Source organism: Aulostomus chinensis, chromosome 4, assembly GCF_037954235.1.
Source record: "Aulostomus chinensis isolate RoL2024-O1b breed Wild chromosome 4, RoL_Achi_v1.0, whole genome shotgun sequence".
Taxonomy (NCBI): Eukaryota; Metazoa; Chordata; class Actinopteri; order Syngnathiformes; family Aulostomidae; genus Aulostomus; species Aulostomus chinensis.
Genome location: NC_141323.1, coordinates 5940001 through 5992891, shown reverse-complemented (window position 1 = coordinate 5992891; position 52891 = coordinate 5940001). Strand labels below are relative to the sequence as shown.

Here is a 52891-nt window from a genome sequence, read left to right as displayed (position 1 = left end):
GCATCTCTCCCACTGCTGATCGTCAGTCGAGGAACATGAACTTTTTCAATCGCAGAGTTTTTACATGGATGCACTGATGATGAGCGTGTTGTCCGAAGCTGTGGGGGGAGAAGTTTCAGCAAGCTTCAGCTCAAATCAAAATACTGCATACTTTTAAAGCAGAACTGCAACATCAGAGATCTTACGGAAGCAAGACTCTCCAGTTGTGTTGTGCACGTTCTGACTCATCAGTGTGAGACGACCGCTTTCATCAGAGATTCACTTGCTAGTTATTTTCTCCATTTGCAGACAGACTGTGCTGCATTCATAGAGATGCATTAGTAACTTCTCTTTCAGATGATTGTTGCCTGCTTCAGGAAGTTGATGGAGCGACTTTTTCAGTTTCTTCTGCACATCATATTTCAAACACACAGCACAGCAAATCCACATTCAGCAAACTTGACCGTGGTACATGAGATACACACCTCCTCCTGTGGTGGCGCTGAGACAAGCAGCAGCAGGAGGGGCTGAACACGGATGTCAGGGACCCAACAATGACTGAGGCAGAGGCAGCACTGACAACACAACAGGAGCCAGGTGGGGGGACGCCAGCGCAGGGAGGGAGCTGATTGGATGACACACAGGTGATGACAGGAAAAATGGGGGGGGGGGGGGGTGTAAATTAAGGCAAGATGTAAGACAGAAGAGATTTTCAAAATAAAACAGATTAAACAGGAACCAACAAGAAACAGATATTGAGGGAAAATAAGACGTAACGAACACAAGAAAGAGTTAAAAAAATAAGTACAGAAATGTTTAGTAAACGATGGAGGCGTGTGTGTGTGTGTGTGTGTGTGTGTGTGTGTGTGTGTGTGTTTCTATTTTTGAGGCCTCTTTACAGCCTGTTCCCTACAGATGCCGCTGAGTGACTCCTCTTCCTGCCTGATGAACTTGCATTTGAGTCGATCGATCTGAGCTGCAGTGTGACGAAGGTCAATATAAAGCAGGGATTTATTTGGAGCTGATGACTATCATCACAGGGGGTGGAGGCTGGAGGCTGGAGGCTGGAGGCACGAGGGTGTCCACCGACGGAATTCATTAAATCAGACATAGTTAAAGGAACATGCCCACTTCTGGGGACATTATTAGCTGTTGTCCATCATTTTAGTGCCAGACAGGCAGACAGAGATCCTTCTCTGTGCTCTGGTGCATTATGGAGCTTTACACCCCCCCAGCAGTGGGGCGTGGCAGCAAACCCTTTCAGAAGTCATCAAATACAAAGACACTTTTCTGCATCATTTGATAAGACGTTGTTAATTCAGAGTCTGATAAGAGTGCAGAACCACTTTCCAAACCAGGCGCAGCGATTTTAGGGAAAAGTGCCACCATAACTTTGTTTAAAACATCTGTTGAGTAGAAGAAGGACTGCTGCTACTAATCATGGCCGACTTTGTAAGAGAGGATGAGGAGGATTCCTGCAGGGCCGGAGCTATTTAAACCTGAGAACTCACCTATCTGATGAAACAAAGAACCAGCTTCTGCATTCTGCATCGCAAGATACCAGACAATTTGAAGTAAACATGGTAATTTATCACAAAAATAAGCAATAATCCAGCAATGTGACATGCATGGCACACACAGATCCAGCTGCGAATGAGTTCAGGGGATGTATGTTGGTACCTGAGAGGAAAAGCCCTCCAGGTGGGGCCAAAGCCCGGTGGAGCCGGTACTCCAACCAAGGAGTGTCTGCTGACAGCAACTGGAAATGATTAGAAATCCCAAATGAAAAGGTGTGCTTTAGTAAACTGAAACTGAGCTGCATTCAAATGTCACTAATGAGTTAAGTTTGGATTTCAATGCCCAAACTAATGAATAAACTGTTCAGCTCAAGATATTCAGCTTAATTACTCTGATAGAGGCAAAAATTCTAATTTAAATGACCCAATTCAAATTGGTTTCTAAAAGTTCAAATTCAGCTGCTACTGACAATAAGGTAGCCTATAAGATCAGCCCGTTATTATTTAAAGACCTGCTTAATAATTCATTTCAGAAGAGTCACGATGGCTCGGTTCACAACCTGAATCCAGATCAGGCATTAAAAGGCCACCACCATTTATGGTTTAGATCCCCTGCTGCTCCGCCGTGACCAAATGCAACATCTACTGTTCTCCAAATGATGCACTTGTTGTTCTGAGTCTGACAAAAATAGGTTTTCATTCGTAAGCTGTCCTACTACTCAGTCACTCTTAAACATGACAGGTGCCAGGCACATTGGAGAGTCAAGAGGTGACAGTGGAAACGCTGCACTTATATTTATGGGATGGACACACGTCTTGACTCTCAGTGAGAGTTGATGGTGATGTTGCTGCTGGATGTGAAAACAGGCTCGTTTTAGTAACACCAAGTGTTTAATAGCACAGTGCTCTGCTTCCCCCAAGTGGCCACAAACACACACTTCTACAGATACTCCCTGGAACGCTCCACTACACTCCCACCCTCACATAGAAGTGCTGAAATAGCCTCCATAATAAGCCAAGAATTCAAATTATGCCAGTCAATCATTATATTGGATGTACAATGGAAGGTAAAAAAAATACTGTATCATAGATTTGTTACATCTCCACAAAAATAACAGTCATAGAAAATAAAAGATCCTATTCTCCTGTTTGTTTTTCATATAAGTAAGTAAACTCTTTGCACATGAGATTACGAAACCCACTTTTGTGACGAAGGTTCTGCTGCTCCAGCGTGAGGACAAAAACAAACCTGAAGTCAAATCAGACCAGGTTCTCGTTTCCTGTTCCAGAGTTTGTCTCCACATTCCATTTGTTTCTGGTGAGTTCTTAAAATGACACTTTAAAACTTTAAAACTGTCCGTTTGTGTGTGTGTGTGTGTGTGTGTGTCGTCATATCTGGCTCCCTCTAGTGTTGATTGATTGTAACGGCAAATTACAATGACATTATTGTGGCTCCGGCACGTGGGATAGGGCGGGCTCAGATATGGGCGGGGCTGGACGTCTAATGGGCGGGTACTGCGACATTGAACGGTCACGTCTGCTGGACACCTGGGGAAAGTCACAATTACAACTTGAAACTTGTTTGCATTGAAATATTCATAGAAGCAGCATATTCTAGTGTATTGGAGTTAAATATGTAATGTGATTTATTCTGCATTGCACTGACATGAAAAGAGCAACGAAGTGCTGCTACTTTGTGTTTCTCCCTGTCAGCATCAGTCTTCTGCATAACAGGAGATGTAAAAACCACTGGGAAAAACAAACAAAACTCCAAACGGTTCAAAGATGCAACATCATAAACATTGTTAAAAGAATCTGAGTTCATAATATTCAGGTTTTACAATATATATTCAGTCTACAATTCAGTTTGTCAGGAAATGTTTTTCATAGGAGGCTTCAATCTGCCCTCAGGGTTGAATCCAAGACAGTCTAGACCAGCGTTTCTCAAAGTGTGTGGCGCGCCCCCCCCCGGAGGCGTCCCAGGGGGGGAGCGAGTCACCCGACGTCCTAACATTATTTCCCCCCCTCACCTTTCGATTAGTTTATGGTTACACAGCGAAAAAAATTCCCACGTCCAAACATCAGTACTTCCCCCCTCACCGGGGGGAAAAGGGGAAGGGGAACTGATGTTTGGACGTCGGAATTTTTTCGCGGCGGAACCAAAGCGCGCTTCAAACCTCTTTCATAGCAACGGTTGTCAGGTCTGTTTTTAAAATGGAGAGATATTTGACAGGGATGAAACACATTTTATTTCATTTTTTTCTATTTCTGAAAAACTAAAGGAATGTTTGTAATTTTTAATAGGTCAATAAAATTAAACATGGCCTATTTTGTCAAAACATTTGACGTGAGGGGGGGGGGGGGGGTGAAAATGTTTCTTCCTCCAAAGGGGGAATGACAGAAAAAGTTTGAGAACCACTGGTCTAGACACTCCATCAGCAGGTCAGGCTTTTACACATGAGAAGAGACATTATTTCACAGAGCGTCAGGAAGGTAGCTGATGATATAGATTTAAAACTCTTAACTATTAGATTCAGGTCCCGTGTTTAGCTTAACATACACACATATTAAACGTTAAAATTTAGATATGTCTACATTAAAGTTAATATTTAGAGTCAAGATTATTTTTTCTACAAAAGATTTTCCATGCAAGAAACGTGAACTAAATATTCAAAAGACATCAGCTGTGCAATTTCCCTGGCGGAACGTCCAAAAAGGATTAAAAAAGTAGTCTGTCTGTCTACACACTTTATATATATATATATATATATATATATATATATATATATATATATATATGTGTGTGTGTGTGTGTGTGTGTGTGTGTGAGCGGAACGTTCACACAGACGTGCGACGGAACTGTTGATAGTGACGGACTTCCTCCCAGGACAGGATTGCATGAAATAAAATTTCCACGCCAAGCAGCGCCATTTTTCATATTATGGAAGCTTTTATGTTCTCGTGACATAAAAAGATAAATGTTATTACAAATAAAATATACATATTTTAGGAAAACACACGACACCAAATAACTGTAACACATGAAGTGAAGGCTCCTGACCAATCACAGCTCACCAGAAGCAGACATACCGGAAGAGGCTGCGCGTCCGCTAAAGGTTACTGTTAGCTGCCTCGATATGGTGATTTGACGAACCACTACAGGTATTTAAGCAGAATTGAGTCGTTTTATGATATATTAGCAGTTACACAGCTTCCATACAGGCTACAGACTCAGGTGAGAGCACAAACGTTGTTACTGTTCGGACCAAGCCTCAATCTCATTTAGCATTGGCACTCATGTTGAGATGTCTGTACAACTGAGACACAAAATACCAAAAAGTGACTGCATGCACAAACGATAGATTAATTTGATTTGCTCAATGAGATAATAAATTCACTCAAGAGTTGAGGATGCTTTTTCTAAATACATAACTAACATAACTTGTTATCAATGACTGAACCACTCATTTGGGGGTAACGGGGCTGAAGAACTGTGCTGAGCTGTAAAGGTATTTTTGAGTGTTTGTCATAACGCCTCAGTAGTACTGATTATTATATAATATACTCGCATGAATTCAGATCCTTGTGCATATATGTGCGCACATACATGCACAAGGAACAATTATTTGTTTAGGTCATATAGAAACAGTATATAGCATACAGCTCTGCTGATGAGTTTCTTTTTCTCCTCCTTCCTCCTGCAGTCATGGCCGGTCTTTCCAACTATGCGGTGCGGATGGCCCAGCTCAGCGCGCGTATCTTCGGAGATGTTGCACGTCCCACGGACTCCAAATCTATGAAAGTGTTCAAACTGTTCAAGGATACGCCCATGTCCAAGCAGAAGGAGGTGTATGACTGGTACCCACAGCACAACATCTACTACAACATGACCAAGAAGCTCAGGTTCATGGGGCTGTTCAGGTATGATCCAGCAGATCCAGCTGAACTAACTGGAACATTGACACAGGAAACACTTTTTACAAATGCTTTTTTGTAGTAGAATTAGGAAATAAGCCATGTGTGTGAATTATTAAAATTTAAAGCTTGGGTTTGATTTAAACGGTATTTTTTATTTTCCAAGAAAACTGCAACCAATTCATCAGGCGGCAGATTCATATTGGCTGGCTTTGTCCTTTTGTGGATGTATTGGAATGGGCATAATGCTGAATGCAGGGAAAACTTCTATTTTCCAGTCGCTTAAAAAGTTGTGCATTTGATTAAACAGTAAAACATTCTCCAAAATATTGAGATCTCAGATATGAGCAGCAAGGGTCACATGACATGATCTCCTAGCAGACACAGAGGAGGGAGAAACCATAAGTAAGATGCAGCAGAAGGAATCCCAACCAAGGAAGGAGGAGAAGCTACTTCTCTGCCCCTTCTTTGCTTAGTGTGGACATTCAGAATAAAAGATGCAAACATTGCTGCGTTCAAAGTTCACAGTTGGAAATTTCAACCCCTGGTGAAACTCTGAGATACCTGAAGAACCCTGAGATCCGTATTCAAAACCGCTGCTCTGTGGTTTGCTCAGTAGTGTAAATGCTTTGAAAATATAGAGTTTTTAGCACTTTCGTGTCGCAAAAAAATCAGTCACACACAGTACTGTGTTGCCGTGGCACTTCAATACACAAAATACCACCTAGCGTATTAGCACCTGGTGTTTCAAATGTCTGACAAAAATAACATGATGTGCCACATCAGCTGCGTCGTGTTGCGGACACGTCTGGTGCGGTTCTGCTGTCGTCATAGCTCACACATCCAGAGACAGATTGGAAGTGGAATCGCTGCGTGTCACGTTTGCTTATCTGACTGAAATCCAGTTGCCTTCCACTGAAGGTGCTACGGTGGTAAAGCATGCTGGCGGGATTATTGCTCTCATTTGGCCGGGGATAACTGGATGGCTGGGGGAAGGATGTTTGGGTCACCTTACTCAGTCTTCTGCCACTGTAACCCAGATATGTTTGATTAGAAATGGGTGGATGTGACGGTGCAGAATTGTTGTCAACAAGGATTAATGGATTTTCAAGTGTTTCCTCCCTCTCTGTTCTCAGAGACGAGCACGAGGACTTCAATGAAGAGATGCATCGTGTGAGGAGACTTCGAGGGAAAGGGAAACCAAAGAAAGGAGAAGGGAAGAGAGCAACCAGGAAGAAATGAGCCTCCAGAATTCCCTCATGCGGGATGTTTGATTGTGGAATTGGACCGTATTGAACTGTGTCCCCCATCTCTTCAACAACTGCAGTCTGGTCAGACCCGGGATGAAGTGGTTTTCCTCACACACGTGGGCTGCTTCCCCAGCCACGTAGAGCTGGTAATGGGGAGAGATTTCCAATGAAGAGTCAAAGTGGATATCATTTTGTCATGTGTATGTTGAAAATTAAAAAATGAGGTTTGAAATACACCTCACTCGCCTGTGTGAGTTGGATGTCGTCGTTATTGTCGTGCGCTGTGTAATTTCTTGCAGATTGTGAATCACGATTCAGAAACGGTGAACTCAGAAGAAAGTTTGGCAGGTTCGAATCAAGTTTGACGCGTCGGGTACTCCTCTACTCACTTATCTTCGCTCTATTCAGATGTCAGGTTTTGGTCAAGCTTCCTTTTACACACCACCAAACAATTCTGATTGGACAACCGAAAAGATACAGGAAGTGACAGTGTGGCGAATCTAGAATTACTCTCCTTTTACACCCTCCCTCCTCTACTAGACACCTAAACAAAGCAGGGAGCAGTGAGTGCAGGGGCATTTAGATTCCTCTGAGTAAAGGCTTGTACTGCCTGAGCCGTGCCAGAGTGACAGTGTGCATGTTTTCTTCCTCTGGTAAAACTGGATGGACCTGGTCGGCGAGCGGCTGAACGCAGCACCCTGCAGGAGGTGAAACGCTCAGATTATACAGACATATAATCATCACGATGCCTACTTCTCATTCATGGGCTGTACTTATAGAATGTGTCTGGATCCTCAAAACGCCTCCCGGTGGCGACTCGTTTACCCCCACTGAGGGTGCGGGCCGTCCTCAAGCTGCTGATCCACGTTTGCCAACATGAGAATGTCAACATTTTTAATGGTTGGTTTTATTTGTTAAGGATATTTTAACATTTTTGACACTGATTCTTACATCTGACTACAAGAATCAAAAGCTAATCACCCTTTGAATCGGTCATCTTGCCTCATACTACCATGTTGTAATGATAGCATAATAATGACACCACATGATTGTCCAACGACTGTTTTCTTGTGACAGGCCTACAAGTTGCTCAAATATGAGGCATGTGAGCGGCGTGTAAAAATCAGTAACCCAGTATGGCTGCCAGAGGAACAAGATTTAGCAAAGATGAGGGGAATCCAGCTGAGGCCACGCTGAAGTTGTCCTCTGGAGAAGCGTGGTGGAGCTGCAGCGTGGTGGAGCTGCAGGGTGGTGGAGCTGCAGGGTGGTGGAGCTGCAGCGTGGTGGAGCTGCAGCGTGGTGGAGCTGCAGCGTGGTGGAGCTGCAGGGTGGTGGAGCTGCAGGGTGGACCTTCCACACTACGGCACCATTCAGTTTGCTTCAGTGTCATACTGAAGGACTCCCTGTCACTCCAGTCTCCAAATTGCGATTTATTTTATATGTTGTTAAAACTGCTTTGGGTAGAGAACGTGTTCTAAAGAAAACCACGTTGTGCATTTGTTCATGTTTATCTTGTGGAGCTGTTCTGAGTGCGTCCAAGTAGCGAGGAGCATGATTTGTAGTGTAGTTTTCAGTTGGTACAGTGGCTTTTATAGGGCAGGATAAATGTTGACTAATTCTTCTAACTATCTGCTAAAGTACCGCTGATGATGATTTAACATAAAAAAACTGCTGCTAAGCAAAAAGTTCAAGGATATTTTTCAGTCCGAACTAAATCGTGTAGACTGCCCCCCCCCTTTTTTTTATACCACCAGTTTGGACTGAACACATGAATGGGAACAGCCCAGAGGAACGTCTACAAGATGACCAGGAAGAGACGTGGCGTCTCAGCCGCATCATCGAGCTCCTTCAGTCGTCACTACACGTGTGTCTCGTTCGTTGATGGCGCACAGTTGCATCGCGCCGATGTTCTCATGCAGCTATCGATTAGCATTCACGCCTGGTCCATGCAGTTTCTCTGTTGGTACCAAACAGGAGAACGTGTTGGTAGAACGTGTGTGTTCATAATATCCTCTGTACTGGGGAAGAAAATGTTGCTGAATTGGAACCAAAAGGGTCCTTCAATATTTAATTTGTTAAAAAAGAAGAAGAATGAAACTGTGACTGAATTATTGTTATTTTGATGGCACCATCTCTTCACCAGTTTTCTGGATGGTTTTTTTTTTGAAGAACTTTGACAATGACCTGAAATGTGTTGGAGTCTAATCAGAATTATGAAAAAAAAAAAAAAAAAACCTAAAAAAAACCTCAGGCAGTTTAAAAATGAGGCGAAACCCCAGCTGGCGATGCTGGTGGAGAACGTTGGATGAATCCCAGGTTTGCATTCATACTTAAAAGAAGCTTTATGTTAAAATAAAGAGATACAGCTCCCAAACAAGCGTAGCTGCTGGTGCGACTCACAAGGAGGCGGCCTGAGCTCACGATGACGCTCTTTCCTGCATGACTACTTTGTGACTCTGGAAAGCAGAAAGAGCCAGCAATGTCTATGTCGCTAGAAGCTAACGGCTACTGATGACCATCAGCAGCTACAGCAACAAAACTGGCTAAAAGCGTCCATTTACCGCGTTCCTTCTTCCTCTTCATCCAGCTAAACGCTGTGTGATTCACAAATAATTTGAACATGTAGCAAATTATATGACATGTTGGGGTTTTACTGCTCATCGGGCCTGGGTTCTACCTGGGATGACCTTGAGAGGTTTTGTGACTGGCTTGCTGTTGTTGGCGCCAGTTGCCCTCAGCTTCAGACGGAGTGGATGTGGACAACAACACCTTCTGCCTTCTGCAGGAGGGAAAAACAGCTTTGCTACATATTAAGCTAAGCTACATATTTGTGAGAACTTTAAATGCCAAAAATACTTTTTGGGTCGTGTATCTGACACGGACGTGGCTTCAAACTATGCCGTCATCTGTAGATTAAAAAGCCTAGCTTCGCACTCTTGTGCCTGCTGTTTCCAACTGCAGAATAGGAATTTGTATTTTGGGACTTTCATGTGAATTTGCATGTTGCAACTGTGGAGCGGCTGCGTTTTACTGAAATTAAATTGGTGCTCATGAAGCCACGGTGATTGCTGGAGTGCCGCAGGTTTGATAGTTATTAGTGTTTTTAGCATCTGCTCCACTTCATTGTCTATCAGCGACTGATGAACTGGAATAGTGGTGTTGCTGGGATTCCGGTGGCAGGTTCGCGGTCCCCCGGAGCTCCGTCCTGCGTCTCTGTCTCCCCCTCCTGTCCTCACAGGCAGCCTGCGTTTCCCTCTATTATTTTCCACTCAGTTTCTCACAGTTTAAAATGGCGGCGTTGAGCAGCGCCGAGTCCCCACCGCCCGTCTTTAACGGAGACACCTCGGAGCGGGAGCCGAGCAGGGAGCGGGGCCTGGAGGAGCTGGGTGCCGGGCTGGACCCCTCCTGCTCGGCGGGGATCCCTGGAGGTCCACAAGATGAGGAGGTAGGCGCTACGACAGCGGGGTAGGGGTAAACTGGGTAAGGGACACGGGCTCCAAGCGGAGGTAATTGGATGTAAATCTTCAGGAAACACCGGCTGGATCGCGGGGGATGCGGTGCAGGGGGCGAAACGATGCACAAAAATATGAGAGCGGGTCTCCGCCGAGCCTCGGCCGTTGCTGAGCGAGGAAATGCGACAGACGGTCGGGAGCTGGAGGGGAAGGTTTTGTTCGGTGGGGTCGGTGTTTATTTCGGGCCTGCTTTATTCCTTTCGCTCCTGGCTTCGTTTTCCAGGCTCACTGCAGCTGCAGCCTGGTGCGCCAACACACACACACACACACACACACACACACACACACACACACACACACACACACACCGCTGTTGACACAACAAAGACACGCAATTACGCCGCTTTCTTGGGCATTCTGGTGCAGTCTAATGTGCACAAAGTTGAAATTTCACCGACCCACTCCGGTTCTTCACCTCGCATGAGGAGGATGATGAGGGAAGGGAACGCAAACTGAAGTCGTGCTCGTGTCTTAGGTGTAATTCAGCTACACGGGTTACTTTTCTTATGACACACACACACACACACACAATCATCTTGTAGCCTAGCATGGAAATCTGCCTTCAGTCTGCTGGTCAGGCCTCACTGCTGGACCATGACAGCAGGCTGAACCAAGCCAGGATAGTTCATTCAAAGTTTGATATTCATAATAATTCCAGTTGTGTAACATCTAGTAATAAAAGTGGGTGTGCTTTTAATAATCGCGCCACCTCAGGCATAAAGATTTAACAAGCCAGTTTGATTGTGGCATAGTTTTCTCCATGTTGACTGTGGTGATCTTTCTGAGTTGAAACTCTGTTTCACAAATGCAGTTGCGCGTATTTTGTGAAAGGAACACGTTAACTTTACAGGAAGTGCACTGTCTGTCCGCCCTCCCTGGAGCCAGACGAGAGGATGGAGACCCCCCTTGAGCTGAGACCCCAAAGCCCAGCTGCCCAGCTAGTTAGCTTAGCACAAGGAATGGTGGTGGATGGGCTGTGTGGCGTCGCTCAGCCAAAAGTCACCAACTACACTTTACTGAAGCCGTGTGTATCATTCACAGTGAAATGATATTACATTATGAGGTCGTATAATTTTAGAATCAAAGCCATTGCCGGAACTACTTTCCTGGCTGGGTGCAGTGATTTGATGCAGCAAACTTCAGCCCACAGAAGGAAACACAGGTGGAGGACTGAAGAGCAGCTGTTGCTACTGATGACGGCAGGCTGGGCGCCATCGATTCATATCTGGAGTCCTCGCAGGAGCCACAGGCTTTTGAAGCTGAGCAGACAGGAATGCTACACAGCCCATTGACTGCCAGTCATTGTGCTAAGCTAACTAGCATGACGCTGATCTCTGGGGGTCTCGGCTCCCTCGTGCAGCACAGAGGAGAGGAGGGTAGCTGTCTCTTTGTCCGACTCCAGGGACGACAGCCAAAGTTGGTGTGTTCGTTTAAATAAAAAGAAGGATTCTGTTTGTCCAAAACTGGAGGTGAGCTCCATCCATCTGCACTGGTAGCTCTCAGCATCATGAGTTTCAAACTTTTAAAGACCCCCCCCACCACCACCACCATCTTTTATTACTAGTGTCAGCGTATGTATCGTAACCCATAATGCATCTGTGAAACTTAACGCCGCTGCTTGCCGCCATGTTGGCCACCCTCTTGAGACCCTCTTGTACCTGTTCACCACGCCAGATGTGTTGGCTAAAGCTTGATTTACAGTTGTGTGTTAGATTGATGGCGAAGGCGGTCTGACGTGCACCTCCCTGGGAACGTAGCTGTCACAACTGACTGGTCTGCCACCTGTTGGACGGCACTGTATTCAGACCTGGACTAAGATGCGTCTCAACCATCAGCTGATCTCCCTTACAGGGATGTGGCCCAGACCACCTCAGCAGGTCTCCCCGGCGCCTGAGTGTTTTCACACCTGGATGTGGCGCAGGATTAAGTGGCTCAGCACGGATCTCAATGCTGTAGGTGTGCTAGCTGGTCACCTGTCGGTGTAGCCCACCATCTGGAGTTTGTATTCACTGGCTGTGGGGATGTTTTCCTCTGATGCTACATCAGCAGCTCGTTAACAACTAAGAGCAATGCAGGCCATCGGACCTGCAGTCGGACTGGAGACCAGTTACTGTCTGGTTGATTGGAGAAACCCCTGCACACCTGCGGAGAACCGCAAACAACTCTATAGGCAACACGGCAAGAAAAAATGTAAAATATTCTCCATTATACAATCTATAGCACATTAGCAGGAACATCCGCTAACGCGGTTATGTTCATATTTGACGTGGAGCAACAGGAAGCAGCTTAGCATCCAAAATGCGCGTCACATCAAACGATGAACAAGTGACAAAGGGTGGGGGATTCATTTTCAGTGATAAAAGGCAACACAGAGCTTCACACGCCATGGTGGCGGCAGCACCACGGGTGCCAAGTTGAGTTTAACTTTATGCAAATTAGCAGACACGTCGCCGAAGCAGCAGCCAATCACAGTTTGGGATTTGCTTTCCTTCCTGCTGCAGCCGCTGGAACGCCAAGATCATTCCATGTGATCCTGGGTGAAAAAAGGGAAACGGATCATTGAGTTGAATCCAGTTTCAAAACCAAAAGTGACCTGTAGGGGAGCTGCAGAGGTGCTGCAGGTTAGCAGAGTGCCGGCTGCTGGCAGGAGGGGGGAGTGATACCCAGTAGAGCCGAAACACATGGAGGTCAACACAGCTGCTGGACGTTGGGATGCACCGTATCAGATTAATATGATTATTTATCACAGTTATTTCTCTACAGTTTAGAAGTATATATTCGTCTCACATACCGAAAGACATGTTGAACGGAGTGTTGAAAATATTCTTTTTCATTGCCATAACAAGACAAACTCATAAATGTGCCGTGTCCTCAGACGATGAGGGCACAGCCATCATGGAGACGTCCTGCTCACGTCATCTCCTACAGATGGAGGGACAATCCCGGCCCTCAAACCTTCACCACCACCGTGTAAACCAGGTTTTGAATGAAATAATCACCACGATGGAAAAAAATAAGTAGATACTTCTTCATAACCGTGCAGCTCCAGCTTGAGGTTCATTCTCTCATTGGTGTCAAAGTCATCAGGGTTAGTTTCCAGAGTAACTCCACCTCCAGCTTGATATTGGCTACAACCAAACATGGTGGCAGCAGTGCTGCTTGAATGACCCCTGCTGACCTCAGCTACACAGCAGCTGGCGAGCAGAGCGCCCCCTGCTGCCCAGTAAGCTGGTGACAGGTCAGGTTCTATTTCCAGTTGATGATCTGGATGAAAAGTGAAAGTGTGTGTGTGTGTGTGTGTGGGGGGGTCAGGCTTATCCTTTCTTGGCCTTCACAGCTTTGGCACATTGTGGTTTGCGCTGATATTTAAAGGGTAATTTACTGGTAATTTACCCTGCTGTGCTGCTACTTTGGCAAAAAAGTGTTTTGACTGTCTGTGATTTTGACTTTTGTCTCTCAGCGAATCCTGAAAACGACTGTGTCACAGAATGTGGGTGAAGCTTGGTGGGGTTCTTGGTCTCGTTTTCCTCTGGACTCGTTTGTCTGCTTTTGCACAGCTTCTCTCGCTGCGACCGTCTCCTCGTTGTGCTGCTCTGCATCGCACGTCGTCACCGGTTGAGGGAGAAAGTTGGAGCGCGCATGAGAAACCTGTTCTGTGACTTCAACTTTCTCGCTGTGCGCTCATGTTGCGTGTAAACACGACTGAAATCATAGCACAGTTGTGTCTGTGAAACGTCTTTGTGGTGATTTTGCCAGACGGCGTCGTGGTTGGTAAATCAGTGAGACTCCGTTGATCTGGCAGCTGCTCCACTCGAGACTTTCTCCTCTTACCAGCTTTCTCCCCGAGCGATCCTCTCAATTCATTTGTCTTTAAGTTAGGCCTGTCTTTATCAGACTAAAATGTGAAACCATGCTTCAGCTCCCATTTCATACTCTTACAACAGAAACAGAGAAATATAGACAGTTTTAGTCCCGGTAACATCGGTATTATGGACCGATACCGAGCACCATAGTGACTCCAGCGCTGGATGCACTTCCGAATGACAAAGTGGTAGTGCTGACGTTTGGTTTTAGCAGTGATCAAGGTGTTTGTGTGTCACCCAACGTACGGCTGGACAACGAAGAGGTTGATTATACTGGACGATGCTCCGGAGTTTGTAATCTCATATTTTTCGGTCGTTTTGCTGTTATTGTCAGCCGCCATTCGCTTCAAGCTGCAAAACAATGGCAAAACTGCTGTCACGAAGAAGTAATGCAAATACCCTTGTGAGCTCAAGATGCCTACTTATGTGTATCTGACTGGCAAAATACAGTTTTTGGCTGTAGTATCACTGGAAGCTCACGTCAAAGTCAAACAAAGTAAGGAAAAACGCAAAAGTTGAGGATGAGGAAAGAAGCAGGAGTTCAGTGGCTAGAAGATGCATGCAAAGACCTCAGGCGCTGAGGTGCTGCTGGTCTCCAGTGACTTCAGGAGGCACCGGATCACAGGTCACTGGAGAGTGCACACTGGTGCAGAGCTGCACGCTTTGCAGTTGCTTCTCCTCAAAATACTTCTGTGGAGAGACAAATATAGTAAAATAGAGAATGAGCAGGGAGAGGAGAGGGATTCTTCAGCGTTGCAGCCTGTTCTTCATGTATCAAAATCATGTCCACTTCTTCCTCCTGGCTGATATCTGGGCTGCAAAAATGTGTTTTGGCCTCCAAATGCAGAGGCTTGGTAGCCTGTTTGTGTCCCATATCAAAGGCAAAACTAAGCGTCCAGTCTGATCCCAGAACGAGTGTGAAGACTGAGAATCTTTTGGCCATGGACAGTGTCCTCCTGCGGGGGAGGACAAGTTGGAGAACGTTCTCTAAGCTCTGAATGTTGTGTTTACTGAGGATAACATAATCGGTGTCTTTCTCCACAGATCTGGAATATCAAGCAGATGATAAAGTTGACGCAAGAACACTTAGAGGCTCTTCTGGACAAGTTCGGAGGAGAACACAATCCTCCCTCCATATATCTAGAGGTGAGAGGGCTTTAGCTTCATGAATGTAAGTGCAGTAAAATGGCGCTTGTGAACGTCACAGGAGTGTTTCTGGTGTGTGCCGGTTGCTGTGCAGGCCTATGAGGAGTACACCAGCAAACTGGACGCTCTGCAGCAGAGGGAGCAGCAGCTGCTGGAGGCCATGGGCAACGGTACAGACTTCTCCTGCTCTCCCTCTCCCGTGCCAGCTCTTCTGGAGGTCAAGATGGGAGGATGTGGGGTTGGGGGAGCGGCTCAGGCTTTCCCCTCAGCGCCCAACACCTTGGCTGTCCTGCAGACGCCCACTGACGCCAGCCGAGCCAACCCTCGCTCCCCTCAGAAGCCCATAGTCAGGGTCTTCCTGCCCAACAAGCAGAGAACAGTGGTATGTCTGACGTTCTCAGAAAAAACGCTCTTTCACTGTATGAACTATTGAAGTTGTCAACCTTGGGTCAAACTTTGCCTCCACAATTTCCCTGGAAGGGTTGTTGTTTTCCTCCACAACCACCCCAGAAGAAAAGGTGCCTGACTGGCCTGATGTGGACTCCACTGTCCGAAATTCAAAATGCTGCTGTCAATCATTTTACGCCTGTGGCTGCGACTACAACCGACCACACGTTACGTTTCCTCGTCGACTCTCACCGCCACAGCAGCGCTAGCATCTGGGAAGTTAGCTAGCAAGCAGCTGGTGACTGTCATTCCTTTATCTTCGAGAAATCAATTCATAAACCGTTTCCGATAGAATTGATTATATTTCTAATCGTTGACCAATTGGCGACATCAAGTTATTAGCTGATTGTATCTTATCTACACAATTGGTCTCTTTAATAGCTAAATATTGCCTGTGAATATAAAATTGTCTAAATATTGACCTTATTTTGAGTGCGAGCACTTATCCATGACGCTATCTATATTTGCAGAGTGGACACAAAGTCAGGAATCTGTAAAACTGATTGATGAAATGGGATGCATTTTTTTTAAACTGGATAATGTTGGAACGTGGTTGAGATCGTTCCTTAGTTCCCTCCATAGACGGCACTACTCATTCTTTTATCGTTCTCCGTGCACCAAGAGTCTGGAAATGGAACTCAAATTAGAGCTTCCCTGTTGGTCACCAAACATTTTCTGGACGTTAGCTGGCGGTGGATCACCTCTTGCTCGATGCGTTCCTCATGCTGTTCTCATGTAGCTTCAAGGCCTGATGGTCTCCAGATCCAGCACTGTTCATGGGAAGGAGCTCTGCTAGGTGTTGCCCCGCACCTCCAGCTTGATGAACAGTGTGAGGCAACTGGGGAATGAGTGAATGTAGGTGACCTTCTTTAACGCTGATGAGCTCCACAGTGGGAATCTGCCCTGCTGCCAGCAACCCTTCAACCATCGCAAGACAAACGACAGTGTGGAGCAGGAACACGCAGACTCAGATGTTGCAGTTTCAACACCCCGACTAACTGTGGCTGTGTTGGCTCATTTCCTCATGTGAGTTCAGCAAAATTTGCTGTGTTGTGTTCAGGTCCCGGCTCGCTGTGGGATGACTGTCAGAGACTCGCTGAAGAAGGCCCTGATGATGCGAGGGTTAATTCCAGAGTGCTGCGCAGTCTACAGGATACAGGACGGGTATGTGTGTCAGGCTAACATGCTGCGCAGCATAGAGTCAGGTGTCAGTCTTCTGGAGTAGTGTGTGTGTGCGTGCGTGCGTGTGTGTGTGTGTGTGTGCGTGTGTGCGCGCGCACCATTGAGAAGTCTTGTTTATTTTGTTAAATGGGAAAAGTGATGTGGCTGAAAGTATGATTTTACTCTCTGTAGTACATAAAGTGTGAGCCTGTAGTTGTCGGCGCACTAACAGGACTCATCAGATTGTGTAGACTCCTGATAACGAGGAGACGAGCTCAAGTCTGGAAAACTACAGCAACCGAGTCGGTCCCTCTGACGCAGCAGCGGTGTGACGTCACCTCAACCGATGGAGACGTTCAATACGCATGTGGGCCACAACTTTTTTACTTCCGCAGGAACACACACGTCGTAGATTGTGTGTATCCGCAGCACTAACACACACTCACACACGCTCAGCTCATTAGCTCCGCCCACTCTGAGAAGTACAGTAGCACAACCATAAATGACAGCAAAACTCAATTCTGACTGTGATTGTGTTGTCTATTCATTTCAGCTCATGCTGGGGATGTTTTTAGTATAAATGTACAAATCAAAAATAACTTCACCAAAAGAGTGACCCAGAAACTGCAGACAGGACCCTGGACTAGAACTGTTCCACTTTAAAGCCATCATTTACATCAGATGGGTAACTTTTCTTTCAGCTGCTCACATATAAGTTTCCAGAACTCTTCCCTTCCTGGATTACTTTTATACCTTCAGAATGCAAATAGACATGCATATTTAGCTTTAAGCTAACGGGAACTGAGGGGCCGGCGTGGCTAAAAGGTAGAGCGGCCGTCTAACAACCAAAGGGTCTCTGGTTCGATCCCCACTTCCCCTGGTGACCATGTCCAAGTGTCCTTGAGCAAGATACGGAACCCCTAAGTGCTCCTGATGTGATGGACTGGTGACCTGTCCAGGGTGAACCCCGCCTCTCGTCCAATGTCAGCTGGGATAGGCTCCACCCCCTGACCCTTAACAGATAAGCAGGATGGATGGATGGATGGATGGATGGATGGATAATGGCGACCAACTGTAATGCTGTTGTGAGGAGTGTGTTTGTCGACCCGACTAACCCCACTTCCTGTCTCAGAGAGAAGAAGCCCATTGGCTGGGACACGGACATCTCCTGGCTGACAGGAGAGGAGCTGCACGTCGAGGTGTTGGAGAATGTGCCGCTCACCACTCACAACTTTGTAAGTACCATTGTCACGACAACTGTGACTCCTTGATGTTTTGATTGTGTTTGTTTTTCCCTTTCTTCAACTCAGTTCTCACCCATTCATATGTTTAAATGAAGCTGACCTGGAAAATGTGAGGTCAAATGTCAGTTTTAGTCTCCTGTGTTGTAGGCTAACGTTGATAAATCAGGATGCTAATCGGTAGTGTTACTTGCCTAATGCTTTAGCTACCTACATTAGCATGCCAGCACATTAGTAACATAAATCACTTGGAGTTCTGCTAAGGCAGAAATGAGCTACAGGCCACTCCTCTGTGCGTCTGCGCCAACATCCATCCCAGTTTGCAGGCCTGCTTCCTCGATCCCAGCGATGGATGTTAAGCAGTTCGTGAGTTCTGTTTCTTTGCTGTGTTTGACAGGTAAGGAAGACCTTCTTCACTCTGGCCTTCTGTGACTTCTGCAGAAAGCTGCTTTTCCAGGGTTTCCGCTGTCAGACCTGCGGCTACAAGTTCCACCAACGCTGCAGCACTGAGGTTCCCCTCATGTGTGTCAACTATGACCAACTAGAGTGAGTCCCACACACAGGGAGGTCCGAGATGCCTTCACTCGTCTGGTATCGTCGTGTGACAGGAGGATTAGAAGCAACCCTGCAGCTCCCCTCAGTTGCAGGGACCAAATCTGAATTTCTGACCAAAAATATTAGCACAGAAATGAAGCAGGTCATTAAATACCCAGGTTTTCACTGAGATGTTGTGTTCTTAAAGTAATAAAGTCATGATTGGACAGATAAAGGTCTTCATAAGGATGGAAACCAAGAACAAAAAGGTAAAAAACACAGGTTTTACCAAAGGGCAGCGTTTATTTTAGCATCTGAAATTAGTATTTTCAACGTAGGTGGTGGTTGATAACACAAAGGCGAGGCGAGACGCCTTTGATAGGCAGGGCAAACTCAAAATTCATTCAAAAAAACACTTTGTTCCAGACTGGCAGAATTTCAAAGTTGATATTGACGGATCGGCGGAGGGTAGAATCCTCCGGACCTGATGTGCTGCAGTCAGCCTCTCCTTTCCAGAGGCCAGAGCTGCTTTTCACACTGATGACAACAATTACATGGCAAGATGAAAAAGCTGCTGCTCGTTGTCTCATGAAGAATGATAGCCTCACTCCACTGCCACATATGCTCTGATTCAAACGTGGGCTTGGTTTTGATGGATATCGTCAAGCTTTGATTAGCTGAAGACCCAAACATTCATTTCTGGGTTGTTGTTTTTTTCATAATCTTTTTTTTTTAACTTTTCTAAATTCTTTGTTTGACAATTCCAGCACATTTATTTATCATAATGTGGAGAATAAATAAAATATCAGTGAGAAAGCTTTTAGTCATCCGTTGAATAAAACCAACATATAACGCCGTCGTTTTCAGAGCAGTGCCAGGATGCGTGAGCAGCGGCGTTGCTGATACTTCACTTCAATCAAACCTAAAATAATCAACAACATAAAATTCCTGACAAAGTAGTGAATGAAGTTGAGGTGGAAGTCAGTCAGGATCAGCTGCTTGGTGGAGCTGCTGCCGTCTCTGCCGCCAGCTCCTCAGTTGCTTGAGTGTGACACTTCTTTTTTTTGTTTGCCACTGTGCTTCGTGCGTTCAGAACAGAAGTGCTCAACGTTGTTCTGCTTGGTCTGCAGTCTTCAGCACTGCAACTGTCAAGTTTGAAATCAGAAGGAGAAAGTCCACTCTTCTCAGTCGTCGCAGTGAGGTCACGTGTCATGTGTTCACACTGCAAACATGCAGGATATTGAAGTTCATGTCCATAGTTGTTAAGTCAAAGTTGTGTATTGATAGATGGCAAATACACTTGAATGAAGAACTCTAAACACAAGGGTACAAATGAGTGGAACAAAATGTCAGTGTGTTCCTTTTGTTCCTCTTGTGATTCCTTGTGTTCGTCATCACGGAGCTCCTCTTGGTGGAGTGTTGGTAGGTGAAGTGGTGAGGCTGCACAGCCTCCAGAAGTCAAGTCAAGAATCAATGAGTGACTGATGGTCTCTGCAGTTTGTTGCTAGTGTCCAAGTTCTTCGAGCATCACCCGTTCACCCAGGAGGAGGTCTCCTCAGAAGGAACCACCCCTGTGTCAGAAGCCTGTCCGCCACTCCCCCCCTCGGACTCCACCGGGTGAGCCCCGCACCTTCACGCTCCTCACTGCGTCACTGCTCTCCTCCAATGCTAACAAATATTTTGATTTCAACAATTTTAACCTTTCCAGGTCGATATGCCACACCACTGTGTCCCCATCCAAGTCCATACCCATTCCACCCAGTTTCCGGCCCAGTGAGGAGGACCACCGCAACCAGTTTGGCCAGCGGGATCGTTCGTCCTCTGCCCCCAACGTCCATATCAACACCATTGAGCCCGTCAACATCGATGTGAGTCACTCTGCTGCACTGTTCGAACAGGCCATCGCGACCGGGCCGTTACCACCGGGCCGTCACGACCAGGCCGTTACCACCAGGCCATCACCGCCAGGCCGTTACCACCAGGCCATCACCGCCAAGCCGTTACCACCAGGCCATCACGACCAGGCCGTTACCACCAGGCCGTTACCACCAGGCCCGTGAACGTTCTCTCCTTTAATGATATTTGACCTCACCGGCCGTCACTGAGCTGCGATCCGTCAAAATGTTACTGTCTAGGAAAGGAAAGGGAAAAAAAGCCCAACAAACAAAACCAAAACTATTTACACATAGAGACAGAGGGTAAGGTGGTGTGCCATACAGTCCAGGACACTCGGGGTGGAGGGGGGTCCGGGGCTGCAGGCTGGTGGCTCTCAAACCACACACGCACACACACGCACACACACAAAATCACAAATATTTTTATTGTTGTTTGTTGTTCACACCTTGTTTGTCTGCCCTTAAACGTCACATTGCACGGTTTAAAAAAAAAAAAGAAGGAAGAGGTTAGTGTCTAGGACCGGACCTGGTCCAACCTGTCCGGGGCACCTGATAATCTTGGGCTCATCATCACAAAGTGTCGATTGCTCAGATTTTGTGCGGTGGCGGAGAGTCTGCAGGAGCGCAGAGGTCAGAACAGCTTCTCCCAGGCTGGGCTACGTCACGGACACCCGGATCTAAGAGGTCATGTGGTCAGGAAAGATCGGCTGAGGGAAAATGTCTTCTGGTTAGCTTTGATCTCCTCTGCTCCATGTTTGTGTTGAACCACGTTGCTCGTCAGTAATTGTAATTAAATACTGACACATTTGTCTCTCGTGTGTAAGACATCTCAGAACGTTTGGTCGTGGGAGTTTGGACTGTCCCTCACCATGTCATTGTCACTCTCCTGGTGTCTTCGGTTTCTGCCGTTGCATCCTTTTAGTAAGGGTACAGAGATATTTCAGGCAGCCGTCGTATTGGGCCTGATGACATCATAGATACGGTATCGTCACATAAACTCAGCAGTCTGCTGTTTCTGACCAGAAACCGTAACCGACATTTAAGTCCAAAATGTTGTTTGTTTTTGGATGTTGCCAAGAACAAAAAGCAAAAGGAGTGTTTGCTGCCTTCATAAAAGACAACTTCCTTACTCTGACATCACCATGACAAGAGCTTAAGCGCAAGAGTTCTAAAAATGTGGGTGTCACGAGTTCATCGGCGTGGGGATGTTTGTCAGAATGTTGTAAGTTCAGATGAAACCTATTTCCTTCCTTTGTTTCAGGACCTGATTCGAGATCAGTGCTTGCCAAGATCAGACGGAGGTAAGGATCCAAGTAGAAGAACTCCAGATCATTGTGTGGCTTTTTTCCCACCATCCCGCGTCTGCGTGCTCTTGGTCTTTGTGTGTGTGTGAAGTTCAGACCTGACTCATTGAGTTAGTCTACTTATTCTTCTCTAGCAGTCACAGAGAACAAGAGCTGAGGACACACGTTAATCCCGGGATGGTCTGAGTTCTTTAGAAAAACTGGGCATCCACTTAAGCTGGTTCTTACTTGAGTTCCTCCGCTAGCCCAAGAAGTTTGACACTTTAAAGATGATTGACGAGGTTACGAGTTTTAAAAACAGACTCCATCGTATGTTGGTTATTTAGATAATTTGGAAGAAGCCCTGCCTACGAAAAACAGCAACTGAAGTAGCTACAGTTCACATCTGTGTCGTAGCTAATAGCAGTAGTCTAGTTAAGCTAATTGTTTGCATGTTTGACTGCTGCCTTGGTTCATGTGGCTATTGAGATTTAAACCTAATTAACAAATTTAAAGAGCTTAATGTTAACCACTGGCTGGTGCCACGCAAAATTGTCTTTACGTTTACGTGACTGTACAGAAGAAGCGGTGTCATTGTATTATTCACCAAGCTTTAGAAGTGTTGGGAGGAACTCAAGGCTTCATGCTAAACTACGCTAATCTAGAAGTGTTAGGAGGAGCTCCAGGCTTTAAGCTATGCTAAGCTAATCTAGACTTACTTTGGAGGAACTCCAAGCCTTATGGTAAACTACGCTAATCTAGAAGTGTTAGGAGGAGCTCCAGGCTTTAAGCTATGCTAAACTAATCTAGACTTGCTTTGGAGGAACGCCAAGCCTTATGCTAAGCTACGCTAATCTAGAAGTGTTGGGAGGAATTCCACGCTTTATGCTAATCTATCTTCATGCTAAGCTAAGTGTTGAAAGAAACTCCAGGCTTTTACGCTTAACTATGCTAACCACATCCTGACTCAAGCTGTGGAATTCACACGGTGGAATGAAACTGACATCCATCTCTCCATCTCACTCTCAGGGAGATTGTTTCCCAAAATGTTGAACTGATATTCAGATATTTAAATATCATTGAAATTGGCTGTCAAACCTGCAGGTGGTGTGGTAGGAGGGCGCTCCATCCATCAGCGTAGCATTTAGTCAGTGGTGAGAGGGGCAGGGTGAGAAGCAGTGATGGTCTGTCTGTCTCTCTTTGCCCTGCAGCCCCCCCGACCCACCCTGCCCGCTGCTTGAGGAAGCACCGAACACGGACCTCAAGCCCCCTCCTATACTCCTACCCCAATGACATAGTGTTTGATTTTGAGCCCGAGCCTGTTTTCAGAGGTAGTTAGGCCTTTGTGTGTTCCTGTGTTCTTCACCTCTCTCTCCCCATCACTCCCATTCCCCACACACGCCGACCCCTGCCCTGTGTCACATCCACGTTGCCCCCCCCCACACACACACACACACACATCCTCGTTTCCTCCCTCTATGTTCTCACCTGCTCTCTCCGCCACACACCCGACACGAAGCCTGCAGATATGTCACCGCTTCTCTGATCAGACAGACGCTGCTCACTCAAAGATGCGGGTTTACAGCTGAAAGTGTTCCTTTTGATCAGTTAATGTCATTTATGGGAAGGTCCCAAGTGTTTCAGGGGTAAGTTCACCACAGATCTGCTGTAGAGCTACTTTGAACCAATACTCACGTGTGAGTGTGTGTGTGTGCGTGTTTGTGTGTGTGTGTGTGTGTGTGTGTGTGTGTGTGTGTATCTATCCAGAAAATCAGAAAAAGGACAAATGCGAAGCGCGTCCATCCCCCACTGACGCACCAGTTTATCAGCTGGTCATAGTAATCAGTTGCGAGTGTGTTAATTGTCCTCGTAGCAGCGCTCATAGCCCCAGACAGATGTGATGCTTTTAGCAGCATGTTATTTAAAAATATAAATACAATATCTTAACTTCTCCAGGAGAGCCCAAAAAAAAATGTGCTTAATGCAAAAGTGAGTGCATACTGGGATTACACTAATCCCAGTGTAGATTAAACTCACATTCAATCTAAACGTAAATTAGTAATGTATTTCTATTCATCTTAGACAATCAGCTCAGAACAATAAATGTATATTTTAATAGTTTGATTTGTTTTGGAGTTATGAAAACTTTACACCTAATTATTAAATTGAGTTAAAAGCCAGATCAGTGGTGCTGAAAATGACGTTGAGCTATCCCTCATCTTCCCCCGGGGCTTCTGAGGATGAACGTGACCGCAAACAACTAAACAATATTGAAGTACTTGGATCATTTTCAGGTCCTGTTCGTGATATTTAGTTTTTTTGTTCATCTCTGTGCTCCTGAAAGAACCCTGACGGCAGCCTTAGAGACTCCTCAGTTGAACCTTGAACTCGTGAAGATATCTTTCCCACCTCCATGACATCTCGTTGACCACAGATTTCAGAAAAAAACAACGGTCCAATCCAGGTTTCTTTATGCAACCGTGTGCTCGATAATCCACCAACGCTTTGATTTGAGCTTCACATAAACCAAACGCAACACTTGTGGTTCGCCGTGACTGTGACCAGCTCAGCAATCGGTCGAAGCCCCTTAGCTTCAAGCTAGAAGTTCATCTGGAGTCAGCAGGGAGGAAAGGTCTCCCGTGTCAGGGCCCGATCACTTGCAGCGTATGGATGGTCAACATGGGGTCCAGAAGGAGTCTGTGAACAGGAAAGGGTTAAATCAGGCTCCTCGTGGTCAGCAGTAGTTTTTGATCCTTACATGTTCAGTAACGGTGATGGAGTTAGATAGATGGTTGGATAAATAAACTCTGGAATGCCATTCAATCAAGCACCCCCCCCCACCTCTCCCCTGCATGTGACCACACACACACACACACACACACACACACACACCCCAGACAGAGACTCCTCAACAATCTCTCTCATTCTTTTTAAGCCCTGTTTCCTGTCAACTCATTTCTCTGAACATTTCTCCTCTCCTCATCTTTCAGGGTCCACCACCGGGCTGTCGGCCACACCTCCCGCCTCTTTACCCGGCTCCCTGACCAACGTCAAGGTCCCACAGAAGTCGCCATGCCAACAGAGGGAGCGTAAATCGTCATCCTCATCTGAGGATCGCAATAAGATGGTGAGAGAGCCACGCCGACGGTAGTGTTTGTGTTCCTGGAGCGTGTTAACGTGCTGACTGAAGTGTCCTGTGCAACAGAAAACCCTGGGGAGGAGGGACTCCAGCGACGACTGGGAAATCCCTGAGGGTCAGATCACTCTGGGCCAAAGGATAGGATCTGGGTCCTTTGGAACCGTCTTCAAGGGAAAATGGCACGGTAGGTCACAGCGAGGGAAGTCCCCAGCCAGTTTGTTGCTCCAGATGCGATTCTGCTACTTGATTACTGGATATGTGCTGGTTCTGTCCGACACACCGATACACACCACAAGAAGATCTAACTGGATGGTTTAATAGCTAAGAGGGATTTCCACATTAACCAGTTAATTAACCATTAATATGTTAAGGTTAATGTTTATCAGTTAAATGGTCAAAGGTTTGTCGTGGTGGAGATTTTGAAGCCACACATCGACCGGTGCATTCAGCCAACAGCTCAGCTGGTGTGTATCACCGCTAACGTGTTCTTACTGCCCTCCAAGGTGACGTGGCGGTGAAGATGTTGAACGTCACTGCTCCAACACCGCAACAGCTGCAGGCCTTCAAGAATGAAGTGGGAGTCCTCAGGTAACTTGTGGCGTTCCGTCTCATCAGGAGCAGCATGAAATAGGCGTGGTCTTTTAATAATGTTATGATGCGTAGTTGTGTAGTTCTATTAACCTGTGTGTGTGTGTGTGTGTGCGCACGCGCGTATGTGTTTGCATCAGGAAAACACGTCACGTCAACATCCTGCTGTTCATGGGCTACACCACCAAGCCTCAGCTGGCTATCGTGACCCAGTGGTGTGAAGGCTCCAGTCTATACCACCACCTGCACATCATCGAGACCAAGTTTGAGATGATCAAACTCATCGACATCGCTCGGCAGACGGCGCAGGGCATGGAGTGAGTCCCTGCACAAATACAGCCTCTATCCCAGGCTTCATCAGTCCTGTACTTGGTCTTCAAACGCTGTGTTTCCCTCCTCAGTTACCTGCACGCTAAGTCAATCATCCACCGAGATCTGAAGAGCAACAGTATCCTCGCGCTCACTGTAGCGGCAGATCATTGCAAACCTTGAGCTGGATGTTGAGTGTCCAGGTAGAACACTGGTCCAGTGTGGCAGATGCGCCCTGGTTGCTGCACTCGAGCTTCCTCAGGACAGTTGGGGCAGTTGTTCAGGGGGCTGTGTCCCTGTGAACCCACAGAAATCTGCTCTTTCCACTCCTCCGCTTTCCTCCACCCAATACCCAAAAGAAAGTCAGTGAAAACGGTTGAGAGAAATTTTTTTAGTGCCCAAAATACTGCTGGAGTCTCCCAGACAACTGAAGTGAATGGAGACCAGGCCTCACACATTGCAAACAATCATAAAACCACAAGTGCCTCGACACTGCTCATCTGACCGTCACCGACGCCATCTTTGTAGGCTCTCCTTAACCTCATTCCGCCCAGATATTTTCCTCCACGAGGACCTAACGGTGAAGATCGGTGATTTTGGCCTGGCCACGGTCAAGTCCCGCTGGAGTGGCTCCCACCAGTTTGAACAGTTGTCCGGCTCGATACTGTGGATGGTGAGTGGTGATCTGTGGCTGATTTTCACCGTATTGTTTTTAGGCGTCCTTTGATGAAAGCAGGGTGTCATGTGACAGTCGGTGTTATCTGCTCCGCCAGGCTCCAGAAGTAATCCGGCTGCAGGACAAGAACCCCTACAGCTTCCAGTCAGATGTCTACGCGTTTGGAATAGTGCTTTATGAGCTGATGTCAGGAGCTCTGCCCTACTCCAACATCAACAACAGAGACCAGGTCAGACACCAGGAGGCACGCCGCACAGCTCGCCACCGTCATTATCAGAGTAGTGCGCAAACGTTCTTCAGTTCAGTGTCCAACATAACACAGAGATAGTTTAACACGTTTGGCTTTTTAAAGCAGTAATAAAGCACAGATCCACCTTTGGTTGTCAGTTTCCGTCCCTCTGTTTGACCTCAGCCTGTCCAGATGGCCGCCCTCATGGAGCGGCGGGCCGTGGTCACAGAAGTGTCTCATCATGAGGGGAATCGCTGCTTCGCTTTAAGCTAGAGAATTCAAGGGCGCACAGTCCAGTTCAGTCTGGAGTTTATCAGGGTCACGTGACACACGCACGCACACGCGCCTCTTTGTCAGGGCCACCACACACACACACAGGTCTCCATCAGGGTCATGGCACACACACACACACGTCTTCATCGGGGTCACGACACACTCCCACCTGAGGAGTGTGACATTCTGGAGGGTTCTGATCTGACTTGAGAGAACTCCTTAGGGTTTGGGTTCTGTTGGAACAGCAGCAGCAGCCCGGTTACTGGAGGTAACGACGGTGTCTCCCTGCAGATCATTTTCATGGTGGGTCGAGGCTACTTGTCTCCAGACCTCAGCAAGGTGCGGAGCAACTGTCCGAAGGCCATGAAGAGGCTGATGGCCGACTGCCTGAAGAAGAAGAGGGAGGAGCGGCCCCTCTTCCCTCAGGTGGGCTTGGCTCTGTGTTGCCTGCGTCCGCAAAACATTGTCGTTAGATTCTGCAGCAAACTTGAGATTTATTGTAAAGTAATCAAAAGAACCGATGAGAGTATTGATAAACCGATTGGTACTACAGATCTTACAGTGCTAATCAAGTTCTGTTGATATCCATTGTGACCTCATGTAGGCTGCTGTTGGGAATCCTCCCCCAGATTGGTGTGAATACTTACCTGACGTGTGTGTGTGTGTGTGTGTGTGTGTGTTTCAGATCTTGGCCTCTATTGAGCTGCTGGCTCGCTCGTTACCCAAGATCCACCGCAGCGCGTCCGAGCCGTCGTTAAACCGAGCTGGCTTTCAGACGGAGGACTTCAGCTTGTATGCCTGCGCCTCACCCAAAACCCCGATCCAGGCGGGTGGTTACGGTGAGTTCAGCGGCTCTGCCTCTGGGATCAACTGCCAACTAAATAATCCAGGTCCTAATCTAGTCAGCTGAATGATGGTTTTTCTACTTTGACTATTTGGAGTGTTTTATAAATTTAGAATAGTAAAGGTAAAAAAAATAGTGCTGATTTAGAATTTCCCATCAGAGTTGATGTCATTGATTTTGCCCCATTTCTTCAGTGTATAAACAAATCAGAGAAAATGAGAAGCTTGTGGCGTGGTGACGACCTGCAGCACTCTCGCCCGTAGATCTCCTGACAAAATTCACCAAAATATCACAAACGATGAATAAATAACGAGGCAGCAACTAGTGAGTAAGAGATTCAGTGTTCAGAGGTTCATGAGAGGATAAAACTGACGGATGACACAAGTCTGAACCCTGCGTTTATCCTTGAAAGCCCCAAATCTTGTGTAACTGATCTGGAGTCAGCTGTACATGTGTAGGTGTTCGTTGGAGAGGTCTCTCCATCGCCCCAGATGAAGCCGTGTAACGTCCACATCCAGAAACAGCGAGTGGAACAAGGCAGCGTGACTGCTGCCAGTGCTTACATACTGCCTTCTCTCCCCAGAAATCCTGTATACACATTGCTTGCACGTACACTAAAGCATCTATGTTAGCATACTAATAGCATGCTAGTACATTGTGCTGTTAGTTAGCTCCGCTACTGCATTCACAAGTCTGTCACAAACCCACCATTCAGAACTTAAATGAGGTGGGAAGTCACCTGTTAAGAAGTGCAACTGTTAATTTCTGCTCGTTATTGGCCTGTTTTAATGGTCATTATAAAATGACCACCAAGACCTAAAAAAGTGCTCTAGAAACAAGCGAGTAAGAGCTGATGGAAGGCCTCTCACGGCCGCTGTCGTGTTCTAATTGTTTGCTCATCTGTTGTTTTTTTAGGGGAGTTTTCGGCATTTAAATAAGTGCCGGTGGTGGCTGCAGTCGTCCCGTCACCTCTCAAGTGTTGTGTCCCTGCGGTGGATTCATTCATTACTGAAAAACTGAAAAAAGTCTCCAAGAATGTGCTGTTTTCTTCCTCTGTCAAGCTGATGAAGGGAGCCAGCAGGCAAAGAGCCTCCACACCCAATTAGGAAGATGTAAAAAAACCCAAAACAAAAAAAAAACCCAATAAACTAAAAAGGAACAAAAAAACTTCAATCCTACAAAAAGGAGAAAAAAAAGACACAAAGATATCCATACCAAAACCCTTTTGAGGAGAAGACGGCACTGATCGACCCGCCTGCTGGGGGAGAACAAGATGAAGGCCACGGACAGCAGAGGTGGGACGTTTGGGGAGGTTGGTGTCCCTTCATATCCTGCACAGGTGGTGGTGGTGTGTGCGTGGGGTGGGGGGTGGGGAGGGTGCTGGATCCAGGCCACTGGACTTTGACTGCAGGACAGACGGGGACTACAGGAGGAGAAGCAGCCCTCTCTGCATGGGTTGAGGTGGAAGTCGAGGCGTTAGCTGCTCCCAGGCTGAGCTGGAGGTCATCCAACGGGGCTCCACCCTGAAACTTGACTTGAAAGATGGAACTTGTTTTTTTAGTTTGTCACGTTTCCAACTTGAGCTAGCGGTTGCTAGGAACACTGAGCTTCTGTCCTCTTTCTTTTGAGGAAATGTCTGCTTTCCTCTCCACCATGCAGCAAAGCTTCTGTTTTGCCTTTTTGTTCAGCCTTTAACAAACGTAACCGATGACATTTATCTGCTGAAAGAGGTGAAAGCGAGAGAGCTGTAGATTTCCCGGAGCAAAGCTTGCAGAGTTCCAACAAGAGGAGCTTAAAAAAAGGTCTTTGCACATTTGTCAGATGGAAGCAACATCGGCGGTGCTGGTGTCGGTGTTGGCGAGCGTTCTGTTCAGACCAAAATGAAGCAGATTTGTGACTCAAAGTGAATTTGAGCCAGAGCGACGGAGCAAAGGTGTGAATGTGTGTTTGTCGCCTGTTTGGTTGGTGAAAATGTTCAAACCTGCTGCAGCTGCGTTCCAGCCCCAGTCAGAAAAACTGCATTTGCTCCTCATCGCACTGAAAATGTGGATAAAACTGGATGGAGGGCGAATATTCCTGAAAACACAGCCGGCAAATGTAATCTTTGGCTTTGGGTTTGAACACATCAGAGGTGCGACAGCTCCTAAGATGCTCCACCTCTCCAGAGGACCACACCAACTTCTGGGGGAATTGGCCTCCTCAGAGCCTGAAAAACCCTTTGAGTCACTCCCCCGGTCTGTGGACCGCTAGTGAACTTAGCTCATGCTAGCAGTGGGGGCACGGACGCACACCGCCTGAAGTCATCAAACATACTTTTCTGTAAGCAGTACTTGCCTGCATCAGCAGGAAGCTGTTGTGTGGAATATTGACCTCGACAGGAAGTGTCAGAAGTGAGATGTTCCTGTAGCAGATCCACCTGGATCTACTAACCTGCCCGTCCTGCTCTCTCAGCTTCTGGAGCCTGCGGCTCCGCCTCCTGCTGGATCAGAGCAGTCGCTCTTTCAGTCTTCAGTCTGTTGACTGACTTTATGAAGGGGCTCTTAAAGTGCTGCGGCAAATCACTACACCCAGGAAAGTAGTTCCAGCTACATCTTGTCATTTTCAACAGTTTTCTCACATCTAGGAGAAAAGTCTATTTGATGACTTGTGAGGGAGCTTCCCCGTTGCTAGCATTCCTTGCAGCTAAGCTAGCTAGCGGTCATCTGTTCTCTGGGTGAGTGGAGCTCCTGAGAAATGGACAAGAAGCCGTTTTTCCCAAATGTTGGCGTGTTCCACTGATAACAGGATGTTGATGAATTCCATGGCAGCAGGAGAAGCAGTCGTGTCAGAGTTTACACTGAGCTCCAGCCTGTTTACAGTGCTACAGCAGTGCTACAGCAGTGCTACAGCAGTACTACAGCAGTACTACAGCAGTACTACAGCAGTACTACAAGTTGTTCCACAGCATCATTCTGGCATTTTCACAAAGTCCAACATCTGAATTTTTTTTTTTTTTGAGTTTTGGTCATGTGACATGACTATTGCACTCAGCTTGAGCGGGGACCTCACGTCTGCAGCTGCTGATGAACCTGCTGAGGGGCGGCGATGCTCGGGGGAGTTGTCCTTTACTCTCCACACACATGCACCTGTACTTCTCCATTCCAGTGTGTGAAGGTGTAATTACAGATTATTTTTGTTATCGTTTGCCTTTTTCTGTACAGGCAGGCCTGCAGATATTTACTTATTTATGTGATTTCTTTTGATTTGTTTGGTTTGGTTTTTATGGACAACTTTCAGATCTGCTTTATTTGAAGCTCTCAGTCTTTGACTCTTGTTTAGTCTGTGAATTGTGTACTTGCACTTTGTAGAAATGGAAGCAAACAAGCAACTTGCCTTTTTTGTTTTGTGACTTTTTCTTGTTTTTTTTTAATTGAATAATCAATCGCGACGTACAGAGCGGACGACACGCTGGACCAGACGTTTGTGGACTCGGAGGCTGTCGGCTTCAGACTTTTTTCTTTTTTCTTTTTTCCAGAGCTTCGTATGCTAGTGTGGTTAAAGCTGAGCTAACGAGTGCCGGCCTGGAGGTTGAAGCGTCCATCAAACAGACTTGCTGGTTAGCAGTAGCCTGCACGTCTCTTATCAGAAACTAACCATGTTGTTGCCTAACGATACAGGACAGACCAGCATGTCAGGTATTACGTCCGTTTGTCTCTCGCTTTCCTCCAAACTGGTTAAATACCGTCTCACAAGGGTAGAACGCGGCGTCCGTGTGGAGGTGCCGTGCCTCTGAAAGGCTCGCTTTGAAGACGCATCCATGTCCATCTTGGCATTCGGTGAATTTCTCTACAGATTTAAGATTTGGGAGGTTTAAAAGTTGCATCAGACTTAAGTTAGAACAACATTTTTTGTAACCTGAAAATTGTGAGGTGTCTTCAAAACATGCAAATGACCTTAAGAGGTCCCTGAAGTGATGCCCCCCTCTGCAACAGAGGCAGGGCCGAGGAGCCCTGCTCCTCCCATACCTCACCCCAAAACTGGACCACTGCATCACAACTGTGGCACCCCAGAATGCAGGTAGAGCCTGTTCAGTTGTGTGTGTGTGTGTGTGTGTGTGTGTGTGTGTGTGAAGAGGATGTAGATTATAGTTTGTTTCATTCTCGGGCGGTTTTGCTGTTCAACTGCTGTAGACTTTGTTAGCCTCCGTTAGCTTCTAGCTAAACAAACATGGCTGACTCTTCCTGCATTCTGGAGTCACAAAGACAAATTTAATTGTAATTGTGTGTACTTGAAAGGCTGGTAACCAAATTTTGGGTGAAGTAACCCTTGATTTGAGCTCTTCCAACACCAAGCTCCTGTTCTGAGGTTCCACCAGGTGGCGAGCGGGAAGCACCGCCTCCTCCTTCTGGTCTCAGGAGTCATTTCAGTGTTGTCCAACCTGAGCAGTGTTCCCTCCTTTTTGTGGGTCTGGATAAATTAATGTTGTCTGTCCCACTCTGCCACAGTTCATAAAGACAAAAATAAGCCTTGTTTTTTTGTTTGCAGTAGAACAAAAAGTTGACACATGCTTATGTCAGGCATTTAACCGAAAACCCAGCGAGCAGACAGAGACGAGCTCACCGGACGGTCCTCAGCAGATCTCCAGGTTGTGGCACTCCTCCTGTTGACATATCCTCCGGTCACGTGACACCTCTGACATGATGGCGGTTCTTCTCCCTCCACTGACCATCTACAGCCGCTAGGACTCATTATTGACTTGTGAGATAAAGATGAAGGAGATCTTGAGTTCCTACCGACAAGTTTTTCAGATAATGAAGAATCTCCGTGGCGACTGAGGACCAGTACAGGCGGACCAGTACTCACTGGACTGTGATGGGAGTTTTAATCACTGAATGCACAAACAAACTCAGAATTCTGAAATATTTTTCCAATTCTGCATAAATTCTCATGCCATTTCCAGAGTTCTGTCTCAGTGCCGTCCTAGAATTATTTCATCACTTGATTTTCTCAAGTCAGGCTTCTCGTCAGATGTGTTTGTTTTGTTTTTTTCTAAAGCTCACACGACGGGAGCGGGGGAAGGAGACCGTAAAGGTTCAGATTGCTGTATCTTACTTTTTCGTTCCTTTTCTATGAGTATGATCCCAGATGTGTTTCTTCTAAAGCTCCGCTGAGTCTGCAGGAGAAACCAGCGACCTGCTCCATCAGCGAGGGTGTCGGCGCTCCTCCTCTGCACCTCCTCATCCTCTATGCTTTTCATCATCCTCTTTCTTCTGGAACCCCCCCCCCCCCCCGCTCTCTTGTTGCCTGCACCTTAAACCCAACTATTCCTTTCAACTGAGAACTATCATGAGAAGAACTTAGTTTTTGTTTGTTTGTTATTCCACCTGTAAATAAATGTACAAAGGAAATACTGTCAGTTTGCTAGGAGGCATGGAGACTACAAATGTAACAAATTATAAAATGTTCAAACTACGAGACATTAAAAGACATTTTGATAGGCAGACCTGCGGAAAACGGTTGAGTGTAAAAATATTTAAGGCTGTATCATAAGGAGAAAGAGCTTAATGTATTTGTTGTGAATATGAAGAACTGATATATTAAAGAAGTGCATGAAAAGAGCGGTGTTGTGTTGGTGTCTTGGGTCCGGCGGGAGGAGAGGACGGCGGCGTTCCCTCCTCAGGGGGGCAGCAGCCACCACATGATCTTCCTCTGCTCTCCTGAGTGATTCCCCTCCGCATCCTCAGATACCAGCTGGGGCCAATCAGCAAACGCCAGCCGAGTCACGTGATTTCCTGCCGCTTCTCCTTCAGCCGCTGGTCAGCGACTGTTGACGCCCACTAATTTCCTCCTCTTAATTTGAGGTAAATTATAGATAAGATTGCTCCGATGAAACAGGAAATGATGACCAGAGGTCACACTGGGGATGAATCAGTTGTGAACATTCCAGTTTTTTGCAGTTAATTTCAATACATCGAAAGAGTGTATTTTAAAGTTTAATGTCAAATATACATTTATTTTAATCTTAAAAAATAATATTGTCTGGGCATGAATTGTGATTTAACTCCATCTTCAGGGATGACTCATTAATTAAATGTCCACCAGCTGAAAGGGATTTATGATTAATTCTCTTAAAGATCATTTTTTATAATCTTGCTTTTAATTTGGAGTAAATTAGGGGGGGGGGGGGGTCAGGCAGAACTATTTAATACTATTTGATTGGAATTTTTTTCACAATGAAAAATAACATAGGGTGGGGGGGGGGGGGTCGTTACCAAAGGGCCATGACATGTTTGTATACAAACACACACACACACACATATGTATATATACAGTATATATATATATATATATATATATATACTGTATATATACATATGTACTGGCATAATGGGCTCAACCACCTGATTTGCAGTGAGATTGAATGTTACCTCTTCTGTGGCTTTGCAGTAAGAGATTATCTCTCACACACACACACACACACACACACACACACACACACACTCACCCCAGGTTGCGTCTGTAATAATCGTGTCTCTCAGTAGATAAGACGACTCGTGATAAGGCACACACATCCCCTCATGATCATGATTCCTGATGGAAGGGGAACACGATATCACACCAGGCCGCCGACGCCATTAACCATATTTATAACCTTTTATGATGCCATCAATCAACTCAGTGCACTTTTATGATCCTGACGCATCACACACGTGCAGCAGCGGTGGGAGGAGCCCACCAGGAATCTGGGGGAGGGAGGAAGTGGGCTGTCACTGGACCAACTCAATGTGAGGGTTCTCGTGTCACTGGTGGAACAGTTACACACTTTGGTTTTGATCAGTACAAAATCAGTACTGCAGGAAACTGGACGCAGGACAGGGGACATCCTGCTACCTCAGAGTTAACACTACGGGGACGCAAGATGCAGTACTCAGATGGAAGGCAGGGGGTGTAGTGGAGGCAGGGTGTGTGTGTGGCACAGCTGCTGCTGTAACAAACATTCACAAGTTGACATGAAAATGTCCCTGACATTAAATCAGAACAAGGTGGAAAGTGGTGGCGACCTGGAGTGAGACGGCGAGGGTGGCGTGTTGTGTCCCGCAGACGTGTGCAACGATCCACTGGGAACACCGACACACAAACAAACACACAACACAGGAAGTGTTTTGTATCTAACGACTATCAGCCAAAATGTTTCCCCTTTAACTGCTTCTACATGTTTGTAACCCTTCTCTGCCACTCTTCCTCTCTGAAGAGCCAAATCCGGAAGTTCAATGTCTGGTGCGCCCTCTAGTGGAGTCCTGAGGGTGAGGATGTGAACACCCACTCAGAGGAATGGACAGATGAAGAGGAGGAGGAGGAGGAGGAGGAGGAGAGACACACACAAGCGTCGTGTCAGCTGAGGTTGGTCCTTTTTTATAAGTTTGGTTTATAAAACCCACACATACGCAAGCGCGCGCACACACACACACACACACACACACACACACACACACACACAGCTGTTACTGGCTGGCCACTGATACATCAGCAGATTGAGGACAGACAGGCGAAGTCTTTTGCAGATTTCTGAAGGCCTGGGTTCTCCTCAGCTGCTTTAGCTTTTATCTAAAGAGGCCAGAGCGTCTTATCTACAAAGCTCCTGCAACATTAGTCACTGTTTTAATGGCGGCCACAAAATAAAAGCCCAACCCAATCAGCTCCGTGCAGCTTGACCACTTTGTTTTGTCCACCAGTTTTTAGTGATTTCATAAAGGCTGCAGTGAGTTTACTTCCAGCTTATCAAGATTCACATAAAACGTCCACATTGTTACTCACCAACAAAAAATCTCATTTGTCAGAAGTTCCTGCTGTGCGTCGTCTGACATTCAGAGTGGATCTGCTGGTTGAAGGGCCGAGGCTGCAGGGCTCTTCCAGACTGTCCAGCCCCTCAGGCCGAATCCGACTTGGGATTTCAAGTATCATCGTCAAACTTTGATTGATTCATTGATTAAGTGATTACTGCTCATTTTTTCTCCCAAGGAAAAACACAATGTAGGAGAGGAGAATGAGGGCTGAAGACATGACGGCATCAGCTGAATGAAAGCTATCTCTCACCCGCAGTGGGGACGAGCTCTGCCCTCCAGCCTGCTTCCAAACCTTTGTGGCGTGCACACACGCGGATGTAAGGAGCCTCGAGTGGACGCGAGGGAATGCAGTTGAGAGAGAAAAAAGTGTGCTCATCAAAGGTTATTTCAAGGCCACAAGACAGAACTTGTTCCCACGACGTAACTGAATCACGGACCCAACCGCTAACTTGCTCAAAGACAGAAAATAATTAAAGTGAGAGAATAAATGACCTCCTGTGGGCAGACAAACCTTTGGAGAAATGAAAGATTTGTTGATATTCAAATGAGAAGCAGTAGAGAATCCATTTTCCACTCAATATTACTCCAAGGGTTTTCATCTGAAAACACGTCTGAGGGATATTTCTGAGTACCTTGACCAGGTTTCAGCTTGAGCCCCAGCTCAGACGGCGAGGACATGTACGTCCCCTCCCTCGTCTCCCCCTCACAAATCAATACAGGCATTTGTTCTCAGATGTCTCCATCGTGACATGTCTCTGCATGCTTAATGAACTTTCTCACTGTCCAAGGCTGTATTGATCCTTCAAATGGCTGCTATTCAGCAGAGATTTCCATTGGCTCTGAGACAGATAAGTCCATAGATCAGGCGGACAGACAGAACACATTATGCTTCTTTTTCAGAGTCAGACAGTTGCAGTCACTTTTCAGCCGCTGGCCATTTATCCTCAGTCCTCTGCAGACAGCTGGTTAAGAGAGGTGTAAAGGGGAAGCGTAGTGAATCTTAATCTAATTAAATGCAGGGCGGCAGCAGGGAAGTCTCTATCAGCTAAAGACTTTCTCCCTCTGCAGATGGGACTCCACTGATAGGGCTAAATAATGAGCTCCGAGGTCAGCAGTCAACACCTGCCTGGCTCTCCTCTTCCTCACCTTCACCTGCGTGTGGAGAGAACGCACACCCAGCAGCAACCCCCCCCCCCCACACACACACACACACACGCACAGGGACCTGGGAGAAAAAAATAAGAACACGTGTGTTTAATTCAACATCTTTTGAAGGGTTACCCTTTCACCCGAACTGAAGGAGAGAGATTTGTTCACAAAGGTTACAAAGCTTTCTACATTCATTGTGCAGGAGAAGAAGAAGCTCTCAGGGTCCATACATTTAAACTCGTCTTTAGGTTGTTATGCAGTAACAAACATAGATGGTGTACCAATAATATGCATGTATATTCAGCACTTCATTCACATCTGCTCCACTTTCAGAGCATCAAGTCATCTTGAGAGGTCATCCGTGATACGTTTGTTGATCTCTCCTGAGTTTTGTCTTCTCCTGTCCACTCGAACCAGAAATCCTGATCTCCGCCTCCTCATCAGCTCATCTTAACCACATTTGGAGAATCGCTTTCCTCCCTCCAGCTGCGCGAGCTGAGCTGAAGACGGTCCCCGCTGATGGAACTGAATCTGATCAGCTGGTCTGGAATCTACACGGCGGGTCACGTCCCCGCAGGTTCACGCCAGGTGAGTTCCCCCACACCTCACTTCAAACTGACACATTCGTTTAAAAGCAAAATCTAATCAGAGGAACAGAGAGAACTCTCGTTGGTGATTCACTCTCAACGATTTTTCCAGAGCGTGACTATTTCGCACTTCTATTTGCTAGATTAAGCTACGTGGTTAGCAAGTGCACACGTTGACGTGGTTGTTGTTGGTTTAAGAACCATTTCAGACAAGATAATAGAAAGAGGAGTGAAGATTTATGTACTGAGTAATTGCTTGATACGCTCTGGTTTTACTGGTGGTTCCGAGGGTGAAACCTGGTATCCCCACAGTAACTGGTTCTCTCCCGGCGGGCCTGCAACTCTCATTCCACTTAAAACTCCAGTCAACAAAGTTGCAAAAGACGAAACGTTTACTTTGCCTTTGTTAACTTTGGTGGAGCGCTTTACTCTGAAGTGACGACGCCGGGTATCGTAATGTGGGTACTGGGAACATTTATGTGTCACGTTCTCTATCTAAGGAACGATGAGGTTCCAAACAAATTCTGGTTTCAAGTACTTATCAATAGGAGCCTTGAGCTCACAGTGACTGCAGTACCTCTTTGTGACAGACAGAGGCAGCCATGTACAGTTAGCTTGAAGCTAATGGCCGCCAACATGGAACGGGTGGCATCGTTGTGTACCTTTTATATTCAAAGAGATCAGAACTGGCGGGACTTTACGTATCTGGATGATTTATTAATTGAAAAATACAAATCAAGCAGGAAATAAAATAGAAACTTAACACAAGGATCTAACAAAAAGGCTGGAAAACAAACACGACGTGAGTGTAAGAATAATGGGAGAAACTGAATTAAAATACAAACTAAACTACAGACTCAGTAGGAACCAGGTGGGGAACAGGAGGGCGGGAAGGAGCTGATGAGCTAACCAGACCCAGGTGAGCATGGAAAAAAGGCGGGAAACAGAGAGACAGGAAGAACAATGGACGCAGAATGAATGAATTTCAACATAAAAGAGGAACCAACTAAAACAGGGTTTCCCAAACATCAGACATGGAAACATATGCACAAGAAATGACAGACTAAGGAAAATAAAACACACAAAGATCAAAACCAGTGAATCCTAACTAGTGATGACAAGTGTTGTGATGGTCCAAATGGAACCCTCTTCCTGCGTGATCTGGCTGGACAAATTAAAAACAGACCTGATCTGGACGTAGATGAACTCTCTAGGCCTGATTTCTTTATCTGCGTGTGTGTTGTCCCAGACAGGAATTAATCTCTGCCATTTTAAGGCTGGCTTCAGGCCAGCTTTAGGCCATTTTAGGGCCAGTTTAGTGCCAGATTTAGGCAAGGTTAGGGCCAGCTTTAAGGCCAGCTTCATGGCCAGCTTGAGGGCCAGCTTTAGGCCATTTTAGGGCCAGTTTAGTGCCAGATTTAGGCCATCGTAGGGCTACTTAAGGCAATTTTCAGGTCAGTTTTAGGACATATTAGGGCTAGTTTAGTGCCAGATTTAGGCAATCTTAGGGCTTGTTTAAGGCCAGCTTTAAACCTACTTAGGGCCAGCTTTAGGCCATCTTAGGGTTTGTTCAGGTCCAGCTTCAGGCCAGCTTCATGGCCATCTTAGGCTAGTTTAGGGTGAGCTTTAGGCCATCTTAGGACTAGTTTAGTTTTAGCCTCAGGCCAGCTTTCGCCCAATTTAGGGCCAGTTTAGAGACAACAGACCGTAGAAATTATGCATTTGTAGAGACCCTTTTTCTGATATTTCCTCCGAGGCAACAGGACCTTGTTTGATCCAACTATAGTGAATAGAAGTTGACTTGGATCCTGGGTCAGGTGTTTGGTTTGAGAAGAACACTCCAGTACATGTAGGGCTTCCTTTTGAAACGTGGTGTTGAAGCTGGTAAACTGTAGGTTTTAGAGTTTATTGTTTTGCTCTTTAAAGATTGTTCAGAAGGATCAGAAATCCAGCCGCTGCCATCAGTTGATCCCCGAGTAGCAGCAGAGTGCCTCAGGGTAGATTAGCGCTCTCATTTGAAATGTGACAACTTCTCGCCAAGATAATGTGAAGCATCATAATTCTAGTCTGGTTTCAAGTCCAACAGCAGCTGCTGCCTCCCACCGGCCTGACAGCCTCTATTAGAATAAAATAATTAGACCACTGCAGCTAAAAGCCGTACAAAATCACTCGTGTTTTTCTCTAATAGCCATTGAATGGTTACCCTGGAAACAGAAGAAAGAGCTTTTTATTTGGCTGCTCAGGCAATGTCCTGTTATTCAGAAAAAAATCTTTTGCAGTGTGTGTTCCTGTGAAAGCTACTTAACGATGCTAATCATTCACACCGTTTATAATGTGTTCAATCATGTTCTACGATTGGTGGAATCTCAACCTGCAACACAAACACACACACACACACACACACACACACACACACACAGCCATGTTTTGGGTGGTGTGTGTCTGCTGTCATCTCCATCAGCTGCTCGGCTGGCAGATGAGACAGAAATGGGACGAGTTTGACGAGACATATTAAAAATAAAGCTGGGCCAGCTCTCCTAGCATCCCGCTGACACAATAGCGTTGTTGATTCATCACAAACTGGCGTCGCACTCTCATTAGAACGTCTGACAAAGTCAAACATGGGAGGAAAAGCCTTTATTTTGAGCCAGACTATTTTTACAACCAGGCTGAATATTTACAACTGAAGTTCGGATGATGCGCATTGGAAAGTTTTGCAGGTGTTTCAGTTTGGGATTTTCAAACGCATCACCGCCACTTCACCAAGTATTGATGGTAGCGGAGGCTTGTTGCACGTTCAGCGGAGACGTGGCTGAAGGCCTCCCCTCCTCCACCGGTGGCCGTCAGACCAGCTCAGTCCAGCTCCTCTGGCAGGCCCGGTTCTGGAGCACCAACAATGGTGCGAGTGCAACAGCCTCAGCACTCAACAATATTAAGGTGAAACCAACACCATAAAACAAACACCTGTCGATCACTGCACCTCCAGGAACTAGGAAGTACAAATACTGTACATGACGATTCCCTCCCTACAGTTTAGTACAAATATCTGTACTTTTGATTCCTCAGACGTAAAAACAGCTTTGTAACATTGCTCCTGGTGCAGCACGAGACGTCACGAGAGGAACAGGCAAGAGTTCAGCTCAGGAGGGCAGTTAACGAGGTCACTAGCCATCCAGTAGGTGTTGCTAACGCACATGGTTGTGTGAAGGTACCATAGTTACTGGAGCTCAAGGACTAACAAGCCCCGCCCACATTACCGCCACCAAGATGCCCTTAAGCGAGACAGGAGCCGACTGTTTTGATGGAGTTTCTCAGCTTCTGAGCATGTGTGACTGTGAACAGAACACGCCTGGAACATGCTCAATGAATACATGTTAAAACAAAGGTCAGCGACACTGATCCAGAGGAAATGGCGTCCGGAGAGGTGACGCACGCCATCGACACGGGTGGAAGTGAGGCTATCACGCCCGCCTCTGACATGTTTTTGTCTTCAGTCGTCCCTCGTGTGTTCTGTCTCGTGCTTTTATTTTGGTTCTGAGCTGTTGTCTCATCTCTGCTCATCCACTTCCTGCCCTCCCTTGTGATTACCTGGCCCCGCCCTGATGTGTTGCATCTGTCCCTCATTGTCCCCTCGGTGTATATAAGTGCCTGGTGGCGCTCCAGAGCTGGCGCTCCTTCCTGGCGCTCCTTCCTGGCCTGAGTTTCTGCTCTTTAGGCTCCCAGTTTGCATCACAACCAGCTAGAATGCAGGCAGGAAAAAAAGAATCAGTCCTTTGACACAAGCGTGTGCTCCTTTACCTCAGTCGTTAGTACTGTGTGTACTTTTGCCACCTCAGTGAAGTACATCTAATACATCATCCTCTTCTGCTACCAGCGTTTGTGCACTGTTCAAAAAGATGCTTTGTTATTCCTGGAGGTCAGTAAGCAGGCGTCCCCACAAGCTTCTCTCCCTCCAGTGCTCGTGTGCCTGGGTCCTACCAGTAGGGGGTGCTGCCACATCAGGGCCTGATGCTACACTAGAACTGCTGAGATGGAGAGGCAAGCAGCTAAATGAACATTTAAACTTCAGATACATGTAACTACAAGTGATGTGACTGAACGTTGTAAACACCGGTCTTGGTGAGGTTATAATTCATGAAGTGGAAATGTAAAAGGTTTGCAGCTCATCTCAGAATCAGAACCTCCAAGACGACCAGCACCACACATCCTCACCTCTCTCGACCCAACCGTCCCATCACAATCCCACTACACAAGGTGTACCTAATAAATCGGCCCGTGAGTTTCTACTCAGACGTATTACAACCAGACTGTTGTCCATATTCTAATCGTGTAGCAGCAGCTTGCCAGAACGAGGATGGTTGTGTGATCCGTCAGTGGCGTACCGTGGCGCGAGCACTCGAGAGCGACGAGCGTGAACTTGGAGAACGACGGTACTCACTTATGCAAACAAGTTCCAGCGAGCGCAGCTGGAATTTAATGACTTCCCTTGAAGACGTTTCCATTCAGACTGAGTGAATTAAATATCTGTCACATGGGTGTCAGCCGGGGTGATGGAGGGGCCTGCGTGTCCTCCTGGCTTCTCCTACCTGAAGACAAATATACAGCAGTGCTACGGTAAAGAGACGGTTGGATGTGTAGTTAGTAAGAACAGCGCTGGCTGAGGCAACACAACTAAATCAAAATGTAATCAAAATTGAAGCTGCAATATTTGTCCAAGGCTCATTGTGTCAAAACACCTCGGCGAATGTCACGCTGTGGTGCTGCAGAGGCTTGATGAAAACACCGGGAGGTTCCTTCAAATGCTGGAATTCGTTTGAACTTCTGAAGTCTTTCATCCAGTTTTTTCTATCAGATTTTAATTGCGATTTTCCTCCAATGATGGATAGAATGTTCTCTCTGCATTCAAGCCTTCACGGTCGGCTCTTTTTTTGGAAGAACTTTTGATGTATTTGTGAGTTAATGTACGTCAGGAGAAGTGAGTCGGAGTCCGGCCAGAGGCCCGCCTCCGTCTGCTGTACGTCATAAAATGCAAAGGTACAAGTGTAGTTCATGAATACTTAAAGAGCGAATATGAATAATAACACTGAATGTGTCTCTTTGTAAAATACATTTCTCTGAAACAGTTGTTTTTTTGAGCTGATTTTCATCTCCAGCAAAGGGTCACAATAACGGAGCCTCGTCCCCTGACAGACGCGCGTGTTTGTCTGCTTTTGTTCTCGCGCTGCTGGTCAGAACTTTTAGAACGGCTCCTTTTGTTTGTGTATTCTTTGTGGTCCAGGGATTCCTCTTCTTTACCATCTTTGTTTGCCCTGCTAAAGCTACATGCCAGAGCCAGACTCCTCCAATCATGGAGGCTTCAGGGTTTACTCTTCCTGCAGCAGAAAGCGTTCCCTCGCCGCCCCTGAATAAATAAAGATTAAACAACAAAACTTTAGACAAATAGAACCAAACTGAACTCCTTCCCTCCTCCCAGCAATGCTGGACTGCTCAGTTCAGAGTCCTCCTCCTAGCTGCATTCTGGTGGTCTGGTCCTGGAGCTCCCTACCAGGTGGGCTAGTGGGACTCATGTTTGGAGACTAGAATCTTTTAATCGAGATTCATGCAGGTCCCGGGACCAGTTCCAACTCGGAGGCCGAGACCAGCAGGTGCGTGTCTCCATCAGCGCGTGATGAGCAGGAGAGGTGCTGGTGCTAATAAGAGGAACAGAGCCTGACAACAACCAGACCCCCGCCGTCCACCAGGGTTCATCAAATGATCAATACCACTTGGAAGGAAATAATTAGGAGAATGAATGTGCTGATTAACGTTGTGATGTCATGTGCTCGTTACAGATGAAAGGCCCCGGAAGAACATTTGTTCTTTTGATGTATTCGTGAGTTCATGAACGTCAGGAGAAACGAGTCGGAGTACGGCCAGAGGCCCGCCTCCGTCTGCTGTCCCTGGGTGGGTGTTACCTGCAAGCATATAGAGACATGAACCCTGAGCTGCCCCCCCTCCCCCCTCCCCCCTGTTCAAGCAGCCCAGGAAGCCAAGACTGAGTGTCACAACCTGGACTCTGACCTTCCCTCGCTCACCTTGACCCCCTACCCGCTGGATTCTAATCACCACTTAGTATTTGTGCCCTTTTGTAAAAATGTAGCTTGAGATGGATCAATTTCTTTCATTGCTTTATTGATCTGATCATGTTACCGAGCAACAGACAGATGTTTGCTGAGGCAAAGCAACAGAAACGACCGCTCGGACGGTTCGTGAGCTCGATGTTGCAGGTATGCAGCGTCCACCAACTGACACCGGCTTTTAGGAAGCTTTTCAGCAAAATGCTTGTCAGAACCAGCAGTGACGGGTCAGCTAACGTCGCCATAGGAACCAGGTTCATGTGAAGGTCAGGGTCATACTGGGGCTACGAACTGCAATAAACTCCGATTACAACACTTGGAAAACCAAGTTAGGGAAAGTAACACAAAGGTGTTGTACATCTTTACTACACAGACAAACAAATCCTGCACTTTGTCATATATCAGGATTTGAAAGTAACTTGCCAAACACTGCATATTGAAGTACTAGAAACAAATAACTTTAACATTTACATGCAGGTCACACAAACATTTCTTGTTACGGCAAAAACACCCACTGAAACACTGCTTTCATCCAATCAATTTGGTAGCGATGCATTATTTAAATGTTCGACAGTTATTCGGTCTCCTGAACGCATGTTTGCATCCAACAGCAACACCTGGATTAAGAAAATACATAAATAAAATTTGATGTGAAACCACAGGGGGGAGGAGAGCAACCGCTCCCGGCGAAGCTCCACAACTCTCAACTTTTGCTGTCACCGGGGGAGTCCTTGTTAACGCCAGCTGCATAGTTAGCGGCTCTGGCCTCCATCAGGTCCAGCCAGTTCTCCAGAGACCGTCCAGGATAACCCCCCCACCACATCTGCTGGGCTTCGCTCCTGCTCTGGCTCAGCCGGCTTGTATCCCTCCGACCGCCGCCGCTAAGCAGCTTCCCTCTTTTTAGAAGCCGTGGCTGGATCTCAGGGAGCAGCAGGTGTGAGCGGTAGATCTAAGCCTGCGTGGACGAGATTTGATTCAATTCAAGTCACAGCACTGATGTGGAATCACGGGCACGTGACAGTAGGAGACATAAGAGCTTTGCTCGCGTCATGACAGGACACTGAGGCTTTACTGACCGTTTATGGCGAGCTGGGACTGGTTCTTCTTTACATGGAGAATCTGGCCAATTCTTCAACAACAGCTCCACTGCAGCCAACTGGAGAGGATCGAAATTCAAATGGACGGCTGTGGTGGTTTTTAAGCTGTTAAGTGAGTGTAAACTTGCCACTTTTGAGAAACTCTTCTCATATTTTTCGTCTAGTCGCTACACGGACTGTAACAATGAGCGGCGGAAGGAACGAGGACGTCTCGGACCGGACCTCTGCTGGCTGCACCAGAAGCCTGGAATGCTGGCGCTTGTTCCCAGGGCTGAGCCGTCAGACATGCCTGGTGGTGTGTTTGAAGCTGGATCTGCGGGGGTTTTCTTTCTTTATTTGTGAGTGTACCTAGAATTCAAAATATAATCTGAATGAGCCAAACCTTGGGTGTGTGCTGGGATAGGTTTTCTCATTCTGACCTCAAAGAAGTCCACGGTTCCGCTCAATCTCTGCTTCTCACTACACCATTTCTCCTTTCTACATTCTAAAACTGTGTCAATTTCAAATCCCAGCTCACTCGGGCGTGTCAAAACTGCCATTTTCCTTCTGTCTGTTTTCTGTCTTGTGTCTTATTCTCATTCACTTTGTCACTCCTCTTCAGGCAATTTAAAAGCTGTCACTGCAGTCAAGCTTAAGACTTGGAATATCAATACTATGTCTGCCCGTCTCAAAATAAATCAACAGTGTTGGGGTGGATAATGCTGTCCGTGTCATTTAAGAGGACACAGATGCAGGAGAGCAGAGAACCCTCCATGGAACATGCTGATGGGATGTGAGGGTTTTTTTCCTGCGATGTCGAACGCAAATACAGGTCAAGCACAGGAAGCCAGCTTCCAGGGAGCCGCTGAGCCAACAGCAGCAGCCACAATGTAAATTATCATCGTTGCATTTATCGGTGTTGCACAGGTACTTTACATCCACAGACAATCAGATAAACAGGCAAAACATGGACAATTCTTTATAATCCAGTAACATTGAAAAATAGGACGGTTTTCTTTTTGAAACCACCAGCAGGAAGTTCCAAATGCAGCATTTTTGTACATATTAGAAACCCCAAAGCGTTGAATATCTGCCTGGGACGTTGCAAAGACGCTGTAGAGATAGCAAAGCTTGTTATTTAGCTCACGCGTAGCCTGCTAGCTTGCTTTTGCTAACACAGTGACCCCAGTTTATCCTGCTTTTGAAATGAAACATTGAAATTTTCCCCACTGCGTCTGTCCCAAAATGAAACCGTTGTCTCCTTCACATGAGCATCGGAGGTTGAGTCGGAGAGAATTTGCAGGAGCTTAGAGGTCGTCTTGACTCTCAAGCATTTAAAGGTTGGATGGTTTGTGGAGGACAGACTGGACATGCAGTACAGCAGGTTTCATGCTAACCGAGTAGAAATTGTCAGAAGTGATTGGTTTCATAGGGAATTTAGAAAGTGATGGACTGCAGAATTGCTTCAAGCTCACAGCACCTTTTGATTCATGGGCTTTTTCGGGGCAAAATTTGGGTTGTAAGTTACAAAGTTTTCGCACATGGAGCTTATTTGTTCTCCAAGTTTGCATGTTGCTGTAGTGCCACCATTAGGACTGCTTGACACCCCCCCCCCCCCAACACAAGCGTGGCGGTGTAGCAGCACCGGGGATGAAGCTCCACATCCAAGTGTGCGAGGGATGGAGCCGGGTCTGTCTGTGGAGTTGAACAAGCACAAATAGTGGTGTTTGTTGTGCAGTATTATTATTATTTAGTACAAAATTATATTATAAAATAATAAGTTTGTTTTTAAGAACAACCAGTCAAATATTTGGTATTCCTGTCGGAGCAGAATCGAGTGAAAGTGATCAGCTGATGTGAACAGATTTTATAGAACACTGTTTGTCGATGTTTCGATTTTTACTTAAATAATGAGAGAACTTTATTCCTGGTGTACTCTGGTGGTCATGTGATCCGCCTCTCTACCTGGGCGACCGTACCTCCTCCCAGCTTCCTCCTGCACGCTGTGTTGTTGTTGTTCTCGTTCACTTGAAGACGTTGCAGCTTCAGAACCTGGCGTGATGTTGCAGACTTTAAAGATCTGGGTTTCAAAGTCGTGAGAGTCACACGTTGTTGGGCTCGGCTCATGCTGGTGGTTGGCCGGTGGGTCCAGGTGTGGGCGGGGGTTGAGCTGCCTGGCGACGCCCCGTGGGTGCGTGGTAGGTCGTGCTGGGGGCCGCCTCCTCTGCTCAGCGATGGTCTTTCCAGGCTGCCGGCGTCTTTCACTCTCCTTTCTCCTCTGTGTACCTCGCTGCATGTGGAGGAAGGTTCCCTCTCCTACGACACAGCAGAGCCACCCGAGGAAGACATCAACACGGCAGTGAGTATTCAGAATACTCGCTGCCGTGTTGATGTCTTTTATAGTTCCATCACATTCCTTCATCCACTGATCGCAATCTGCCGTATTTACAGGCTGTTGGATCGCTGCTGTTGTTGCTGTGAAAGGTTCTAAGCTGATATCTCTAAGTTTCCCAGCACCACCGGGGGGTCGCCCACAGAAACAGACTGGAAAAGGATGACACTTAGCCAGTCATCATGATAGCGTCGTATTTTCTAAGTTCAACTGATCAAATCAACAACCCGCCTCTGGCAGAAGCAACTCAATGGAAAAGCATCTTTTGCATCAAGAAAACCTTCAGTTGCGTTGACGAGCTCTTTCAGAGACGAAATGCTCTCCAGCTCTGACAGAAGCGTTGCTCTGAAGGCATCGACAGACGCTCCTCGCTGCCGTCTCACAGAGACCCCCTTGATCTGCTGAGAGGATGTTGACTGGACACAAACGGATCAGACGTGATCTTGTAAAACAACAGCATCAGGACACAATAAGAGTCGGTCGGCAAACGTCTGAACTGGATTTCAGAGTTCCCTCTCTCAACTTGTATTCGCTTCCTCTTCAAGTTACACCTGTCAGCAACATGACGTCTGTCAGCTTGCAGACGACTCCCGGCTGAGGTGGTCGTAGCGGGCTGGAGCAGCTGCTCCATGCAGGCTTCCATTGGTGAGGGGACGCTTGTGTTCTCTAATTCCCAAGGTTTAACAAAAATATCTTGGATGCATGCATCTAAGTTAGTGTCAGGGCAGGAAATGTTGTTCAAGAATCAAGAACGAAGGCTGTTCTGTACTTCCTCCATCACATCTGGAAACGCCGCGTCTTCTACCTTCAAACGCTCTCTGGTTAAAGGTGTTTCAGCCTGAATCAGAACCCGGCAGCCATGGGGGGGCAACATTTAATATCTCTAACAGCTAAAAAGGGTATTTAGCTCCGGGAATGTTGCTCAGGGTAGAACCACGTGTGTGGCAAATGGAAAATCAGCAGCGTTCCACTCCTTGCACAGTTAATGAGGGTGTCTTTACCAGCTGCGACCGGGACCGTGTGGGAGCTAATGATGTGTGATATTGCAAACATGCTAACACACGGTAGCGTGGTCGCAGTTACGATTCATCATGTACTTGCCAAAGAAATGCTTGAAACACAATTGTCACATATCGTCAAGCCAAGATGTTGCTTTGCCAAATGTTTCTTTTATGCTCTGCTAGAACGATGTAGTGTCTTGCAGTGAGGTTGATACAGAACTAAAGCACACTGACACGCTTCCAGCCGCAGCCGCTGCAGAGAGAGATTTCTCCTCCGCATGGTGCTGAGCTGTTTTACAGCCAGGATTGACAAGGTGACTTTGCGAGGGTGAAACCATATTAGACATCTCACTGTGGATAACAATATAACGGCACCACCTCCCTTGATCGTGTCAAGCGCGTGAGAGAGTCACGCAGCGTTCTGCTAACACTCCATCATTCTGTGAAATGAACTGAAAATCTAAATTAATTCTTTGGAGAATCACTGTGGCTTGCAGTAAATTTTTCTTCATCTTGTCTTGGTCACAGTTGGATTTTTCATTACATGCACTTTATCAATGTACATGTGTGTTGGGATTCAGAGCGTGAAGCTGCCAACCTGCCGCTGTGAGGAGGAACCCTCTGCATCTGATCCGGCGGCCTCCTGCTTGTTTGCGGCGAGGCAGCCTGCAACCCTTCTCTCATCAGGTGTTGATCTGGACTGCATGAAATCATTACAGCCGAATTAAAAAGGTCACGCCGTTAGACAAGTATTCAGTGCAGTTTACTCTAATCATGTTTGTGGTTTTCACTCCACAAGCAATCATCTTGCAAGTAGTCATGAAATTAAAACCCCGATTGTGCTATATTCATCAACTGGTAAATTGCCTCACATGAAAAATGAAATTGTGTGTGTAATGCAATCATTTAAGAGATGCGGTTTGGAGAGTGGAAGGAAATTAAGGCGCACGAACACACAACTTGTGAGCTGTTTCTGTCTCTCTCAAGCTCTTGTTGCTGTTTTTCCCACTGAGAAGCAGAGACATAAACTGTGTGACCAGACTTTGAACACTTTTATTGAAGTTGAGGACCTTACTGTTGCTCGCCAGCTCTTCCGAAAATCTGCCCCGCTGCTGACTGCTGGACAGCTGCCAGTAAAGAGTTATCCAACACTTATTCACCGGAGCACTTTTAGCCAGCAGAAACTGGCAGTTATATAGCGTGATATGCTAATCAGGGTCACAGGCTCTGGAGTTTGTGGTGGATTTAAGCGGGCGAGGAACCGCATTACTCATCCGTAATCATGCAGACGGAGGCCCTGATTTTGTCATCCGCGTCTTCCCATCCGTTGAAACCCTCAGCAAGAATATCTGATACTGTAGTTGCCCCCGGTCAAATTACCTCAGGACTACATGCACTATATTGAAGACTGAGAGTAATTCCACTTTGATAATTCTCTCATTATCATAAAACGAACTGCACGCCAGAGGAAAGAAATTTTCCTTTTGAGAATATTCCTGCATGCATACAAGCAAATGAAATGGAATTCAGTTGGTAGACTTTGCATATTCCACTGGACTGAATAAATGACCGCCGAGACAAATGTCATGTTTACCACACTGAAGTATGGCTGCGCTCCCAAATAAATGCCTGCAGTCGACAGCGTTTGCTCATTTCTCAGTGCATATTTATTCTCCCAGAAGGATTTTTTCCCCTCAGTTGTGTGGAATATTATGCATTCTCTCAGCGATGAATTAGTATTCTGCTTTGCATGCTGATAGAAGTCTGGTGCAAATGTCAGCCTGGCTTTCTGCTGTTGTGTAATCCCCCTAATTGCCACGTAATGACCTAATTACTTCAGTTTTACTCCAATCAATGTTGAGCGCTTAAAGACAATCCTTCAGTTCTTGATGCTGTGGATTTTATATGAAGGTAAACAGTTGTTTTTCCCGCGCGCGCTGTTGCTGTTATTTTACTTGTGAAGACCACGTGTATACCAACATCCTGACATTAGAAATTAAACAATATTGCTGACTTCCATTTTTAATCAAACACAAATAGTTAAGCAGCCTCAAAAAGCCCAAATCGTGGTCTTTCTGCGAGACGAGATCGCGGCAGTTCCACCCACGTTCATACTGACCTGATTATCACCATTCAGGCTCCAAAATGAATGGAGGGCACAAAGAGGGAAACGCAGCCTGTGTGAGAGAAGCTGTGAGCAGATGGCAGGCTGATGGAGAGGATTAGTACAAATTAGTGGGAGGCTGTTACCTATGAATGCATGAAAATACATCAAACAAATAGGATGCAGGTGAAAGTTGCAGGTAATGGTGTGTGTGGTGAAGGTGAATGCAGATCCAGGTCAGAGGAGAGTAAGTGATGTATTGACTGAAATAAGAATTGCATCTGCTTCTTCTGCTGCTCCGGGCCACAAACACACATTGAAGGCAGAAAGCGGTGAAAACACCATCTGCCAGGCTCATCCTACATAATAGTCAGGAATTGAACAGGTGGATCCGCTATAACCAGACACAACGGCGGAGTCAGGAGCGGGGCAGTGCGCTCTGCTTTCACAGGAGAGCGTCTGGAAGATGAGCTGACAACATTATCAGTGTTGCACCGTTGCCCGGCTCAGAAAAGATGAATTTAGGGACCAACAGTCAGATAATAAACTTTATTTATGATTTCACACACACACACACACACGAAGGCAGAGAAGCTGATCAAAATTAATCTAAATCCAATGTATCAACATCGTAATCAGCTGACAAGGTCCCAGTGATATTTTACTGGTGTGACTGGGCGTCGACAGGCGCTGAGGTGCTGGTGTTTGGATGACAAACAAACGTAGACTGAAAGCTGGACCGGTGATGGAGCCGTGGTTCCGGTTCAGATTTAACAAAAATCCATCCATCCATCGTCATCTTCCGCTTATTCCTTACTAGTAAGGGTTGCGGGGGGTGGAGCCTATCCCAGCATCTACGGGCGAGAGGCGGGGTTGACCCTGGACAGGTCACCAGTCCATGGCAGGGCCAACACATAGAGACAGACAACCATTGGCTCTCCCAGCCACGCCTACGGTCAATTTAGAGTCTGGATTAACCTGGTCCCTCTTGATGTCTTTGGACTGTGGAGGAAGCTGGAGTACCAGAGAGAACCCAGCAGGAACAGGGAGAACATGGAGACTCACCCAGAAAGATCCTGCACCCGAGCCGGGACTCGAACCCAGAACCTTCTTGCTGTGAGGCCACAGTGAGGACCACTGCTCCACCGTGCAGCCAGATTTAACAAAAATGTCCAAGGAAATTAAGATTTCACATTCGTCAGCAGTTTATGGCAACAATGTCTGCCAGGTGACCAGGACCAGGCTGTCTCTCTATCTTTGTCTCCAATCACGTTCCTCGTGCCACCAGCGTGTCGCCACGATTCACCTGACCAAACTCCACATCTGCAGCTAACTCTGATTCTACTCAATCAACCGAACCAGGCTGTGGGCGTGTGAGCGTACATGACGCCAGTGGTAAAGTCTCTCAGGCTCCCCGTCAGTCTCAGAACGCGTTTTCAGATTCTTTGGTTTTAAAGTTCTTATTAAAGTTTGTGATGGGCTCGCCCCTCCCTGTTTATTAGATATGGGTTCATCACGCAAGCGCTCTCGAACCCTCAGATCTTCAGCGGCGCCCTCTTAGATCCCGGCAGTTCGTTCCACCGCTGGGGCGTCTGAGGAGCAGCCAGTGAACTCAAGACCTTCCTCTCTGCTCCAGCTGGTGATGGACCTGAATCCATCTTCCATTTCTTAATCTCACACGCTTGTCCTTTCACGTAGTTCTGCGCAACTTCTGTGTCTGATTGACAGCATGTTCAGGACTCTCACTGGATCTGGAAGATCTGGACCTCTGACGGCGTAGCAAGACCATCAATGACCGCTGGATTAGCTCGTTAGCATCGTTGGTGCGTAATATAGTCCAGATTTTATAAAGACAGCGTTGTTTCTTCTAGTTATCTGATAAATGTTTTGACTGACCGTGGATTTATCTACAGATATTCTGCATAGATTTGCTCTCCACATTGTGTACGTTACACACACACACACACACACACACGTATACAATGGGGGAAATAAGTATTGAACGCATTAAGTTTTTTGTCATTACATTTATTTCCAAAGATGCAATTCATGTGACATTTCTTCCAGACACTGGTATGAACTCAAATAATCCACACATGAAAAGAAATCACAACATTCAAATCCGTAAATAATGATTATGTGGAATTATGTGCAATAACACAGGAAAAAAGTATTGAACACACTACCTGAGACTGGTTTAAGACTTTGTGGAGAAGCCTTTGTTTGCAATGACAGCTTCCAGACGCTTCTTGTATGTATTAACTACTCGCCAACACTGCTCAGGTGGGATTTTTGCCCATTCCTCCGCACAGATTGTCTTTAAATCTTGAATATTCTTTGGTGCCCTCTGGTGAACCTTTTTCTTTAGTTCTTTCCACAAATGTTCAATCGGATTTAAGTCAGGTGATCGACTGAGCCATTCTAACACATTGATTTTCTTATTTTTAAACCATTGGAGAGTCAACTTTGCCCTGTGCTTCGGATGGTTGTCCTGTTGAAAGGTCCAGCCACGTCTCATCTTCATCATCCTGGTGGATGGCAGCAGGTTCATCTCAAGAATTTGCCGATAGATGTTTCCATTCATTGCTCCTTCAATTATATGAAGTCTGCCAGTACCAGGAGATGAGAAACAACCCCATGCCGTGATGTTTCCACCACCAAACTTCACTGTTGGTATGGTGTTATTTGGGTGATGTGCAGTGCCATTTCTCCTCCAAACATGGTGTGTAGTCATCGGAAGTCATCGTCATCTTCCGCTTATTCCTGCACATTAAGGGTCGCGGGGGGGCTGGAGCCTATCCCAGCGTCAACGAGCGAGAGGCAGGGTTCACCCTGGACAGGT

General features: G+C 46.5%; 2 protein-coding genes and 2 long non-coding RNA genes across 8 annotated transcripts; 3 read left to right on the top strand and 1 right to left on the bottom strand.

Moving 5' to 3' along the window:
- Positions 1 to 1640: 1640 nt before the first annotated feature.
- LOC147262424 (uncharacterized) lies at positions 1641 to 3608 on the bottom strand. Of its 2 annotated transcripts, XR_015112555.1 has the most exons (4): positions 3527 to 3608; positions 3163 to 3245; positions 2933 to 3044; positions 1641 to 1738 (listed from the first exon to the last, which is right to left on the bottom strand). It is a non-coding gene; the product is annotated as an uncharacterized LOC147262424 (long non-coding RNA). The 2 variants fall into 2 exon arrangements; XR_015112554.1 differs by lacking the exon at positions 1641 to 1738 and having other exon boundaries at positions 2416 to 3044.
- A 29-nt stretch (positions 3609 to 3637) lies between these two features.
- mrps33 (mitochondrial ribosomal protein S33) lies at positions 3638 to 6908 on the top strand. Of its 3 annotated transcripts, none has more exons than XM_086202387.1 (3): positions 3638 to 3697; positions 5201 to 5417; positions 6548 to 6908. In XM_086202387.1, the coding sequence occupies exons 2-3, from the start codon at positions 5203 to 5205 to the stop codon at positions 6651 to 6653; spliced, it is 321 nt and encodes a 106-aa protein (XP_086058513.1). In that variant the 5' UTR covers positions 3638 to 3697; positions 5201 to 5202; the 3' UTR covers positions 6654 to 6908. The 3 variants fall into 3 exon arrangements, with proteins under 3 accessions (XP_086058513.1, XP_086058511.1, XP_086058512.1); XM_086202385.1 differs by lacking the exon at positions 3638 to 3697 and adding an exon at positions 4501 to 4658; XM_086202386.1 differs by lacking the exon at positions 3638 to 3697 and adding an exon at positions 4572 to 4731.
- Positions 6909 to 9810: 2902 nt separating this feature from the next.
- On the top strand, positions 9811 to 29022 carry braf (B-Raf proto-oncogene, serine/threonine kinase). Of its 2 annotated transcripts, XM_086201248.1 has the most exons (20): positions 9811 to 10106; positions 15081 to 15182; positions 15277 to 15564; positions 16690 to 16793; positions 17923 to 18025; positions 18429 to 18577; positions 20063 to 20182; positions 20274 to 20433; positions 21722 to 21761; positions 22955 to 23074; positions 24734 to 24870; positions 24949 to 25066; positions 25386 to 25470; positions 25611 to 25787; positions 25872 to 25918; positions 26334 to 26452; positions 26553 to 26684; positions 27249 to 27383; positions 27643 to 27796; positions 28717 to 29022. In XM_086201248.1, exons 1-20 carry the CDS (start codon positions 9951 to 9953, stop codon positions 28737 to 28739), a joined length of 2469 nt encoding a protein of 822 aa, XP_086057374.1. In that variant the 5' UTR covers positions 9811 to 9950; the 3' UTR covers positions 28740 to 29022. The 2 variants fall into 2 exon arrangements, with proteins under 2 accessions (XP_086057374.1, XP_086057375.1); XM_086201249.1 differs by lacking the exon at positions 22955 to 23074 and having other exon boundaries at positions 9814 to 10106.
- A 6098-nt stretch (positions 29023 to 35120) lies between these two features.
- On the top strand, positions 35121 to 36799 carry LOC147262421 (uncharacterized). The gene is made up of 3 exons (XR_015112668.1): positions 35121 to 35181; positions 35800 to 35941; positions 36693 to 36799. It is a non-coding gene; the product is annotated as an uncharacterized LOC147262421 (long non-coding RNA).
- Positions 36800 to 52891: the final 16092 nt, after the last annotated feature.

Coding starts and splice junctions, on each gene's coding strand:
- braf (XM_086201248.1), top strand. CDS start 9,951: ATGGCGGCGTTGAGCAGCGCCGAGTCCCCACCGCCCGTCTTTAACGGA. Junction 15,183..15,276: donor CTCCCTCCATATATCTAGAG/GTGAGAGGGCTT, acceptor GTTGCTGTGCAG/GCCTATGAGGAGTACACCAG. Junction 23,075..24,733: donor GCCCGAGCCTGTTTTCAGAG/GTAGTTAGGCCT, acceptor CTCATCTTTCAG/GGTCCACCACCGGGCTGTCG.
- mrps33 (XM_086202387.1), top strand. CDS start 5,203: ATGGCCGGTCTTTCCAACTATGCGGTGCGGATGGCCCAGCTCAGCGCG. Junction 5,418..6,547: donor AGGTTCATGGGGCTGTTCAG/GTATGATCCAGC, acceptor CTCTGTTCTCAG/AGACGAGCACGAGGACTTCA.